This window comes from Lottia gigantea, assembly GCF_000327385.1.
Source record: "Lottia gigantea unplaced genomic scaffold LOTGIsca_26, whole genome shotgun sequence".
Classification (NCBI taxonomy): Eukaryota; Metazoa; Mollusca; class Gastropoda; family Lottiidae; genus Lottia; species Lottia gigantea.
In genome coordinates, this window is record NW_008708797.1 from 1489267 (window position 1) to 1555129 (window position 65863).

At 33.1% G+C, this 65863-nt stretch overlaps 5 protein-coding genes across 5 annotated transcripts; 1 reads left to right on the forward strand and 4 right to left on the reverse strand.

Moving 5' to 3' along the window:
* Positions 1 to 14719: 14719 nt before the first annotated feature.
* LOTGIDRAFT_117350 (hypothetical protein) lies at positions 14720 to 15172 on the reverse strand (the record flags this gene model as incomplete). Its single annotated transcript, XM_009055996.1, has 1 exon — positions 14720 to 15172. A coding segment is annotated over one exon (453 nt), but the record flags the coding sequence as incomplete, so codon positions are not given.
* Positions 15173 to 32757: 17585 nt separating this feature from the next.
* Positions 32758 to 33936, reverse strand: LOTGIDRAFT_160806 (hypothetical protein; the record flags this gene model as incomplete). The annotated part of the gene is made up of 1 exon (XM_009055997.1): positions 32758 to 33936. The coding sequence occupies one exon, from the start codon at positions 33934 to 33936 to the stop codon at positions 32758 to 32760; it is 1179 nt and encodes a 392-aa protein (XP_009054245.1).
* Positions 33937 to 36728: 2792 nt separating this feature from the next.
* Positions 36729 to 37604, reverse strand: LOTGIDRAFT_54302 (hypothetical protein; the record flags this gene model as incomplete). The annotated part of the gene is made up of 1 exon (XM_009055889.1): positions 36729 to 37604. A coding segment is annotated over one exon (876 nt), but the record flags the coding sequence as incomplete, so codon positions are not given.
* A 2493-nt stretch (positions 37605 to 40097) lies between these two features.
* On the forward strand, positions 40098 to 42871 carry LOTGIDRAFT_160808 (hypothetical protein; the record flags this gene model as incomplete). Its single annotated transcript, XM_009055998.1, has 4 exons — positions 40098 to 40147; positions 40219 to 40453; positions 40644 to 40759; positions 41695 to 42871. The coding sequence occupies 4 exons, from the start codon at positions 40098 to 40100 to the stop codon at positions 42869 to 42871; spliced, it is 1578 nt and encodes a 525-aa protein (XP_009054246.1).
* A 10975-nt stretch (positions 42872 to 53846) lies between these two features.
* Positions 53847 to 59310, reverse strand: LOTGIDRAFT_232164 (hypothetical protein; the record flags this gene model as incomplete). The annotated part of the gene is made up of 5 exons (XM_009055999.1): positions 59003 to 59310; positions 58353 to 58553; positions 57652 to 57822; positions 54797 to 54966; positions 53847 to 54575 (listed from the first exon to the last, which is right to left on the reverse strand). Exons 1-5 carry the CDS (start codon positions 59193 to 59195, stop codon positions 53847 to 53849), a joined length of 1464 nt encoding a protein of 487 aa, XP_009054247.1. The 5' UTR covers positions 59196 to 59310.
* Positions 59311 to 65863: the final 6553 nt, after the last annotated feature.

The window sequence follows — 65863 nt, forward strand, 5'->3', positions numbered from 1 at the left end:
CTATTCTGAAGTTCCCATTTTGAGAGTTAACATAATGATTGTTTGGTGTAATTTCATTTTTCCCCAAGACGCCAAAGAGATGCTGTTGATGGTTACTTGTTAGCACTAAGCCAGAGTCTATCGACATTGATTTGCTCGACTCTTCTTTGAGTAACATCGATCACCTGACCTGACTCTTCACTATGTCAGTTTACGAACTGCGTACTTATACCTTGAATGCAATAGCCATTATTCTTGTATCACGAAATAAAGCAATTTGATTGGATAGTACACCAGCGAATACAACCAATCAGAGCTCCCGACAGAAAGGCAGTAAACATTATTGCTTTGTGTTCACAGAGGCCTCTATGGAGGATTTGCTGTATTTGCTAGCGTATAATCCAATCAAATCACTTAATTTACAAATTTCTATGATGCAAGGAAATTGACTATTGCAACTAGATTTATCGACTCGGTTAGCGGTTCTGAAAGTCAACACAGTTAATAATATGTGTTGGTATTTTTATAGTAGTCAAAAATCAACAATAATTATATATGCGCAATTATTTCAATCTGAAAATTTTTTGAATAACGCATTATGATATTGTTTTTCCCCAAAACAATGGACGTTCCGGGAGTTTTTAAGATGTTACATACAATCCAAAATTCTCTTATTGAAGATGTGTTACAGTCGGCTTTCGTATATTTTGCATCAATTTATTACCAGATTTTATTTTTAAATCTATAACAATGTTGGTAAGCTGGACAAAATGAAATGAATGAATTGATGTAAGAGATGCAAATCATGAGTATTTCGATTTTTTGTGTAATTTTCCATTGCTGTTGATATGTTGATTTTTTTGTACTCTTGTTGTTGATTCTAATAATTTTGAAAACCAAATTAATGTCGAGTCATGTGAGGACTATAAACACATTCTCAGTTTGTTTCTTTGACCATTTGAGATCAAGAGGCAATAGTTCTGAAATAGTCACGTTTTGATTCCCAATAGTTAAATTTGAATCATGGCATCAGCCATAAGTTCCTGGCAATTTTACAGACTAACTGGATACCTGTCACTGTTATCAGAGAAGATTCCATATTCCCTTGAGTCGCAAACAAAACTCGAAGCGACCATAAAACTATTCCAAATCTCTGCCGGCTAAACAGAAGAATTGTTTGGCTAACTTGTACCAACAATTGTACAAACTGAAAGGTGTCGAATGAAGATGAATTCTGACAGCTATAGTTAATGAGACCAGTTCTATCTTATCAAGTCGTCTATCTGAGTAACTTCACGATTAACTACTAATTGTTGGATACTTTAAATGTCTTAAGGTGTGTATTCAGTATTTAGTTTCATTTCTTCCATTACAAGTGGCAGATAAATTAATTAACTTATTTCCCTCTCTCTCTCCTCCCAAATTTTCTTCTCTGGCTTCATTCCACCACGTGTTTCAAAATACGACATAATTAGGCCTATAAATTTAAGTCAACCGTCACTATGTTGACAGGAATGGCACCTTGATTAAAATCTCACTACTAATTTTTATTGTAAATTTAATTGGTCTGGAATGCATCAGAGAAATAACATTACGATGTCATTATGTTTTGATGCTTAACTTTCCAAACTGTTTTGTGTCAGTTTTATGATTTTTGTAATAAATATAGCAAAATAACATTTTTAATATGCAATAAGCCTTCTTTTCAAGATTATGTAAAAATGTGTATTTGACTGAAATAATAAGGTAAATGCCAATGTTTTTTTATTCTCTACTTTGCACGGTTTTGGCCCTTGTAAATGTCCATTTAATTTTGGTCCATTTATTTGGTGACCTACTAAATCCTATTTTGAAGCTTATTGCCACAATATAAATAAATATATACCCTCGGTTCTGCAACTGCCTATTGTAAATATCAAATATGCTTAAAACAAATATTTTGAATAATATTTTTTGCTTTATTTGTATGTGATTTATACAAAATATTATATACAATTATTAAATGATCAAATAATTACAACAAATAGTAAACTAGGCACAATGGACGATATTTCAATATTATAAATATACAAAATATTTTGATATAGGAATATAAAATATATACCATGTCATTCAAAAACATTCGATTTTTTAAAATGCATCATCAAATGGTTCAGAGATCTTCATTTGCCCGCTATTTTATCTTTGCCATTTTTTTTTATTTTATGAAGGCACTTATCACTGCAAAGTTTTGAATATAACAAACAATCATTCCATTTTAAGGCACTTTTTATATTCTTATAATCATTTAATGTACACGTTTTGAATTTTCTCTCAAATTCGTGAATACTGAAGACACTATTATATATGCACGTTTCCTTTTCAGCACCAACATAAATTGGTTTTAGTTTTCAATTTTTCCGTTTCATTTTCAGACACATTTGTATCTGCTATGAATAAATAAGAGATCTTCCACAAAATATATAATATAAACAATAGGTATTGAATATAGTTCGTGTACAATACAGTTCTATCACATAACACATTTCTCATAATAAGGTGTTGGATGCATAGCTGTTGGCATTGTATTGGTACTGTAAGGGAAGTATGGTTTTCTCTCACAATTTGTAGGTTGATTATACTGTGTTGGTAGTGGTGGTACTCTCATGCCTGAAAATACAAAAAAAATATATTACTACATCTTTTATATTTCTTTAATATATAAGAAAACATCAAGCATATAACCAAACTGCATATTGGTATAACTTGTACTGTATAATAAAAATTTATTAACATTTTTTTTGTCAAATCATGTACATGGTGTACTGATTTTTGTTGAATAAATAATTTGTAGTAAATAATACCTATCTTATTGTTATGATATTTATTTTTAATTGACAAATATTTAATTTAATAATATTGGAAGACATCTAATAAAATACAATTTTTAAATTGATAATAATGTCAGTAAACTTGATGCGAACAAGATTATTAAATAAAAATATAATTGCTATGATTTCCTTTTCAACAGCTAAAATTATATTTCATTTATAAACAGTATCAATATATTTAACGGAAACACCTAAATATTAGCTTAAATATCTGTAATATTTCTGTTTAGAAAAACGAAATGGAAACTTCAAGACAAATATGAAATTGAAGGTGTACACCATCTTAATGTCCTGTGGGCTAAATTTGATAAAATTGTTCGAATACAAATAAACTGGCTTGAAATTTACGAATCTTGTTTCTGTCTTTATAAAAACACCAGAATGATGCCATAACTAGTAGCAATATAATTTTAGAACCTTTCAAAAACAGGAACACCCTCGCCACAAAAACTTTTATGAAGAAAATTGAAACAAAACCACCATGAATAAGCCAAAGGCTATCTATGAGAAGATTTTGTAGACCGTTATAAATGATGAATAGCCAAGTTAATTTGGGTGAAAGATGGTGAAAGGGGGGTATGAAGTTGTTTTGTAGTTTTAAATAGTAGGTGGTCCAGAAATCAGGGGAACACGTGTTCCAGACCGCACCACATCTGATAAAAACTGGGTAATACAACCCCCACGAAATAAAAGAAAGAAAGTATTTTAAGGATACCAGAAATACCCGACAAGTTACCAACCAAGAATGGCACAAGTAAAAAAGATACAATTGTAAAAACATTGTGTGTGATACAAGATATCCTTTTGAAGTATGTCCAACACTACCTGTAACAAATAATCCAAGGTGGAATCTATTTAATATAAGTAACTAGAGAAGAGAGCAATATTTTAATCACTCCGTAGCAATATGTAGGTATTTTATCCAGCCATTCCTTTCCCTAGAGATATTCTTTTCAAAATAATGTTCATGCAACTATGCGTGTGGCATCATTCCCAAGAAAGCATTATTTGATTGTGAAGATTATTTTAAGAGGTGTGCATCTGTATCCATTTTCTGAAACTGTTATATCTGTGAAACATTGTGAACATCAAGAGAAAGCCATTCAGATCAAAGTTATAACACATTTCCTACCAATACATCCTAGATTCAAATCGTTCAAACTTATTTAATAAATGATTGAATATCATGAAGGACGCTGAGGATAATAAGGACCAGCAACCAAAAAGTAAAAATCAATTTTGAAATGGTATTGTGGTCTAGAGGAGTAAAATAATATAAATGGCCTATAGATACTTTTTCAAACTTTTCCCAATGCTATAAATCAACTGTTTTCATTTTTTGGCCACGCCGTAATAGGGAGTTGAAAGCCGACACTGAACCACAACACGAAAGCACTGGCTTGACATGTGATGCAATTTCTAATACTTAAAACAGTCAAACTGTGCCCAGTATCCCCGATGTTTCAAACTCGGTCCTGAAAACTATTTTAAGTTTTTTTCAAATAACATATCAGTCCGTGCCAACATCCAAAATTCAAAGTTGGCTGGTCGTTTGACGAACAGTTCTGTAGCGTATTTAATCACAAAGGGAATTGAGAAATTACATTTCAACACTATTAAAACTCTTCAGCTCTAGGCAATTTATTTCAACCGTTTTTCTGAAACCTCTATTCATTTTCACAAAGAAAATTGACGAAGTGGTCTGTAAAATTTCAACGAGGAACAGATATTAAATGTAAAAGATATCCTGCTATATATTACTATCTCCTTTCTTTTTTTCTCTGAAAGAAATTTAAACTTTTGACAGAAACTGTTAACTTTGTCTTGTATATAGCTGTGAAATTCTAAAATTGTCTGACACGATTCTGTTGAGGTGATAATTAACAATTGGTGATTCAGTTCTTACAGCACGTCTTCTTTTACATAATAAGTTTGAAGTAACCTATTTATGAATCGTTAATAAGTCATCATTTTGAAAGAAAATTAAAAAAGTTAATGGGTTCCTATTTTAGGCTTTTTCTTTCAAATATGGATTTTTTTTACAGTATCAAAATTTGCAACAAAGAAAATATTCCAACGATTACAGCATATTAAAACATATTCTTAAAGGTGGAATATTCAAATCTCATATTACAACTGTGATGGTTTTTCTAAATCGTCTAAAATCAAACAGCTTATTTATATTTTCTAAAATTATTATTTATCGATATTTAATTCTAATATTAAATTTCTGATATTGCTTTACAAAATTATGTTACTGTTATAAGTACAAACTGCTGTGTTTTGGTATTTTATTCCAACCTTTCTTATGTTACATCCGCATTCAAACTGTCTACTGATTAAATAACATTAGTGACACCCAAAATTTCATCGCTTGTATTGAATTAGAGCAATCAATATCTTACCTATAATATGAAGGTATATATAAACATAATTATTACAATTATTGATGATACAACTTTCTGAAACTGTAGGGGCACTTCTATTTTCTCAAATAATTTAAACTATATATTCCTATTGAAACTTTAAAACTTATATTGGCGATATAACTTTCAGATTTTGACATAGTGTATGAAGTTATCAGGAGTAAAACTTGACATGACTAGAGTTCTCTCGATGAAGGAAGGATAAGGATGTTTTCTGAGTAAATTCTGATGTTATCATTTTGACAAAGTTTTTGGGTCAGTTTCACGAAATTCTAAACGCCCATTTTATTTCTTTCACGTCGTTAGATATGTGAGATATATTCCAATGAAAACTAAGTGGTTCAAATAGCAGGGTCATTTAAAGTTGATTTGAACGCAGAAATTGTCGTTCATAATTTGCCACATTGAAAAGGAAAATGCAATGGATCTGAAGGTAATAAGCTCTTCTCGTTTTGTGGTTGCGCTAGTTTCTTTAATCCCCTTCATGTTGCCCAAGAAAAGCAGGCCTGATTTCAAAGAGTACTTCAGCTTCTAACCGGAGATTTCACATAGCTATTACAGTTATTTGGTATTCGTATTATAAATATAAAACTTAAACTACGGATAAGAAAAGTATACCACAGTGCTAATTAGAAATATCATATTACAATAAAGATTTTACAGAGGTAAAATAAACTTGTATAAAATTTAGTAAGTAAACACAACTGTAATAGACTTGTCAAGTTTCTGCCATGTTTTATTGAGTCTGTGCGATGTTCCTGCTGTTGCAACTTCAATTACTTTTACATCTATACATTGGTCGCTTAGGTCCAACATTTGTTCTAACATTAGTAGTCACGCATGCATGATGAATGTCACAAGAAGGGCGAAATCGGACGAAAGAAGCAAAATGGACTGTTGCAAAGGCAAGTAAAAGCAAAACAAGAGCATTATATCGGTAAAATTCCATTGATATAATCAAAAGAATTAGTTGCTTTCCCGAAATGGATATTGGCATTAAACTAGCAATTAGAATAGCCAGAAAGTCACCTTTATCATAGGGATCTTGTGTCAGTAATTAAAAATGTAATTATATTACAGAAAATGTACAGTTTCATTCACAAAGAAATGTTGCAGCATGGCATTAAACATATTCCTTATCATGGCAAATTATATTTCCTTATCATGGCAAATTATGGTCCTATTTCGAGGAAACATTCCACACCACCCTGTAAGATTTTCAGCTATTTTACTGTCATGTTGTATCATATACATGCACGTGGTAGATAAAATGACGTAATCAGATGGTCTTGTGCTGGAAACCACACACATCGAAAACATGGCGTGAGGCAGGCCCGAATAATTACCCTCAGCATGTGGTGAAATCCCCTGGGGAGAGTCTTTCTGGTACACACTTATATAAACCCTCTCAAATACCTCACACCCATTACACCAGAATAAGACTGAATAACTATTATTTTAACATAAGTTCTTTGCACGATAAAGACGTGCGCAATCGTTGATATTTCTCGACCGAAAATTGATGTTCTAACCACCCATTACTTTAATCGTTCTTCGTCTCTGATACCTACATTAAAACTGCTACTATAATGATATAAGCAGAATCTCTACTTTACTGGCTTGTGTAATGATGTCATGAGCTCTTTAAAAGTTATTTATTGTGGGAAATAGTGTTGAAAAAATACAGGAAATTAATTTTTCTTCTTTATATTACAATCACATATATCCGTTTCAAAGTTAGATAATTGCAATGTAGTCATTTTAAAATCGTGCACGTGCGTGCAGACATGTATGTGTCTCGACGGAAATGCTCATACGACAATCCAGCGTCATTACCCAATTTTTAAATCTTATCTGATTTCCGTCATCCATGTATTTATAATGACCAACCTACCATCAGGTTTATCAACTCGAAATCCTGTTCCTGTAGTCCATTAGCTTAAATAATTTATTTTGTACATATATTTCACAGGGTTAGAGAACTTTCGGACTTGAGAACTTTACTTTTTTTTTAGTTTAATCCAGATACTGTATCCTAGCTGACTGAATGTTACAAACAATTCTTGTCAATCGTCCAGTAAATGACTTTATCGTGTTCACATACCCATGTATATCTCACAATTTCTGACTCATCGAACAATTACCCATCTGCAAAATCAGTTGAGGGAACATGGACCTCCTGTGCAATTGAAGGTGATACCAGGTGTCCAAGTATGGAATTGATGCATATTTCTGCCGAAACATGCCGAGCGACCGAGTTTTTCAGATGATGAATCTTTATTTCAGATTCGGTAACATGTAAAAAACATAACTAGAACTGTTCAATGAACACCTGGGTATGGGAACCTTAAGATCTAGTAATGTCAGATATGCCGCCTACTACATGTCACTTTCAAGGACAGCATATGTCTTTAACTCATTGGCATTATTTTCATGCATTTTGATTCCGTCAGAAATCTCTCGTTTAGTTTGCCAAAGCAGTCGAATGCCTCCCAGAATTCTAACTATTGTCTTTTATCTAAACAACATACAAAGATTTCCAAAGAAGAAAACTGGATTACAAAAAACGTGAAAATATTTTTTATTCTCTGAGCATCAACAATGTGCTGTAACATTGTGTTATGTGGAATCATGTGCTCGACATCTGTAGGCGATGCCACAAATATGAAAGACAGTTTCACCTGCAAAGCACGTGCATCATACATACATGGGAAACCGACGTTCTTGTCGCACGTGCGGCTTTTAAAAAAAGTCAAGCTCATTACCAGTGATCGCACAAGGTGGGAATCTTCCCCTCATACCAATAATTAATATAAAACATATATACAACTCATGTCTTGTATTCTTGTGGTATTTAAAGGGACATACACCGAAGAAAAATATATAGAAAAATTTCAGATCATGTTAACTGGAATAAGCAACTACCATATCATATAAAACTAATACCACAATCACCGCAAATTTTCAAACAACTTAACAAAGTATTGAAATAAATTCCGAATCAAGACCCCTTGATTCTTTACGTAAGCGTTCATGATCAAGGATTTTTACAGCAGCCTATATTATATGCCTTAGAAAAGTGCTTTGACTACCACACGTTCATGTTTATCAAATATAGCGTATCAAAATTTGATTTAAAATTTATGAACCAAGAATATAAACCTAGGAGTTTTTTTTAACAATGCATTTCAGCTATATATACAACAGTATTTATTTTATGGTATTATACAATACGGTGTACCTCTCTAGACACTATCTCCCGGGGTTTAGGCGTTTACATTTTTTTTCTGACAGAGGAAGCTTTCTTCAGAGTATTTTAAAGTTATGTGTTTCTTCTTTGATGATGTACAAGAAAACAGTTTTTAGTAAATACAAAGCACTACTGTTTAAAGTGAAAATACGAATTTATAATTTACTTCTTGGTTTTAGATTTTAGAGCTGTTAATTTAAACTCACAGACTAACTGCAAGTAATGGAGAATTCCAGGTTGCTAATAAATTAGCAACGTCTCCGAGGTGATTCTTAAATTTATTTGCATTGAATTCAGATTCTCATGTATAAATAATGTATTTTTGGCTCAACTGTTATAGTGTGTTTGAAGATGAATAATACCTTTTGCCATTCTGCGACTGGGATTGTCAACATCAGAATGTCCACATCGCCTATTAGGTTACTCTGGTATATTTTATTTGATCAGGGATAATGCTCGCCTTTTTTCTGGGGTTTAGTGTTTGGTGGAAGAGCTGTGAGGTCTGGAGATGGTTTTCACTACATCCTATTTTTATATCGACCAATCTAGTGTAACTTCCCTTACTAAATTGAAACCACCTTTCAAAGCTATTTACAGCATATGAAAGAGATTATATATTTAGCGTAATTCGAAAATTTCGCCTGACAAATTGCTCTGAATGAGAGTGATATGTTTCTCGAAAGAATGGGTTTCAGCGAAACTGATACATTGTAAGATTGTAAGATATGTTGGCGCTGTCATCATATATCTTTTTATATTCTTCATATATTTCTTATTTTTAGATCAAATTTGATAGAAAACAATTTTCCATTTGTTCAGAATTTGGATGTTGAAAGATGTATCACATAATATCTTAGAAAAGAACCAATTTGTTTATTCTCCATTTGATATATAATGAAAGGTTAAAAAATGAATAAATGATTATTAGGTGGTAATCAGAACTTATAGATGGGGTATAGCAATGATTGAAAACCCCCAAAAGATTCACAAATAGAACCATAATGTAAGGTTCTAAAAGGGTCAGAAATAGACGAAACAGGTTTCTGTTGAATATTTGAAGTCCATCTGTACACACACTGTGATACTTTCAAAACAGAGTCAAATTTCAATATAAAATGTATTTTACATCCGTCGCTTTATTTGTAAGACATGAAAATACCGTCTATATATTTAAAATCGCCAAAATGTTTATTTCTTTATGTCGAGGATGGCTATGTTATAGAATGACATTAATGTAGAAAAAAAACCTTTTGCAATGTTGCACGCGACTTAAAAAAACATGAAATTTGGAAAAAAATGTTTGTGCCTTGAAGCATGAAATGGTTTATATTTCTGAAATATTTTTTGATATTGCTATATTTCAGTAAAATGGCTGTAACAATTCAAAATAAACTAATCCTCTCTTCTTTCTCTCTCTTTTATTTATCTTTTCCTTTTTTTAAAGACTAATTTCAAGATATTTTGAGGTATTCAAATTATGTAACATTAACAAAATTTAAATATCCCGTTAAATTTTCTTATACTCGTAAATATATCATATCATCATGTTCAGACTATTGTTTACTATGATTATTTTATTGTTTACTGATCGTAAAATTGTAGTAAACAATCACAAAAATAGATGGAAAATTTCATATATTTACATGTAGTAATTCTTATAGAAAATCATATATACTTTATATTATTCAGATATTTGCATATTTGAATTCTCAGGAATAGTAGTTTTGCTTTCAATTATATTTTCTATAAAACATTCCTGAGGGAAGCGAGCTGTTTCCATTACTTTCAAAATTGTTCATGTCAATTCTCTGGCAAAAAGTACTATTTCGTTGATTTCGTTGGTTTTGTGGACATTCTGAAAGGCACATATATGAACGTCGATCTCCCCCTTAGTATCCTGCAATATTCAGAATGGTTCCACAAACTTTTCCTAGCACTGTTTCTGTAATATTCTAACAAACAAATTCGCTTTGGCTCTCGCAAGCTTGAATACATTGAAAAGTTGGAAGCGTAACAGACGTAGAAATGTGTTTAACGTTAGACATTTTGACGCAACGTCTTCAAAATGATGTAATTTCTCAGCGATTTTCTAAAACTTAAAATAACAATGTTCTTAGTCTCTTCTTAGTAGGAGGCCATAGTCTTGGTAATCGGCCCATTAGGCTCATATATCTAACACTAATTACTGTTCATTATGTAAGACAATAAAGTCTTTGAGAGTCTACACAAACACGATACGTACCGTGTACTTTAACAACCATGACGACTGGTGTTCTACATTATCTATTCCAGTCATACTCCACATAGGTCGACCCCCATCTAACCAGTTACTGAATTAGTTAATTATTACTGGCAATGATATGTACATATTTAATTAGCTATATTTATATCTTACTTAATCCATGTGAACGGAGTCAGAAATTGATATACAAATAATGATGCTCTACATTACCACCACAATTCCTTATAAACATTTGACAAGTTTCACCCAATACTTCATATGACTCTCTGATTGCAAAGAAAACATTTGACACTTTATTTGAAATGTGTTTTGAATTTCAAAATATATAGTTTTAAATTTTGTTTCTCTTAGTTGAACACATAAAAGATATAGCAAACATGTTGCAAAATTGTGTAAAAATTTGCTTCTATTCTTGAAGGACTGGTCTAAACAAATTTAGTCATGTTCATCATCGATTTACAACAAAAATACAAAAAATGAATATGTGCTGCATATTTAAGAACAAACGGAAGGGGGGCTGATTTCTCCCATTTGTAAATGCCTAGGGTTTATATTTTTCTGGGTATGCAGAGTATTTATAAATATAATATAATATACTATTTAGTGATATCAGTTGAGAAAGTAACATTATATGACAGTTTCAGATGAATTTGAGAAACAATTAAACTTAAAAAACTTTCTTTTTTTCACTCTATATTGCATTGTAATTTTTTATAACGCACTGAAAAATTACTCATCATTTTAAAAGAAAAAAATATGATTAAATATTCAATATTTTATTGAATATAATAGATTATTTAAGTACTCAGACGATATTTTAGACATCAAACAAATCAAAATTATACATTTAAATATCTTCAAAACAATAATTAGTAATTTTGATAAAATGCTACTATTTGTGTCCTATTTGTAAAATATATATGGTGTTATATTTTTGTGTGTAAACTAAATATATTTAAAATTCGCTAGACAATTTTTTTTTAAATTATAAACTCCGAAGTTAAATGGCTTTATTCAAGCAGATTATTTAAAATATATTAATTTTCAGATGATGTTTGAAATTATTTGAACTGCTAAAACATAACTGCATGCTCATTATACAACACAAAATTATTAAATCGCAATATCTATGAAATATAATATATTTTATGATTTTCATAATAATTATTAAAGTTTTTGTATTTGTACATGATATTATATTAATCTTAAACAAAACATATTCCGTTGCATATTAGACCATGATTGTATATAGGTTTATTATACAATTGTACTATTCAAAACAATTTTTGTTATAAATTTACAAAAGAATAAAAAAGGAAAACCCTGGATATATGAATTGTATAATATTGGATATTTTATTTATCTAAGAATATTACATAAGATAATTTCTTTAACATTAAAAAATGAATACAAAATAATTGTATAAATGTATGTTCATTATACAAATTAAATTGTATATTGTATATAAGACAAGTATTTACCGCTTCTTAAATATGTAAATTGTTTATAAAACTAAAACCTAGTGTATTCATTCTTCGTTTATTTCTTTTACTTGAGGGACAATAAATTCTTCTATCAAAAGAAACATTATATCAAATAAACAATAGCTAAATACTATAGCAAAGTCTTTCGAGGTAAAAATAAACTATCCACCGAATCCTCCAACTCCCTCTCACAAAATTTGTAAACTTTGTCGACCATTGGTTTACACATCTTCTAACCCTTATGAATAATATTTATAGCATATATTTCCCTAGACATTACACAGTTATGTGTCGTATAAACAATGAAAAAGTATATATTATAAGAAATAAACATTATGAATGAAATGTTCAGACTATTGTTTACTATGATTATTTTACTGTTTACTGATTGTAAAATTGTAGTAAACAATCACAAAAATAGATGGAAAATTTCATATATTTACATGTAGTAATTCTTATATAAAGCTACATTTTAGAGGAGATTTCTTCAACGAGCAGAACTTCATATTTGCATTATGTACATTATTTTTGGCGACGGTACGCCGGTATGTATTTAAGAACCAAGTACCATTATTATATAATATATTATTATCATATTAACATTCAAATTAACTTGGTAAGAAAATAAAACCCCAGTCGCACACTTTTCACACAAGCTCGTTAGCAACAAACAGCCCTAGATAAAACAACGGAAATACATTATTATTTGCAAAGGACACAATACGCCTCCCTAGAAGTGAACTTGATTTATGGATTCAGGAAAAAAATCTGAATTATATATGCACGTTCATAATTTAGTGAAGCTCTGGTTTGCATGGCGTAGATTTTCCATTTGTAAAAAACGCAATATTGGGGATGTTTTATATTTTGTGGTGAATGAAGCTGTAAAGACGAATTTTCAATGCGCATTATTTTCAATGCAGATTTACTAACAAAAAACAATCCAGATAAAAGCCCAAATAGACTGTTTTGTTTGAAATTTGCTGAATATATTTCCAAGTAACGGCTATATATAAATATCATTTAATTGAAATGTGTTAGAAATGATAAAACTGAAATAAGGAGAAATAAAAACGGGATAAATTTTTCCCGTATCTGTCTTTTAACTCTGTTACTTGGCGATATGTACATTCCTTACATAGAGAACAGCGTGTGAAAATATGTACGATTTAATTTCAATAAAAACTTGACTTTTCATCACACTTATATTGAGAGAAATCCTAGCCGAAAATACAAGAAGAGCAGACTAAAGAAACAAAATAGACCGCTACGATGAAAAAATCACCGAGAAAAAAGTATTCATTTACAACAAATCTTGTAGCAATTTACAAGGTTGAGAATCTTGGAATAGTTACGTGCAATATATTTTTACAGTTGTCTATATAACATGTGTTAATTACACGCGACCCCTACCCCACGGGCATCACAACAAGTCAGATCAAAATACACCCTGATCTTGATTTCATTTAATTTCTGATTTAAAATACAATGTTGCTGTCAAAATTAACTTAATTTAAACTGACAACTGACACACACTTCAGATACTCTATGGTAAATGTGTAAATAATTTGTTAATGACGTAAAATTAATTACCAATTAATCATTGATCAGAAAACATCAAATAAATAAATTCCAATTTATTCTAAACTCTTTGATTTATTTCTTTTTAAAGTAATCAATGCATAATTTTATAATATACTTATTATATTTATCTTGCATACTTAATTAATAAAAAAAAAATCAATATTTTAAAGTTATTTTTGGTCTATTTTCCAATAGACTTTATCTTATCATATTACTCTTAATTGTAGTAAACGCAAATATTTAAATTATATTGGTCATGAAATATAAATGATTGGATGGTGAACAACAATTATCTAAATCTAAATTTAAAAGCAAAAATCTACAAGGAACTTACCAGCTAATGCCAAATCTACTGTGTCAGTGGTAGTAGAGGATGGGGGCATGCTGCCGTAAGGGAGGGTATCAGTGGTAGATGGTGGTGACATACTATGCATAGAACCCGTGCTACCTGTAGGACTGAGAGGCTGCTGTTTCACATAACGTTGATACTGCCATTGTGATGTAGCCATGGCGTTAAGTTGATCTCTGTCGTACATGGATGGAGATACATTCTGTGGTGTGGTGTTTTGAGGGGTGTTGAGATGAGAGTAATCATTACTAACTCCTGTCATTCCAGACATAGCACAACTTGGGGCATAGCGGTTATTGTAATTACAACTATTTGACATGTGTTGTGGCATAGAGTTCGGCATAATCATACTTCCCATAGTTGACATATTACTGGTATCGTAAGGCTGAGATCCAGATGAATTACAAGGCATATTCATTGGTGGCATACTCGTATTCTGTGAGTGAAAAAAGTCATAATGTGAGCCCATCATGGGAGGCGCATTGTTCATATTCATATTCATACCGTTTAACATACCGAATGGTTTCATAGCTTGGCACTTTCTTCGGAATCCCCGAGGGCGACGTCTGAATGATCCCTCCTCAAACATGAACTCTGCTGCTGGGTCAATGGTCCAATAGTGACCTTTACCTGGACGTCCAATACCTTTAGGTAATTTTATAAAGCACTCATTCAATGAGAGATTGTGTCGTACAGAATTCTTCCAGCCTTGATAAGTACCTCTAAAGAAAGGAAACTTTTGTTGAAGATACTGATAAATTTCACTTAAAGTACATCTTCTGGTAGGATTTGCTTGTATGGCCATGACAATCAAAGCTATATATGAATACGGTGGTTTTTCCGACCTTCGAACGCCCACTCCTGGTTTCTTTCCCAAGGTTTTATCACTCGGAGATTCTGGAGAAGTAGTGGTACTAGGACTTTCATCACCACTATCTGCATCATCTTGGTCATCTTTGAGATCACGTTTCTCATGTAAATGAGTCATATTATGTCCTACTAATTCAGGCACATTGGTCAACGTTGTCATGTGTAGAGGCTTTCTATCAAGTTCAAAATCCATCATCTTAGAGCACTTCTGTGAGTTGTAAATGTACCGGAGTATTCAACAAATGTTACTTAAATTCGTTCTACACAATCACTTGATAATGCCCACAAACAAAGACCATCCTTTGAATTCAAATCCTTTATATCCAAAATCAAACGAAGTTTATCAGTTGACGTGCTTCTTGTAAGAAATAGATATGGCCGAACATAGACCTCTGTTAAAATCTTCACCAAACAGTATTGTATAAACTAAAGTTCCTTAATGGTTGTAATGAAATCGGTTGAATGATAATCCGTTAAAGAATCTTGTTTCTAAACTAAGTGACCGATGAAAAAGTGAAACTGTCATTACACGATTAGAAAGTCTACGCATCATTTGAAGGAAATTAGGCTTGAAGTGAGGGGTACATCCTCCAATAAGAATGGTGCCTGGAATTAGGAAGTGGGCGGAGCAAGCAGGTGCCAATCAAGTGTTTCTTACTAAACGGTTGGAACTATTAAGAAGATGTGGTAAGTAAGCGATGCCGAGAGTTCAATGTTATCATTTCGTGACTACGTGTTTGTACTTTATGCCTCCCTAGTAGAAATTTCTATCAGATGCTTACATTGTATTTTATTTCATCTCTGTTGGACGTTCAAATCTGGCCGGTTCCAGATAAAAAATGTGTCCGTGATATCAAATTTCAACTGGTGATATATCATTTTTACAAGATCCATGACAAATTCGAATAAAAAGTCGTGCCATTTTTCACATTCGTTTTAACGATATCGTTGTAAAGCTAATGTATTTGTTTATTTGCGCATGTAATCAACCATACAACCTTATATTTAAGAAGAAAATATTTTCATTTCCGATTTAGAATATAAGGCTTTTTAAAAAACTGAATTAAGTGAATTTTTAACAATGACCTAAATACAAATTCTAAGATGACAACCGCGACATTATAACATGCATAATGGGGCAAGCAAAAGCTAACGTTAACATCCAGATTAATTGGCATTTTTAATATGCATATTACCAAAAAATTATATAAATGCAATGCTCATTAGAACATTATGAGGAAGGGACTGAGTATCAAAGTATTTTCATCCTCTTATTTATGCGCTTGAGCTGTACGCTCGACAAATGAATTGGATAGTCCCTTATCCCAAACGCATTTGGACAAACACATACAACTTGGGCTTTATAAGATTGTATTTCAGTCGCCGTTATGGTAAATTTGATTTAGTAAGTTGTTTAAAATTCAGTTGTTCCCTAGGTTCGAAACCGGTCAAAATATCACCTTCATATAACTATTCATAAGTTTTTCTCTAAGTTGTTGGGAGGCTATTTGTCACCCATATGATTTCGAAGAATATGGAAATTTTGTAAATATTATAATCGAATTCTTCCAAACGTTGGTTCAAGTCCATGTTATATGTATTCTTCGGAGATACCAGGCAGCATTCAATAAAATTGAAAATTTGAATACGATATTAGATTACTAAGAATCAAGTCAGTAGTAAAGATAATGACAAGATATTATCACAGATATAAGATAAATATATCAGAGTATAGTGATTGGTAGAAACTAGTTTAATCAAGTAGAAAGAAGAAACACCCCTCGTCCATCAATATCATGAAGAAAATTAAGATGTTCAATGTCCGCCTCCCACTACGTCTTCAATTTTCTATGATACGAAACTAAAAGAAAGATGATGCCAGCTCTACCTTTCAATCGACGCCATATTTATTTGTCTTTGTCTCTGATCTGACAAATAATATCATATTCTTGTTGTTAGTGGCGGTTTTAACTTTACCACTTTTCATCTCGAATACCATCTTGATTTCCGTCTTTTAGAATAATATACCGACAGATTGGTGAAAATTATCCATCTCCATTTTACCAATGCACTGTTTGACACTGTGGTTCAAGTTTTAGCCTCTGTTGATAACCCTACATATGCCGACATGTACCCTTGAAAACTATCGGTAGGCATATATTTTTACATACAATAATAAAATATTTTCACTGTTAAAAAGTGCTCAATACAATTGTAGAACGGTATGAAAATATTAAAACAGAACTTTTATCATGTTGTAATTCAGATTTCTATACAGATATTGACATAGATTCGCTGTATTGCAGCTAAATGGTGGTTGTCAAATTGAATACTCTCCAAGCTAATTACTAAATTATATTCAGATGCCAAGCGTTGATATGGTGTCAGAATTTATTTGTACAAATTACTCATATTCTACTTCTGATAATATCATAAAAGTCTTTCTAATTTTCGGTGCTGGATATTAACCGTTAACACATGCCATCAATTTCAGACATTTGAAAACCATAAATATAAAAAAAAGGGAATAGAAAAACAACATTTTCCTGTTCTCGTTTTTTGAAAGTCTATTAAAGTAATAGGCATGTAAAGTACGTTCTAATGGTGATCTATCTAGTTAGCTGGGTAGTTTATAGGTTACTGTACTAGCTAGAAAATGACATATGTTTTGTCAATGTCTTGATGAAATGTGCAGGAAATCAGGACAGGAAATGTGTTCTTTATAAAGCTGATTGACGGCAGGTAGCGCTGCAAGCTTGACTGTATTTTTACACGTGTATCCAGTACGGATCTCGTTTCAATATAAAAAGAACAACAATAGGTCCCATGGAATTACTTACATGTACGGATATCTTAGATTGGTGCATGTCACATACCACGCTGTAATTTCATGATTAGAACAATATTTAGATAGAATGCGGGGCGTACAATTCCTACTGTAGATCATCATACTTCGGCATCTTTTATCACTGAGTACAGTACCAAGAGGGTGTCAAAAACTACTCCCTACTTTTAAATTCCTTTTACTAGCATTACCAGCACCCGACACACTATGTATGGCGTAGTATGAAGACGAGTCGTCATTTTAAGTTTTAAACGCGGATAATTCTGTAGGCTCAAATTGAGAAGATGGGCTGGGGTCACTATTACTGATTAGCTTAGTTAAAAAAATCTCGTTTCTGAGACTGGTGTACGATTAATCAAACGGGTGACCAACATGTCACTTTAAAGAATCATATTGATTCTATGGAACAAGATGTACTCAAAGTATATCATATGGAATCCATATCATTAGATATTAATAATGGTCATACGATCCTTACCAGTACTGGACTGGACATATTAATACAATATTAGTTTATACTGATATACATGTATCAATGAACTTAAACCAAAAACATATTCCTTGACCTTTTCTTTCTTGTTCAATACTTTACCAAGTGAAGACACGGACGTATTTTTTGTATTCAAATTAAACACAAGTTAAGATTCCATGATTTTAAATCATTCGCTAGCTGAAATGATAATTTACAAATTATGATGTTGCAATAGAAGAAAAACAACATCATGGATAGATGCTAATAATTCCAAATGGATGAAGATTAAATGGAATATAATTTCATATAAATATCAGCAGAAGAGATATTGAAAGACATCATTTTCACCAGGGTTGAGATTCACCGCCGGGGTGAATAAGACTTTAACAGGGGTAAAAAAAAGTCCGAGGGGTGAATGGTCTGAAAATGACTGGCTCATTGTGTTCACAATCAAGCCTTGATTCTGATTTCTGGAGTGTTGTGGAAAATCTGAGCACATCATGTAGAAGTTTCTACAGAAGAGAGAAACCCGAATTATTTATTTATTTATTTATTTATTTATTTAGAGTAGGTGTCATTTCGCTATACTGGATAGTGCTTTTCATTGCCAACATGTCGCATTAATTGATCGTTCTGTAGTATCAGAGTGCCTTTAATTCTGACCAGTGTTAAGACGATCTTCGGAATGATGTGTTTCTGCAATCCACTGTGCGAGACATCAACAAATGTCGCTTCATCCAAAAGTAGTTGAGAAATACCCTAGACTCGCTACCTGTGCGCAAAAACTATTATTGCCATTCCTTTTGTATTATCTAGTAGATTTAGCGCAGTGACTGAGATTTTGTCAAAAGTCGCAGATCTCTGGACAAAACTAGACGTGGAGATCTGCGTCTGAAGCTGACCGGACATTAAATCTTTGATTCGTGAACATCAAGCTCAAGACTCCCACTTAGAACTATACCTCATTAACAAAATCTGACCATATAAATGTTTTTTCGTACTGTCAAGTAACCTAATTTCGTGCTAACCTATTTTTCGTGAATTTCCGGAGAGGATTAATAATTTACATGTGCGACCTCGCATGACCTACGCATTTGATTGTTTTAAAAAACATGTGTTATCTCTACAATGTTAGCTAGTAGAATGAATCCAATAGTTTCGAGCAAGGTAAAATGTATTAACGTATACTTTGACAAATACAAAATGGCGGATTTCAGTTATTACCAAACGTCACAATTTTTTATCGGTCGAATTTCCTTATAATCCCTAGCTGTAATCGGAATTCCAAGTGTCGTCTGCTCGAATGTAGTCCAACGAATGAAGTCATATGATCAACTAGCGGATTCCGTGTCAGCAGAAAAATTCTATGGAACACAATGTGGGCCATATTCTTATATTGTTTCAATGACTTTAAGCAATAAATCACGCTACGTATCTTATTTTGTCAGTCTCTATTTTTTTTAAAATCATGGTTCTTTGAAGGAATTGTCACTAGTTATAATGAATTCATATTAAAGATAAATACTAAGTTAATTATACCACTGGGTATCCATACAACGTGTTTCTCTCGACTTTTTTATAGATCAAACATTGTACACGAAAATAGGTGACGCATTCTGCCGCCATTGCCGAGTTGGTTACTCATGAAATATGGGTCAAAGTAAGGGATTCATAGAGAAAATCGAAACAAACCAATTTTAATTATTTTGTAGAATATCTGAGGAAACATCTAAGACATAAAAAAAAATTCCCGTTTCTTTAAGTTTGACGAAATTCGGTTTTGAATCCTTATATGCACGAAAATATGAACAGGGTGAAAAAGGTTGAGAAGCACTGTTCTACAGCCTGTCAGATTAAAAAAAAACGGGTAAGAGTAGCTGGATTAAAAGTGAAAAGCAAGAAAGAGCGAACTAAACAAGAAATATTAGCGTAGCACTCAATTTGTTATGCACACTTAAACACTATACAGGTTAAAGGTAATTTCTAATATCATCTATTGTCCAGGCAACTTATAAGAGTTTTATGGATTTATCCAGTATTTGCCTTCACAGGACCGTAACTAAGGTTTTTTTGTCTATGAGGCAACAATCCTGTTATCTTTGAACAGTAATGTTTTCCATCGCAACGCTTTCGTTACTGTGGACATCAAATAAGCGATATATATATGGGATATTATATTCATATTTTTGATTTCTTAAACACCTTCCGTGACAACATCTTCGTTGTGATATTTTCTTCGACTTAAGGGATTGAAAAGAGGTTTTCTTTTTTTTATGTGTATCGGGGACATTGATAGCATCAATTTTTGCGATTCCAGTTTTCAATCAGGCGTCTGAGGTTCCTACAATTTCCACTAAAACTAAGTGTTTGATCACCTCACTTGTCGCAAAATATGCATTATATTATAATAAACTGCAATTAGTAACGTCATCAAACACTTAAGTTTTAATGTAATTGCAGGAACCACAGAGACGTTTGACTGAAAATTGGAATGGTGCAAATTGGTGCCATCAGTATCCCTTAAACAGAAATTAGAAAACCTCTTTTCAATCCCTTTAAAATAAGCCTGCCTTAAAAATATACTGTAAAAGACCAATTTCTGAAACTGGTTATGTTCTTAAATTACCGCTTTCTTTTTAATCTCTATACATCTGCATTGAAGGGACAAGATTTAAATTTAAAAAAAAATACGTGCCTGCGCCGGAAGTAAAAATTATTTAACAATATCCTTAATGAGTCAAAATGCGTGATATTCCATATTTACCCATTTGTACAGACTTTCTTTAAATATTCATTTATTGCCATTTGTTTTACGAATTAAATACCTTTTTATGTCTTTTCCAGCAAAAATTGTTAGTTGTTGTATTAAATCTTTTCACAGATGTCGCAACAACTTTTATTTCCATTCCCGTTATTTTGTCCATACATAGAACATTGTTTTTCACGATACACAACGTAACGGAACAGACAGCGACCAAAAGGAATAATTTAATAATAATCAAGTCCTAAGAAAGGAAAGATAGCTTGCCAGGCAAGGTAATATGGCCAACTACTTCCGAACTTTTTTGGATGCTAATGAGCAATATTACCAAGTATTGTCAAAATCCATCAATAATTGAACCTTCAAGAGTGTTAACGGGAAAATTGCGGTCGGACGGATGGACATAAGCCATACCTATATACGCTCCACATTTCACGTGGGCTTATAAAAACATTTATTAATTTGCAGATCCATCTTTGAAAAATATTTTACATGCTACTTCTCCCCTAAAAAATATATACTCGTAAGATAAAGAAATCCAAGAATATCATAGGAAATATAGAAATGTTCAGTTTCCTGGTTTAAAAAAATCGTGTATCTTTCGTTTATCATTGCAATTTTATTTATGATTCATCAAGAGCATCATATAATGCTATTACAGTGGTGAGGGTCGTTTTCGAAGTGTGTCATTGTGCAATAGAGATGATATGATTGGCATTTCATGATGGTAACTATTCATAAATAAAATAGCAGGAATTCAAATTTCGATTGGAAAGGCATACTTCATTCCCAGCATACAATAAGAACATATTCCCACATGTATAGATGGAGAAAATGTCGGCAGTAGAAGTAAAAAAAGGGGAAATGTTTAGCATTACTAACCGAATTCGCTACAAGTATATATTGAAGGTCGATTTGAAAATCTGATCTCATTAATGACTGGAAATGATGTTGAATAACGTGGAAAATTGTATTTAAAACCTTGTTTAATGTAATCGTTATCTTATCAAATAAGGCAAAGGGTTTCCTTCAAAATCTCCGATGAAAATTTGCAGAAATTCCACAATTTGATTTATGACATTATTCTGAAAGTTAATCAACACCAACAAATTTAGGGTCAGGTTGGCTGTTTATACTTTCACAAAATTCCTTTAAAATAATTTAAAATTCAACGTGTGCAGGCTACCTTAATTTCTCGCAGTAGAAGTTGAGTTATCGTTCAGATCGTGACACGGCTATTTGTTATGATGTTGAAGAAGCCCTTCCTTACCGGGGTGACAACATGAGTGATGATATATCTAATACATAAGTACCCCTTGAGCCAAGAGAGTTCACATTACTGAGTTATGTATGGAGATGTAGATTTCTACAGATTATGATGTAGAAGACAGATAAGATGCACCTGGACATTAGAAACGGCCTGCTAATGATTCTTGGTTTCTGGGAAATACTTTTAAACAATTTTCCCTCGATAACTAGATATCAGTCTTGAAAAACACCACTTTTCAAGCAAACTGGCGGTTTCCAAAATATCTTTTTCCATTATGAAAATTGCGCTTTAAATATTAATTGCGCATATAATAATAATACACCTTCGTTTGCAAAAAAATGTTTTATTATGGGTAAATACCACTGAATGTGTATCATTGTGATTTGTGTTTCTTGAAAGGGGGGAAATCTTGTCAGTTTGAACTTCATTATAACGACAACGGACAATTCCTTGAAATGTAAAATAAATGTATTCTTAGAAGGACAGCTTTTTCCCAACTGTGATGCCATTGTGAAACGCAATTTCCATGTCAGCCTCTCCAACCTGCATCAAAGATAGACAGATACGTTTGAAATTTATTATGATTTGATTTATATGGCAGCACTTCTCTTTTGATTGGATCGATCGGAACAGCCAATTGCCTAAATGAAGCCCCTTAAAAGCTAGGAGTTCACTAATTGTGTCCAGACTGAAGTGCGTTCGTCAAATTTCCTCGTTCACGCTTTTGAATCTACAGTTATCTTTTAAACATATAAAATCATGTTGGCATTTGAGCGCTATCCAATATCTCCAATCTTGCATACTGAAAAATCTTTCTCATTAGTTTTCAACTTACAGTTGCGACAATTTCAAGTTGAACACAAAAGAAAATGTAAAATCCGATTTTTCAATTTTCATAAAACTCAGGATGTAGATGACCAAAAATTAAAATCAAGTAAAAAACATGGACAGTTTGCAAGGATTTTAGAATATAATACAGTTATCCTCTTTGACTACTAATATTGTAAATGCTTGGGTTCTTTGATTTTTAACCGATTTCCTAAAACTCGATGAAAATTTCTCATTTCAATAAACAAATGCCGAAGGGACCGTATTTGTAGATGATGCACTTCCTTACTAAGCTGAACAGTACTTCAGATGTCTGCAAGACTCTATCAAAAAATACTCCTAAATAGCAGTTATTTGGCTGTAGTTAATTCCATGGCATTCCCCATTTCATTGGTTCTGTGACTGTGAGAGTTGCAGGCGAAATTTTGACATGGACCACACACGTTAACAAACTAAACTTAGGATGGAGCTTATCTACCATTTATTATATAGCGAACTTCTAGATAGCCTATTACTCTCTAATCATGTTTCTTAGGTAAAGTGACTTATCAAAATTGTATAATGTGAAATCTTGAGTAGTGGTATCTTTATTGTTTTCTATCATATCACACTATTTCTAATCGGCAAGATATTAAACGTTAAACCACACAAACATTCAATAAAACATTCTACCTAAAATAAAAATGCAAACAATTAAGATTACACCAATTGCATATGGTATTTTTTTTGTATCGAGTGTTCCTTATCATTTTGAATATAATTACCAAATATAAGAACCAGGTTTAATGGTTTAGTAACCATTAGAATTATTTAAGAAATATATTAATAGAATAAATGCAGGAATTTCAGATATTCAAGATGTATTATTTCACAGGCGATCAAAATTATTTGAAATTTGTTATCTCTGATAGTAATTAGCAATTAGTTTTCAATATATGATTTCTTTATCTAATCATTTCTGCTACTTTTCTCTCTTTCTCATCTTTTTAAGTGTTTGCGGCTACAATATTTATAAAAATATTTTAAAAAATTTTGCTGAGAAGATTGTTTTAATGAACAACTTAACAATTGAGTAATATAAGAAATATGCTGGGCTGTGTTATAAGGTAACAGTATGATATCAACGTCTATATGATATCTCTAAAGTTACTACAAAACCGTGTTTTATATCAGTTTTCTAAATATACATATTACATGTTTTAAAATACAACATACGCGAAAAAAAAGTTATTATGTTAACAATTTATTCAAGAAGCATTTAAAAGCTAATTCCAAATATCTAATAACGAGATTGGGGTAAGGCAAGGAGACGTCTTTATTCCTTGTTAAAATAATATATGTGTAATTAGAAACTGACAAGTGCATATCTATGAGTGTTTTATATGTAAATTTAAGAGTTGTGGTATATATCTTGAATTCACCTTGTCAGCCTTCTCTCTTTATCATTTCTCTGAACGTGTTTAAGACCGATAATAAGACAAGCAGAAATAAGTTTAACAACTTACACATGCATTTCACAACGAGAAGAACATTTTTTGTCAAAATTTTGACAATGCCGCCTTACATTGAATTTTTTAACAAGAAGGATAATTTGTAGAATATATATTAAGATGTTGAAAGGCTTGACATATGGTATGTGATGGTTTAGATAAAGCATTTACTGACACGCCAAAATAGAATTTTTACCATTGCACGTAGCAACGTAGAATTGCGATTCTCAATATCTGGTAATTCCTCGCCTATTTTCAGACATTCTGACACTCAACAACTTATAATCATTTAATTGAAGACAAATTATGATCTCTCTTAGTGATCTCTTGCGTCTATTAATGAAATTATTCCCTGTGGCGGAGTACAATTCTCCAAACATTTGTAGTCAATTTACTTGGCGTCCGTTTAGTAAGCACAATCTTCAGAAGCTTTTCATTAGATCGGATGGAACAAATTGAAACTCCGACCCTATTAGAGAAAACCTTGACAGTAAAATATGGAGAACACGCCTAAAGTTGATAATGCAGGTGGGCCAAGTGTGGGTTAAGATGTCAAAGCTCAGGCCATTTACTTGAAGATTTTCTCTTGCTAACCAGGTGCCTCTCCTCGTGGTTGCCATATTTCTTATTTCTAACGTTGACAGATATGTTGAGTTAAAATTACCGCCCCGATTATCTGTTGATAGTATGGTAAACTGAACACTGAGAGGAATTTCTCTTCATTTCATCAACTTAAGAATACCACATGATTTAAATTGTTGTAACAATAACATAAATATTAAATCATATATTCAGTGATATGAAGAGAAATGAAATAAATGAATTTTGACGTCCTACTATATTCCATGCAGTGTGCATTGGGGGAAACTTCTATTGTCAAGGGATCTTTAACGTGCACAGCCTGTGAGTTTTTGTCTCATCCGAACGAGTCGCTTTTTCCATGCCTTTCACACTGAGATCACTGACAGGGAAGAGATGAACACATAGGTTGTTCTTACAATTTTACACCGAGCACAAATACTGAGTGATTTGATGCTTGATAAAATTCTAAGAGCTATTAACAAACAAGACATGATAGTCAATATATATATATTTCTTGTACACTTTTATTATTTTCTTAATTCTTGTTTACCATGTATATAAGTGAAATATGAGTTTATCATTGAAGTCTTTGTGTCAAACAACTTCAGAAATTGTCGATGATCTCGACAGGGCTATATAATTATTTGCTTAAGAAGACTCCAAGTTTCTGACTGGACGTAACCGAACATACTTTAAAACTGGTTAGTGACCACGATAGTGTTGTAAACTTTATTATTATTGGACCATTGTGCAGCTCAAAATATTTGACTTGTGTTCGGCTATTGGAACTTACAGTATTTACAAGATTTGGATAAAACTAAGCACACTTATTGGTGAAATTTTGGCACGGAGAAAAGTTTCCATATTAAAAAATATTTGTTATTATTCGCGTACCGATCAATTCGAGGCAATTATTCGGTTTGCTTCATGTGAAGACGGCGAGTCTTACGTGTAAAGGGAGAAAACTCAATACAAATTCCAATCATTCAGAACACAACTTCATATCATGCTCAAAGTTTTCAGAGACCGGTATGACCGGACTGTGGACATGTGACCCATCACAAGCCACAGGCCCGATGGTGTGTGGCACTCGATCTGAAAATTCGAATAAAAAAATAATTATTAGGTGTTGAATAGACCTCTTTGTTAAACAAATACTGCATTTTGCTGGCAATTGTTTTTGGTAGACTTTATTTTTTAACCTATTCCCTTTATAGTTATTTCCTGTCAAAAAAATATAATAAATTTTATCATGAATTCTTATTATCCATGTATTAACGTTTGTGGGCTTTCATGTTAACCATAACCGTTTTCACTGACGGTACATTTTTTTTTCTGATTTAAATTCGAATTAGTTGATTGGTGAAGATGAAATATATCGATTTAATTAATTATTAATTTACAGGCGTTGGGTGTAAAATTCCGAATTCCCGAACTGTCCGAATTGGGTCAGAAAAGACAAAAAAATCGAAACTAAATTTGCGCCAAAGGTGGTGCACTAGTTCGGGAATCAAAACATTTTACATCAAAAAACGAATATTTTTAAAAGCTTTCATTTGGTCAAAAATATTTTTGATAAATATAATCGCTATTATTCAATGGACACTTTTTGTGATCGAACGCGTCTTCCCATTATCTCCCTTGAATAGCAACCATACCATGTCAAGATGACAACACAGTGGGCGATTTAAATCTAAATAGCTACCAAAAGTTTGAACTCTTGGTTCTTGTTGTTTCCCACAAAATCTTCCCCACCCTTGTCTCCTTAACATTCAGAAAATGTGTTGGTCGGGAGAAGATTGGAAACACACCTCTACAGCTACGTGGCATTTAGTGAAAACCTGTTACAGACGTTTTAGGAAATCACACTCACAGTCGGATTCAACTACTAGTACTACTCTTCCATGATATATCCACAGAGATATGTCTAAAAAAATAGCTGTTAAGCGTAACTGGTTACGTCATGACAACAATATAATAATAGTAAAAATACTAATGTGAAAAGGAATGACTAAAGTCACAAACTTTGATGCCAATGTGAATGATGGGAACAGGCTAACATGCAGTGAGTAAGACGTCAGCATTGTAAATTAGCACTGTGTACACTAAAAATAAAGAAAAAAATTGTGATTTGACCAAATGAAAGCTTTTAAAAAATATTCGTTTTTTGATGTAAAATGTTTTGCTTCCCGAATTTGTGCACGACCTTTGGCGCAATTTTAGTTTCGATTTTTTTGTCTTTTCTGACCCAATTCGGACAGTTCGGGAATTCGGAATTTTACACCCACCGATTCACAGGGGTTTTGTATCTCCTCCTCGGTTGTCATGTACCGGTCGACATGACCACTTTTTCATGGAAATTGGGCAAAGAAATTCATATCTTCTAGAGATAGCTATTAGGCAATTCTTTCTTTTCTTTACATAGATATAAAATATGATAAGAAGAGTGATCAGGTGTAGAGTTAGGCAATATAGGTGAGATGGGCCATTAAGATTTTAAATTACGGGCAATCGCCTTCAAGAGATGTCTATTTAGGTAAAGCAGAATCAACTAAAACACACAAGCACTGTTAGCTTATTCCATTGTGACTAATCTCTGTTTTCCGTCTCCATCTCAGGAATATCAAACTGATAATTTCTAATCTTCTCCACAACGATTTTGCAGATCTCAGAAATAACCAGATGGTAGCCTACAGCGAGCATACATAAGGTTATCCCCGATGCATGAAAAGTGATAAAAACAGATGGTCCTTAAGGCTAATCGAGGGGATTGTAGATGGCCGAGAATAGGTCGTGTTGCAGCTATTAGTGGAAAGTCAGTAGTTTATGACAAATATACATGCTAACTGAAACTAAAAAGACTTGGTGATGCTAAATTTGAGTTGCAGAATGTCTGACTACCAGCAGCATTACATGATTACAACTTATACATTACATGGAAGATAGGAGATACATCTGGCTAAGAGTCAGATATAGCCTAAATACTGGAAGATTTTGTTTTTCTTATGTTTGATATTGATTTTACCTCACTGAAAAGAAATTCTAATAACCATATTCTTCACCAAGTAAGACTCGGTGAGCATGTTCCATCCTGAAAATCTAGATGAAGAAGCCTATAGTGTGGATATAGAATTGTTACATTCTTGAAAAATTTAATTTCGCAACGAAAGTGCCAGAACCTTCAAACAAAGATGTAAATTTAAGTCCAATAGGCACTGTCTTGTGTTCAACTTGTCGTAGAAATTATACAATGATGATAATTAGAAGAAAATTTCGGTATTAACACCACTCCACACTGTTCAATGAAATTTAATAAGATAGCTTGCCAGGCAAGGTAACATACGCCCACTACCAGTTGTCAGAAACGATTACAAAATCTTTATTGGCTTAATAATGAATTTTCAAATAATCTTAAAAAACATCTATAAGTCAAGGCAAAAACCTGAAACAGTTGATCAAGTTATTATCAAATTCAAACATGAATAATGTCTCATCACTGTGCACACAATTGCAATAACTCTGAAACTGTTCATCATCCGAAAATTACCAATATCTAACTTGAATGAGATCTCATCAATATGTTATATCAATATCTAGTTTCATCAAGATCATATAAAAACTGTAGTGTCCCTACAAGCCAAATTTTTAATAAGCCAAGGGCAATAACTCTGAAAACTTTCACTCGATTATTACCAATTCCAAACTTGACCGAGATCTCATAAATATATAGATGCATACCAAGTTTCATCAAGATCAAGTAAAAACTGTAGTCTCTATCATGCCTACAAGCCAAATTTGATGCGTTTTTACTAAGTCAAGGGCAATAACTCTAAAACAATTCATCCGATTATTACCAATTTGGTACTTGACTGAGATCTCAACAATACATACATGCATACCAAGTTTTTACTAAGTCAAGAGCAATAACTCTGAAACCGTTCTTCTGATTATTACCAATTTCGAACTTGTCCGAGATCTCATCAATATATACATGCAGAAGAAAGATCATGAAGATTGGATAAAAACTGTAGCCTCTATTGCGCCTACAAGAAATGTGAACGGACCGACGGACCGGCTGACAGGGGCGACGGCAATAAAAATTGCATTTTCATTCCATAATAGCTCAACGTTGCCTCGATGTGCAAAAAGAACAATTCACAGATAGGTCAATGTTGTTTCCCGAGAGATAAATGGCGCGAATAAATGTCTCGTTTCAAGGGAAGTAACTTTGTTCACATATTTATATATGGACTCACTCCACTAATTCATTTGCCATCTCTTCCCATGTTAAAACACGAAATTCAACCTTCTACAACTTTTTCCAGAAAAACCGTTGAAAGCTTTCCAATATGTCGAATGAAAGCCTGACCAATTCTTAATGTCTCGTAAAAAATTCAATATATGATGACCATGAAAATTTTGAGCTACTAAAATTGAAAGTAGACTACTACCGGTTATACTCATCCGCTAGAGTTTGGCACTTCGCAAAACGACTATTTTTAGAATTAGCCTTCCGCCTTTAGGTCATCATTTCATCATATTATCTGAAAGATAATGCAATTTCAGACATCAAAATAATTCCAAATTTAGACCAAAAATTACCCCAAAAGGGAGAGAGAAAGAAGATTTCTAAAAATAGCCTGGACTACATTCCATATTTAGTAAGTAGGTCATCACAAAAACGTAAACATAACATCCTAACCTCGGAGTTGATATTTTGATGTAGAATGTCGATCGTAAAAGACATAAGTTTAGATATTACTTAGGCCCTGTTTATTTTCTAGTAGATTAAGCTAGTGGAAAAAAAACCTCTTGGGAAAAACTTGTCGAGCAAAGAGAATCGATTGAGACATATACAAGCTAATAAAATGAATGCGTCAACGTCAAGAACAGTGATTTGAGTCTTATAAGAGGTAAAGTTGAATAATCTGGATGTCCTCGTCGAGCCAGTTGCATTAAAGATTTCTGGATGGCGCTTGAGAACAGCATGAAACCAAAACTTTCCCTGGCATTTAATTTTTGAATCCACGAGGACAATGTTTACTGTACTGTTTGGTACGTCCATATCCAATCTTCAAAATAGGGTTTTGCTATCAAATCATTTGAATTTTATGACTTACTAGTCATGACATTATAAATCCATACTTAATCAAATATTATCCGACATGAAACGACCAACGAAAACGTGAAACGACCAGCAACTGACCTGGAAAACGACAGGAAACGACCTTTCTCGAACTTCCAACTAAGAAATATTGGCCCAACAAAATTAAAAAAAACAATGGTGATTTAACTAAGTGAATAGAGTTCTTTACCCCAATTTATATAAACATAAACAAAAAGATAATTATGGCAATAGGAAAAAAAGATGGACACATAAATTGAACAAAGGCTTTGTAATGAGAACCTGTTATAAAATACGAACAGAATAGGAAATCCATCTCACAAGCAGGAGTTTCTTGACATTTAGGTTGAGATTTTTGCTGTATTGTATGTTGGTATGTGAAATTTATTTTTAAAAGAAAAAGATATTTTATCCGTGGTTTCTGGAATGAATGAAGATGTCACACTTTTAAAAACGAGTTTGCCAGGCAAGGTAAAATACGCCCACTACCAGCTGTCGGAAATGATAAAATCTTTAGTGGCTTCAATTTGGCGCTCCTTCAAGCCAATTGACAAAATTATTCATGGATTGCAGTGTTGTACGAAGAGCTGAGAGGAGCACTTCTCAAGTCATGGAACAGCCGGAGAGAAGAATGGTTAAACGCACAATCATGACACAAAATGGTTTACAAGGTGATGAGGGTGATGAAGAAGTTACCGCAAGTGTCATGGTGACAGAGGAAAGTGTTTTTAGCAATGTAAGCCTTTTTTCAGTCCCCTGGCCACCACAGCCTTTTTTCACCCACCCCGTAGCTATCCCATAGCACCGATATTGCTAATAGATTTCAGTGTTGGTTTACAGTAATGGAAGATTTGTATGCTTTCATGATGATAGCATTATACAATGTATTTATCATTATACACTTCAGATTTGCCATGTTTGGAAATTGTTTTCAGAGATTGAGAGATTAAATATAAAGAGTTATTGTTAGTTGTTATTTCGTAACCATTGATTCTAAATGAGCTTTAATGCTAGGTTCCCACTATTCAGATTTGCGGCAAGATTGAAATCGTCATGTAAATTGTAGACTCTACGATGACCGAATTCAATTGCCAATTAGGGATCACCGTATAATATCGAACTGTATCGTTACAAAGCGCGACGGATTGCAACTAATCGTGCTTAAAAACTGTGTTGATAGGATGGGCCATTATGACGTAACGCCGTACGATTTTTTTTTGTAGCAGAAAGTCCCACTTCAGGAAACCAGTTCTTGTCAGCTCGAGACCCAAATCGGAATTCAAGCTAAACAATCCTATCGGAGCGTATCAAAGCACAAACCGTACAATGACAAATTGCCAAATCGTAAGCATATCGTATAGGAGCGCAACAAAGTATTTTGATTAAAAAAAAACCAGATATATCAGAAAAATGCCAAGATCAGCTTCGAACAGCCAATCGTTGGAAACAGATCGCACAACAGTGGGAACCTATCATAAGCATTAAATACATCAAATTTTGTCAACAATGATAATGGGAATGAAAACACAATATTGTAAATGTGTACTCTTCAATTATTTATATTTTAACTATGTCTATTATGCAAATGTCAGAATCAAAACACATTACTCTACTAATGGATTTGTATTTACATTTGGTAAAACAAGTCCCCACTATCACAATCGAGTTAGGATTGAAAATCTGGTTTTCCTTTCTGATCTTGAGCAATCGCAGCATTCGTGTCGATCGTCGACAAATTTTGATCCGTTCTTAAAGTTTCTATTATTAACTTTAATTAATTAATACAAGTAGATTCGCCCACGAGCCCAATAAATCGCATCAGAACGTATAATCCGATTTTGATGCACATAGTTCGTGTAGATCGTATACAAATTTTGGAAGCGTTCAAAAAATTGATAGAAAAAATTGATCTGATAGTGTTCTTTAACATGGCAACCCTGTTTACATCGTGCCCCGAAACCTGGTAGTTGGAGAATCCCTAGATTTCATAGAAGAGTTATATTGTTTCAAAATCATTTTATTTCTAAATTTAAACATTTAAATTTGTACAAATATTTGAAAAGTTGAAAATGAAATCGAAATTTATGCTGATCTACCCAATTTTGTGAAAGCTAGAGAATGATGTGGCAGGTCTTTTCTACATTTTCCACTTTTTATTTTGAATTAAAAACTCCTATTTTCACCCGGTGATAATTCCGGTAATTTTTAATTAAAAACATTTTCAACAAGATTCGTTGAATTATCACCTAGGCGAAAATAAATGTTTTTCAAAATTAAAAGTGAAATATGTCGTATGTGAGCCACCGTAGTTATGATTTCACTGATCTCATTTATGTTCTATATAAAATAGAAAGGGCAACAGTAGTTACCAAAGTTATAGTAAAGAACAAGAAGAAACAGCATTTATCAAAACGCTTGCTTATTTCTATTGACACGGCTAATGTGGAAACGACTTGGCTCTTTTCGCTAGGGTCTATGGCTTTAGAGTTCTTGCCACTAAGTAATCGTGTCATCCAATTAGGTACTTTTTCTTCTTTAGCTTTCTCGTAAAGTTTTAAACTGAAAACCGACACCAAAATAATACAAGCACAAATTACCATCATAGCACAGAGATAAACCAAGAAATAACAGTTTGTATCTGAATTTGATGGCAATGATTCGTGTATGTAGGTAACATAGACAGCGTAAGACAAAAAACTGGATATAGACATGGTCATTCTTTCACCACTTTCAGCTGGTAGCAAAAATACAAAGGCATTAATGAAAGACAAAGCATAAGATGGGATGACACTCTTTATAAGGTAGAAAAACCATCTTCTTCTTAACACAAATCTTACGAAACCACCCCTCTTTTCTTGTTCGTACAATGAAATTGGCTTACTTGTCAAATTCAACAGTTCCCATTCATTACTAGGTTCGAATATAGTTAAATCATCAGACAAAGCACATATTTGTACCTCGCTGGAAGTCGATCCAAGTCGAATTTCACAAATTTGCGTATCGAATGGAAATCTTGAGATATCTACTCGACAAGTCGTTTTGGATCGTAATAGTGGAGCAACATATATCTCGCCGTCGCTACTTATTTTAGATACACCATTGATCATATTTTCAGCAAGCGTATCTTCAACAGCATTTGCAACAATTATAGGAGGAGTCCAAATAAGTTTGCTTGGTACGTTAAAATAATCATTTATATTTCCATCAGAATTCCATCTAAATAAGTTATCTTGCCAAGCAACCTGCAAATATGATAAGGTCTGTAATGTCTGTTCTTGCGCGTTCAACCCAGTAATTGAAATGAGTCCGTACACCACCATTAGTTGTATTCGTGAAGAACTGTTATGTACGGGAGTGATAAATGGATCACACTTATCTAATAAACTTCTTAGAAGTGATGATTGATTAGCTCGATATTCTTCTTCTGCTTTGTATACGCCACTATTCCTATTAGATATCTCGGCTCTTGCCAAAAGTAATGATAGCAACACAATGAAAAGAGTTTTCATTTCGACCGTTTTAGATTATCCTACCACGTAGCTATCTCTACAATCTACAAATACATCACGAGCTGTGTTAGCGGAGATAAAAGAAATGTTAGATTATTCAGTTTACATACATTAATGGTACCTGATTGACTATATTTCAAAACCGACTCATAATTACAAAATAAATATTTCCCTTTGATCGAGCTGATCATGCTATATAATTCTCATACAATTACTCCTGTTCTACAAGATTTATAGACCATGTAAGGTTTGATAGTAGGATTAGGATATAGGGAGTCGTATTGCTTAATCGAATAGACCATTCAAGCACGAGAGGTTTGGAAGCCAGGAAATCTAATATACAACTTTGATTCGAAATGCATGTTGCATTACTGTTCGTGGGCATTTCTCAAATTGTGGCAATGATATAAACCAACATTAAACAGAGACCATAATATAAACATGTATACTGTTGCTTTGCCTTGACTCAATTTCTCATGCCATCATGACAAAATATTGGAATTGTCAGCGCTCCTAAACAAGTGGATGCTTAGCAAGATCCTCCCACATTTTCATTCCAATCTGCGTCTACTCATAGCCTACCAAAATCTAATATGTGCAAGATATTGTTTATTTAAACCGACACACAAACTTTCAAAAAACACACAAAATTTAATAAAATGACCACACCAACTTTCATTTAAATCGGATGAAAACTGTAGTCTCTATTGTGTTCACAAATACAAACAAATTTCATTAAAATCAGATGAGAACTGTTGTCTGTATTGCGTTCAAAATCAATTGTGGACACTATAATGTGGGCGTATAAAAATGACAACTGTGCAAGATGTTCAAAATTAAAACTTTTTTGAATAATAATTAGATGCTGGTTACTTTTGATACTATTTTATTACTATTGTTATTTAAATATTGTCTCCTCTAGTAATCACTAATATACTCTTAAAACACTAACATTCACTTTAATGTTCAGTATACAATTACAACATTACTACCAATGATATTTACCGTCTAATATTTACATTCCTACTATCACTCCCTTCAACTTTCTGTTTTTCATCCTCCTTATTTATATTTATCCTTAATTATCCTTGTGCATATCCCAGCTTATGTGCCACGTTTGCATCTGTCATTCTGATTACTAGTTTCTATTACATCACGGCTATCTCTCGCCATAGCAACCCTTCCCGCCCAAGGCCGCTTATGGACATACGCGCACCTGTATCACTACAGTCATCAATATCCCCCTCTTCCAACTTATCATCCCCATCCACAGTATCCCATCAACATCAACAATATTACACCAACAGTAGAATGGACAATCGACTTCAGCATAAACCGAAAACCAAACCCTCACAAAATTAGCTAAAATGCTGATTCTCCCTTAATCAGACTGTTCTATCAGATATTACAGATCCTACATCACATGGCTATTATGAAATCCCAAGTTAGCCTCTTCATCTAAACCTTTATCACTGCCACCCTCACCCAAATCAACTTCAACCAGGAGACCAGTTCGACCAGACCACGTCTCCATGACTCTAAGAATAAAGGTGCATGACACTTACAACCCATTACCAAACCAATTCTCCTAATTGAATCCTCCAATGAGCAACATTCCAAAAGGTCAAGAGGATGTCCAAATAGAATCTTATCTAGGTGGTAAGATATGGCACATCAAGATCTACCTTATTCTACATATTGGTTTTAATAACAGATCAGAAGACGGTAAGGGTAGATTTAACTGCGTCCAAGAGTTCTAACCAACACCACAACACATGTTACTCATATCCCCACAGCATCACCCCACAGCATCAATTTTCCAATCAAAATTTAAAAACAAGAGCAAGAACCTTCAAACCTCATAGCCAGCCAACCACCAATTGATATCCATGTCATAGAACCAGCACCAGAACCAATCACAGTTAAGAATGACATTATACACTGGGTTCCTGAAACGGCAGACAATCTCTTCAACCACTGGATCAATCACCTAAATCCTTTAATCTAGAAACGGGGGGGTCTAGTTCCAAACACAACACAATTTGGTAAGGATTGTGAATTTAAGCCACAAATCCCTTACCTTAAACGACGAAAAAGTATTGGATAAGGGAAGGGTCTTAATAACATGTTAAATCAAATCTATACTTTACCCAAAATTTATAAAGACCCAGTTACTGAATGGTTTATTCCTTATCAAATACCAATCAACTCTGATTGTTCAAGTGAGTCCTACCGTGTCTCAGAATACATTGATCATTTCTTATTACCTTTGGCCTCAAAACATCCATCTTATGTAAAAGATACCAATGACTTTGTTTTGAAAATCAAACAGTTGAAAATACCCCAAAATTCTACTCTAATCTCCCCTGATGTTCAAAGCATATACACTCGGATAGATACTGTTTCTGGTCTCCGCGATGAAAGATTTATTATTGCATGATTATTTTATTATTTTAGTGGATATCTGAGAAAATATACGATATCATGTCTCAGGATAGTATTCTATATTGTCCTGTATTTGTGATGGATAAAGATATAACAAAGGTTCAAATAACCATTACTATAAAGAAAGTTAGATTAATCAAAATAGCCAATGAAATAAATATAACAAATGCACATTTATTGATATTCTTGGCTGCGAACTTGCTTTTCTTGGCTCGGTTAAATATTCCTTCTCTCATGCTATCCTGGGCTTGGTTAAGGTCTTGTCTCATACTATCCTGCACTTGGTTAAATTTTCCATCTCTCATGCTATCCTGGTGATAATCCCTTTCTGTACAGGACACATTTAGATAATGGAGGTACGAAACAATAACTGACGTGAAAGTTGCCAAGGCACTCAAAATTAATAGAGCTCCAAAATAAATACCTAAAATAGAAACTTTGTCCGAATTGTCTGGTAAAATTCCAGAAGTTAATGTCATAAGTACGATATAAGAGAGTAATATAGAAACGGAAAATGATATTTTTTCACCCGATTCTACAGGTAAAATAAACACTAAGTTTGATAACAATGATAGAGTTACCGTGGGAACAATAATTATCAACACATAAAATGTCGGTTTTCTTTGAAGGGCAAACACTATCTGTATTGTTTGGCTATGTTGATTGTAGTCTGAATGATTGGTAAATAGTTTATCCATAGACCATTGAGGACTATCGCTGTAGAAGACAGCGTCAAATTTTGGAGGTTTTCCTAAAATCTGTATTCGGTCCGTGTCACCATTCCAAGAAGCAATTGATACTTCACAAACCTGTCTATCAAACGGAAAATATTGAATATCCATTTTACAAAATATGTTATATCTTCCACCTGGAAACCAAGATACATGGCCATTATGGTCAAGTTTTATTCGGGAACTTACTTTCTCCAAAATACCATAGTCATCCTCACCATTAATTATAACAATATCCGGAAGCCAGATTTGATTTGAAGGTATAACAATACTAGTTGTGTTATACTGTACTGTGTCCCAATTTAGAAATTCGTCATACCACGTTATATTCCACCAACCCGTAATAGACATGACTTGACTTTTTTCATTTAATCCACCAAATGCAGTCAAAGCAAATAACACATCGACAGAGATAGGGTCTTCATACTTGGATCTTGGACGAATTAGTGCGGTGTAATTCCGTAGTAAATGTTTTAATAAAGACTGTGGGGTACAGTATGCCATAGTTGGTATAAATACCAAAATAAGTACTATACGCATTATGTCCGATAATTTGTTAAGACTAGTATTGAATAATATCTGTCGCAAAGCAGAACGGACTAATATCCTATTAATGTATCGATCTCGTTAAAAAACAAAATAAATGCTTGGTTGAAATTAACAATTACAATTGTCATTACCGTTACTATCCAGCGATTTCAGATAGTAGATTTATTAATGCAAAGTAGGAGGATTGATTGAGCTATTATTGATAGACAGCTCCACGGCTTTCAACCATTCTGTCTTCAGTCATTGACCATATTCTGGTCGGATCCGCCAAGACTATAAGTACATGCAAGATTAGTGTGTGAGTGAAAAGGGACGAGCAGGGGTAAACGTTAACCAAAACTAAATACACTATGGAGCCATGGGAAATGTTTTGTCAATAAATTGATGGCTTATCGTATTTGCTTACCCAACATGAAACTAAAAATTATATGTACCTACACCATGTTATTTTTCGTATTCGCGTTTTACACGATAATTGCAAATTTTCATACCATCGTTGACACCTTCTGTTGGTCTATACGTTTGTTCATGTCTTGGTATTTAGCTCGAATAGGACGTGCCCACTCTATAGGGACTACAGTTCCTGATAATTCATAATTTTTCAGCTACTCAGCATAAGCCTTGCACGAAAGCACCGAAAATGACAGGTAGCAATATTTGTGCTCAATAGTACATGTTACCATCTGAGCTTCATTAAGCCCTATTTTCAATTATTACATGTATTTTCATTATTTGGCAAGTTTGTATCATTGTGTTGGAATGTTCAACTCCTTGAATAACTTTCTCAAACCTGGCTATAATTTCTTTTTTTTTTTGTTCAATTCTTTAAATGATTGTATTTAATTTGTAGACTCGTAGATCCAAAATCAATTGAGTATCTTTTAACACCAAGGATCTACTGTACAGACTGTAGATGTCGTGCATCTGTTATGAGGTTTAATAAGGTCAAATACGTTTCTTATGCAATTTGTGGACGTGCGTTATTTATGTTAACAAGCCAATAATTAAAAGGAAACACATTTAATACACTATCAAGTTCAAACTACTAATCTCTTTTAATTAACACTATCAAAATTATCCAATTTTAACCAATTAACGTATTTTATTTAGGAAGAGGTGATATTTACTGTAAATGCCTAAGGCATCCTCACTCCTTAAACTAGTTAGTTGAACTTTTTACATCAAAATCTACAAGTTAGTAATGATATGATGCCCAAACCACGAAACACCATCGTCATTACTCATTTGATTTGAATATTTAATTGGACTGTTTCACAATACACAGTAAGTACATTGTTTTATGGTTTTAGAATAATTTATCAATTCAGTTATAACCCTTAGTATTTCAGTACAAGACTGCCTCCAAGACAGTACACGTATAATATCATCTTAAACAATCCTTATTCGAATATAACTTCAGGCAAAAGACCCAGAAACCCTAATAATTTTCGGAAATCCTTATGTATCCGGCTTGAAGTTTCAGAAAGGGGGCATTGTAACGAATGTTAAAAGGAGAGAGTGTGGACGTTTCTCTCATAATATTAATGAAGGATAACATTTTCCATGTTTATTTTACGCCTTAAAGATGACAGGAAAATATTAATGCAAATTAGTGCATTTCTTAGGCGTCATCATGTACGCAACTGTATCGTGAAATGGTCTATCGTGGTCTGCGCCTGGCCGGAATGTGCTGTTTTTCTTGTCATGTTAGTAGGAATAGCTTTGATTTTGATTTAATTTAAAGATTCTCTTAAGAAATTCTTCAAATTACCGAATAAGTGAACAAATTATGTCAAGTTGATATAAAGATTATGTTCAAACTATGTCATGATAAGGTATATAGATGTAATTTGTATTATTAACAAATTGAAATTAATTAGCTTAAAGGCATTAACCATGTTCACATATATTAACAGTCAATGATTTATAGCTTTTTAACCGGAAGCTAAGAATCACGATTTTCGCCATTACAACATTCTCATACATTGATTTGAGATCATAAGGGAGACTTTTTTTTACTCTTGATTGAAAGAAGGCCTATTACTTTAAAGGGACTTTGCAACAACCAGTGGTGGCGCTCCTAGAAGAATGGTTTGTACCTACAATTGTACCCCACTTTAATTCTAACAAATTTAAAAATATCATTTTTATACGCCCATCTCTCTCTATGTGGACGTATATTGTAGGCACCCCGGTCCGTCCGCCCGTCCGTCAACATTTGCTTGTAAACGGTCTAAAAACTAGATTTTTTGATGAAATTCGGTATGTGTATACATATTTATAAAACGAAGATCAAGTTCTAATTTGAGCTATTTTCGACCGTTAGAAGCAGAGTTATTGCCCTTGCCCCAAAATCTTGAATATTTACCATACTCATGCCGTGGTGGGCGTATATGGCTGTGGTCCACTATCTTTTATATGTTGTTGCTCCAAAATATGTGTCAGAATGCACCAAATCAATGTTATTTTTCTAAACCTTTCTGTCAGTCAGTCTTCCCCTATTATAAATCCATACAGAAATACAAACGAGAAATAATATATTGATTCTATTTTTCAGAAAAATGTTCCGTTTGATTCACATAGTCATAGCACTGACACTATTTCCATACACTCAACAACAATTCCGTATGCGATTAGATTCACCAACAATTGGACAAGCAGTAGAACTGGCACACGTCCTGTTTGAAGACGAAGAAAGCGAAGGTATTAGTTATAGAAGAGATTGTAGATTACTTGATGAAGATGAGTTGAGTGATCTATTTGGTGCAGTGCAAGATGCTAAAGATGACACTGTAAGAAAAGTTTTACATTTATCTCAGAAATAAATAAGTATCTGGTTGAAGTGGAATTGCTTAGGTAATGAAATTAAAGTTGTCGGCAGCTCTTTCAGAGAGTTCGCAACTTATGTCATTCGGTATAATTAGGATGAATTATGTGTGCTTTGACCTGCATGTGTTGAAATAATGTTGATATTTATTTCAGACAGCAAGGCCTAATGTATTGGATGCCTTTTCATTCCTTCATTCTCGAAATGAAGTAAATTCCGGAGCACATGGTGGTGTAGGATTCCTTCCATTCCACCGAGTATTTTTATACTTGTAAGTATGTCAATATAGATTATGAAACTAGAGAGAGGGAAATACGTTGTCTGTCAAGTAACGATTGCAATATTGTTTGAAAGGTAGTTATTATACTCATCATATACGAAGCAGATTATCTTTTTATTGACAATAGTGGGAGTCAAATCACAGGGTTATTATAAAATATTTATAAGGCGAATGGGATAATATTTCAAAAATCGAATAGCATATTATCTTCATTTGATATATGATTGGGCTTCCTTTAAGTCAAATTAAGAGTTTTATGCAATCATAATTGTCCATGTATGTACAGTCTGGATAAACACAGGAAGACTTTGAAATTTCTTGATCATTGGAATTTTGATATTAATTCTCTTCTAATTTAGCTTATTATGAATTAATTGTGGACGTGTGAGACAAACTGGTATTTTCCAAGTCATTTGAACACCTTTACTTTCTTTTCATACCATCTTTAAAACGTAATTTTTATATATCGAGTGGCCCTCATAAAACGCTAACTTTATAGGTAGAACTTCAAATGGTTCAACCTAGAAAGTTGTAATTTAATGAAAAGATGTCTAATATCCATATAAATATGAGGTTGAAATATTATGATGATAACTTTGATACTTGTTGAAAAATCCAAAAAGTTGATAATTTTCTGGACAACCCGTTATATAGTCTAAAAATAGTCTTTGTTCTTAAAGGATTCTTTTATCGGTGCAATTCAACATAAAGTAATTGATAAATGCAGTTTATTCCATTGTATATGATAAATGTAACAGTAATATTATGCAAAATCATCAACCAGTAGGTAAATTTCATGTTGTCGTCGCCACCATATGAAGAGACCAATCCGTTTAGCTTCATTTGACCATGAACATATGAACTACAAAATACTGCAGTAATCATTGATAGTCCTATTATTCAATCTAGAATTATTCTAATTTCAGATATGAAAAGTTACTGCGTCAATACAGACCCGGGGTGAGCTTGTGTTTTTGGGATCCAACTTTAGAACCAGAAGACTACGAACAGTCAGAAATTTGGGGTGACCGCCTATTTGGAACAGCCCGGGGCATTGTTTCAGAGGGATTTGCAGCCAATTGGATGACCCCGGTTGGTCCTCTGATACGAGAGGTAGGACGGACTGGAGGAACTGGTAGAAACGGAAGGACATTAAACGAGAAGGATATAGAAAATGTATTGAGTAAGAAAAGATTGGGAGAGATATCTTTTCCAAATGGCAGGTTGTCGGAAAATGTTGAAGAATTACACAACCATGTTCATCTTTACATTGGTGGATTAATGGCTCAAATTGAAACAGCAGCTTATGATCCAATATTTTGGTTTTACCATGTATATGTTGACTGTCTATTTGAAGAATTTAGAGAGAAGCAACGAAACAACACTACACCACCGGTAATTGATCCTGAATTAGACTGGCCTTATGATTATGCTGAACCAGAACATGCACCATTCGGTCCAATGAGATTAGGGGCATTGAGAAATATTGATGGACAAAATAACTTCTTCTCTGATAGAATTCGTTGTGAGAAAGTTCCCAGCTGTAGAAGTGACAGAGATTGTGGAAGGTTTATGAACTGTAGGAGTCGCAAATGCATCTCTAATCGTCGACCAAGAAATAGGTCTAACAATAATATGTTTGGGGGATTTATGAACGGCCTCGTTGGACCACAAACTTCAAATCCGATGATTCAAGCACTGCAAGGGATGGGAATGATGGGCAGAGGAGGTTTCCCGGGCATGGGTGGTAATATGGCTGGTATGTTTGGAGGTGGAGGTGGTTTTCCAGGAATGGGAGGTGGATTTCCAGGAATGCCTGGGATGGGAGGTCAAGGTATGCCACAAATGGGTAATCAACAGGGTCGCCTGCAAGGACTGCCTGGAATGGCAGCTGGAGGTTCGCAAGGCTTTTCTGCGTTCGGTGGATTTCCTGGAATGGGTGGTTCTCAAATATTCTCTGGACAAGGTTTCCCAGGGATGGGGGGATCTCAAGGATTTCCCGGAATGGGTGGTATGGGAGGATTTCCAGGCATGGGTGGAATGGGGGGCTTTTCAATGGGTGGTCAAGGTGGTGGTGGTGGAGGATTTCCATTTGGAAAATAAACTTTACTCTGATTGCTACGTTTTGTCCCGATTAAACCACTAATGATTGTTTTGCTTCTCTGTTAATGTGTTTCTTAATCGGACAAACACGAATATTGGCTAAAGCTTGTTAATTAGCAATACCTTTTCTTTTCGCTTATACCCTTGTTTGGGGTAAAAAAATCCTCTGCCTGCCCAAACACTGGCCGAGTTAAGGAAAAATAAAGTGTTGATAATAAAAAGTAAAATAAAATATTAAACTCTATGATGGTTTAAGCTTTTCAACTTGCAACCCACACCAAAGTTTTGTTGTTCATACTGCAGTCTTATAAACACCCAGTGTGGGTATACAATATTGGCATCGATGTGCCTTGTCATTATCATATCATATTTCTTCGAAAAGTTACACAGGTAATGATGCTCTACCAAACCTCACTTCAGTAAAACTCACCACCATCCGTGTCTTGGACTATATTATTCCTAATGCCCTGTCTAAGGCCCATTGCGTATATGGAAAATGTCAAACCTTAACTATAAACGAAACCAAGACCAAATTGAAGAAATTGATATTGTTCAGACACCAGTACCATTTAGATTTCAGAGAAGGAGGGATTGATTCTCCCAAATGTACAGGCCTAGAGTGGAGCAGACACTTTATTTAGAAATTGGGATTAAGGGTCCTGATACTGGGTTTTTCTTCTGTTCTGATTCTGAAGTATAGTATCTGTTAGGTTATGTATTGATTGTTTTTTTGTTTAATATGAAAAATATTATCATTAAAGTTCTTATTTTTTGAATATGCAACTATCATTTTCTGCTTATAGACATGGGGGAATTTCTCTTGAAGGCTCTTATAGTAGGCACGAACTATCTTGCTTGCTCGATTGCTGGTTGTATTGAACGGGACATCATAGGGTGCTATGTCTACAATTTGGTGAATATTTTGCCCTATAAGTCTTGCTATATTCAATGTCTCAATCCAATAGGCTTCTGGAGGTACGTAGGCACAAAGCCTGTTTATAGCTGCTATCTGTGCTAAAGTGGAATTTTTTTATATTTCGTAAAATTCGTTTAGAATACCCACGCTCTTTCAGTTTTGAGAAAACAATCGTACAGGCTTGGTTGAAATCAGAAGATCTTGTGCAATTTCGGTGAAATACCTGTGACTTAATTATACCAGAAAAGGTATGTTTTGGGTGAAAGGAGCTCTTGTGCAAGAGTTGATGAGTATCCGTTTCTTTGAAATACACTTCAATATTCAGTTTATTTGTTTCTGCTATGGAATCTCCCTTAAAGACAGTGGTAACGAGGAAGTCTATGTCACTCCACCAGATCAACTCCTCGACAAACCAGATCCAAGTCCATACCCAATTCTGCCTTTTCAACCACTTCCAAACCAGTGCCGATCACCACATTGACAACCATTCTATCACCTAACCAAGGACAAATCAACATTGAATCTCCCTATTCTACATTAATCATTAAATAGTCGAAACTTCAATCGAATTAACCAGACTTCTTCATCTTGAGCTACTGAGACTCATTATCATTCATTTTTATCAAGTAGATGAAAAACATGTCCATTTAAATCAGAAAAAAAAATATTCAAACAAGTGAAAATTGGAATATAATTTACTTAATTGCATGTAGTACAGTACAGTCCTTATGTCACTCGGGGATTATTTCTGGTATCAGGATGTTGATGTGATATTTATAAATTTCTGCACTTATTTTCAACAGGGCATTCAACATTTATTTTGTCATGTAGTCTGAGTACTGAATCCAGTCATTATAGAAGAAAATAATCTAATAGAATTTCGAAGAATGTCCAGTAGAATCTCAATCTAGGTAAAATGTAAAATAATAATTGTTGGACTAGCCTCATGTAAAGTACTAAATGAATGAAAAAAAGAGATATAACTTTTCAATGCTTTTCTTTAAATTAAAAAATACAAGATAATGTAGACTTGGTGAATTTGTAATGCTAAAATCTGGTGACTTCTTATTTGTTTGAAGTATATGATTGAGAATGTTACCACATTTGGCTTTCATTATAAACCAATAAAAATCTGTACAAGACAATTCCGCCAATCAACAATCTTGTCCAAAGACTGGCAAAATCGAGAGTAAAGGTAGTTTAATAGTACCATCAGGTGTTTCGAAGCATCGTCTGCTTCGGAAGCGACAATTTCCTACATGACATAAAATGGAAAACCGTACTTCACCAACGCTTTGTATTTTCCTTTTTAGATCTGAGACTTATTTTCACCAATAATCAATTGGAAATAGTGGCTGAATGTCAACCACCCAAACAACATATTTTGTTTACTTGAAAAATACAACCTAGATTTCTAAGATGTTCATTCTGCCTTTTCCATCTTCTGTCTATCTTTTTTGTGACAGACCAGAATCAGTTCTTCGATGTTCCTTCTTGCTACAATGACTTTTGGACACGAATACAGCGGGATTAGATGCGGTCAACTAGGATTTGAATTAGCTCAACTTTCAGGACAACGTCCATTGTAGGAGAACCTTAAGGGAGGTGTACAGCTTTCAGGACTACGTCATGGTAGTGGCACCAATTTCTAAATAGCAATATTATGATGTTGCTGTCTTCAAAGATCAAGACCAGGAGGTTTTATTGACCATCTCTAGATACCGGGACCCGGAGCTTGTTGACTTAGCTCACATGCCTCTTTTGGGCTTAATCATTGTTATAATATGATCCTTATAGACTGTCCTAGATATCGTAGACTAAGACCTAGTCCACACACCTGCCTGGTTTAATCTCAACCAGAATCTACTTTCTTCCCTTCAGTGATCAATGATCAAAATTAAAGTTTGGGTTACATTTATAACTTTTCTTTCTAATTGTTAACCATTACAGATAAACAATTCTTTTCTTAATTGTGATAAAATAAGGTTTGTACAATGCTTTCTTCTGAAGCCAAATGTCGACGACATCTAAACCTATTCAGTTCTTAACGTATGAATCTTAAATATATTCAGCTCAATAACTTAAAACCCCACTTTAAAATTCAAGTGAATATCAATGTTGTATGTTGGAAATAAGAAACAAAAATTCTGGTTTATCTCAAATTCTTCTATTGCAAATATACCCTCTCTTGTCCATTTCAAACTTCACATTTTATTCCACCACAACAAAGATAGACAGATAGATAGAATGAATGAATAATAAATATAAAATGAATGAATGAATTTCTGTATTATATTAACAAGCTTTGAAACCGTAGCGATTATACACAGATTTGTACAGAATAAAATTGTATATGCCATTGTTATGCAAAGTTGAGATCCATGTTTACAAATAAGTCAAATGAGGGGGGTTAGAAATAAAATGAAACGAACGTTTGGATGAAAATGCTATATATATAATTTAAGAAATAAATAACACAAACAATAAAGGAAAATAAATAAGCAAAGAGAAAACAAATTTTTTGATTAAACAATGTTTATGTTGACATGCTGCTGATACATACAGTAATACGGATGATAGAAAATCTCCATCAGGATATAATACCATACTTTGTCATACTAGATATTATTTAATTGGGTTTAGACTATGTATAATATATTCGGATTAGGATATGTATAATGTATTGAGTTTAGGATATGTATAATATATTCGGATTAGGATATGTATAATGTATTGAGTTTAGGATATGTATAATATATTTGGATTAGGATATGTATAATGTATTGGAATTAGGGTTTAGGATATGTATAATATATTCGGATTAGGATATGTATAATGTATTGAGTTTAGGATATGTATAATATATTCGGATTAGGATATGTATAATGTATTGGAATTAGGGTTTAGGATATGTATAATATATTCGGATTAGGATATGTATAATGTATTGAGTTTAGGATATGTATAATATATTCGGATTAGGATATGTATAATGTATTGAGTTTAGGATATGTATAATATATTCGGATTAGGATATGTATAATGTATTGGGATTAGGATATGTATAATATATTCGGATTAGGATATGTATAACGTATTGGGATTAGGATATGTATAATATATTTGGATTAGGATATGTATAATGTATTGGAATTAGGGTTTAGGATATGTATAATATATTCGGATTAGGATATGTATAATGTATTGAGTTTAGGATATGTATAATATATTCGGATTAGGATATGTATAATGTATTGGAATTAGGGTTTAGGATATGTATAATATATTCGGATTAGGATATGTATAATGTATTGAGTTTAGGATATGTATAATATATTCGGATTAGGATATGTATAATGTATTGAGTTTAGGATATGTATAATATATTCGAATTAGGATATGTATAATGTATTGGGATTAGGGTCTAGGATATGTGTAATATATTGGGTTTAGGATATGTATAACGTATTGGGATTAGGGTTTAGGATATGTATAACGTATTGGGATCAGGATATGTATAATATATTTGGATTAGGATATGTAAAACGTATTGGGATTAGGGTTTAGGATATGTATAATATATTAGATTTAGGATATGTATAATGTATTGGGATTAGGATATGTATAATATATTCGGATTAGGATATGTATAACGTATTGGGATTAAGGTTTAGGATATGTATAACGTATTGGGATTAGGATATGTATAATGTATTGAGTTTAGGATATGTATAATATATTGGGTTTAGGATATGTATAATATATTGGGATTAGAGTATAATATATTGGGTTTAGGATAATGTATAATATATTGGGATTAGAGTATAATGTATTGGGTTTATATATATATAATGTATATTATTATGTGTTTAAAGATAGAATATCTTCTCTTACCTATTTTCTTGAATCTTGATTAATAATCTGATCAATCTCTGATACTGTCCAATAGATCTTGGTTAGAAAACAATTGAATGGTAGATTAGAACCACTGGAAATAAAAATATACTATACTGGGCAAATAAAATTCAACAAAGATTGATATCACACTGTTTTGTACTTTATTATCTATGACATAACCTTTTCTCGATTATCCTTACAATTTACTAATAATGAGCTAAGATAACTTAAGTGGGACATGGAAAGAAATGAATTGTATACTTAATGATGAAATCCCACATCTCATTGGGCTTAAAATAACCAGTTACAAATGCAGTAGACTTAGTCCTACTTATAAAATAAATGAGTTCAAGTCATATCAATAGGTCCAAATTGTATAAATCTTACACCTATTCTAAACAATTTCTGTGTTATAGAGTATTACTAGAACACAGGAATTAAAATATAAAGGTTTGATTTCAAATTTAGTTAGAATGTCTATAGAAGCACATCTTCAGACCACACTGGAAAGAAACATTACACTAATGAAGTATACAAGTTTAAGGCGATAGCTTCGACATTGAAGTAAACTGGCAAGATGCTGACAGTTCCTCGGCCAATGCTTTCACGAATACTTATCCTGAACACGAAGGTTCAACAGTTATGTCGTGTGGGTGACTTCTTTTACAGAGCCATTACAAGATGAACCAAAGACATTTACATCAATATTCTGAAAAATAATAATTATTACCTACTTCAAGCTTCAAATCCTTACCGAGATCCTGAATGACAGTGTTCACTCTCTGTACAGTTTAGTATGAAGATTTGAATTTGTTGAATAGAATGGATGAAAAATGTTCAGTTATGGTCACCTGTACTACTGAGGATTAGGATTGAAAGGTAGAGATTGGTGTTCAGAAAGCCTGTTTGATTCTCATAAAACTGATTCTGCTAAATTTGGTTTGAGATACTGAACTCCTGATTGGTTTATTTGAATTTCGATCCAATCAGAATTAAACCTATAATGGACCTGCTTTTAAATTGAATCAATCAAACAGGCTGTAAGATAGTAGACAGTTTAAAGTGAAATGATGAACATTGTTCAGAATAAGGTATCAAATTTTACAATATGGCCTCCCTCCACTAATTCATTTGCCATCTCTTCCCATGTTAAAACACGAAATTCAACCTTCTACAACTTTTTCAAGAAATCTCGTTGAAAGCGTTCGAATTTGTCGAATGAAAGCCTGACTTATCCTTAATGTCTCCTAAAAAATCCAATATATGATTACCATGAAAATTTTGAGCTACTAAAATTGAAAGTAGACTACTACCGGTTATACTCATCCGCTAGAGTTTCGCAGTTCACAAAACAACTATTTTTTCATCTCTCATCATCTCACCAAATCTTAAAGATAATGCAATTTCAGACATCAAATTCCAAATCTATACCAAAAATTACCCAAAAATAGGCATGCAAAAACCCCATAAAGAAGAGAGAAAGAAGATTTCTAAAAATAGCCCGGACTAAATGCATTTGCATAAAATGTTTTACTGGAGTGAGTCCTATATATCATATGTGATAAAAAAAAAATGGATTCTTGTAAAGGAAGATTGATTCTCTTAAAATGGGTTGACCTTAATGTGTTTCTTCCTCTGTCATTTTTTTGTGAAGATAACTGATTGAAATATTTGTGTGTATAAAGCTATCGTTGATCTAGTAAATCTCATCACAGAATGACAAGTAAAAGACCTGATACCAGCCCCTATATCAGACAAAGGAGAATAGGACTACACAATTCAAAGATTGCAGACTGTTCACGTTCATTATGTCACGATAAAGATGATGAATTTGCTTTATCTTCTATATACAATGATGAAACAAATCATTATATCAGTTCTGATTAACCTAGGCACAGATCATTCTGCTTCTTCTGATAGCCAGAGAGACAAAGTACAGGTACAGGTTACAGCATCGGGAATAAGATCACAGATCATGAATCGAGGACAGAAGTCTCTAAATCCCAATATTCACAGTGTAGAATGCGTGATCCTGATACAAGTTGATACATAATTGACTTAGTGCCACCCAAGAACAAAGTACATGTACCACTTTTAGTTATGTTAAGCTTAAATTTGAGCAACAGACCAATGTAGTCGAGATAGTAAGAATATGAACCTAACGGACAATTATACACCTATACTCCTTGTATGCTCAAGATAAGACCGCTAAAACAATTCAATCTATTGAATCCTGGACAGATGCTTTTCTTATTTGGGCCAGTGTATTCATTCAGACACAGAACAGTTTCAGCTCCGCGGAGGCCTGACCTATTGGGGGCTAAAGTGGATTAAGAATAAATAAGCTTTTCAATATTTCTTGGTAAGCCTGAAGGAGATCTGAGTCAAATTCGAAATTGGTAACAAACGGTTTCAGAGTTATTGCCATTGTGTGTACGTCGATGAGACTTGTTCATGTTTGAATTTGATGATAATTTGATCTACTGTTTTATAAGATTTTGTTATCATAAGATTATGTTGCCTTGAATGGCAAGCTAGCTTTGGTTCATTCATTCATCAGTTTAGCCCTTTTGTTCATGTTCTTCCTTCTCATTCTTTGTTCCTACTTTCCATTATTTCTTTTTTGGGAGAGTTTAAGCAATACGAGAAAATCATCTTCTTTCTATTGATGATATAAGTATTAATAGTCTTAGTCAATAACTGAATACATAATAACTGAATCGTATAAACGATTTGTTTCCTTTTAACATAGAATTTGGATCAACGATGAATGATTTAAAGCAAACATATCATTTTAAAATATAAAAGTATGCGAGTGACAAATATCAAGCAGGATTATAAAAGGATGAGTATCGAGTTAGTACTGTGGTATTCTCGATAGTCCAATTTTCATCTTTCTACCGAGAATAGATCCAAGTGCTTTAGTCTCATTGGAAGTAAGATTTCAGTGAACAATCCACAGAACCACGGCTCACCCCGACATAGACCTACTTTCTTTTCTATTTATAGTATTTATATGGGGTGGTGTAATATCTATAGTCAAGGGAGATAACTACTATAATATCTATAATTAGTCAAACTATAATCAATGTATTTATTTATTTCAAGTTAAAAACATCAGAAATCATTGTAATAAATTGTTATATAATGTTATAATAATGATATATTTTATATAAAAATCTAAAAAATGGTAAAATATGAATTACAAAATACTAAGAAATCTTCGAGGTTTGAACCCCCAGTTAATGATATACATTGTATATTTTTTTCGCCACTTTTTTGTGCACTTACAGTAATTGGTGTTGCTGAATTTTCTCCTCGGTCTGTGCTTTCGTAAATACAATTATATATTGTTTTTACAATCACTTTCAACTTAGTTAATTAAAATTTTACTGGCTGTGTTTGATTAGTATATTACAGCTGATTGACTTGTTTTATATTTCCAGAAAAAAACCAATAGTATAAAATAGAAGAACATATTGAAAGTTTTAAAATGTTGAGATTGAGAATTGAGAAATTTAGCATTTGCCCAGTCTATCGTAAAGAATCTGTTTCTAAAAATGGTTCAATTCTAAATTAGTTCGACTTCATAAAACTATTCGTCTTATTATTTTAACATAACTCAAATTTTACTTAAGTACATAATTCAGACTATTTTTATTTGATGAAGGGAAAGAGTGTGTTAGAAAATATAAGTAAATTGAAATACGAGATTTTAAAAGTGAAAAATATCAATCAGGATTATAAAAGGATGAGTATCGAGTTAGTACTGTGGTATTCTCGATAGTCCAATTTTCATCTTTCTACCGAGAATAGATCCAAGTGCTTTAGTCTCATTGGAAGTAAGATTTCAGTGAACAATCCACAGAACCACGGCTCACCCCGACATAAATCTACTTTCCTTTCTATTTATAGTATTTATATGGGATTCTGCAATAGCTACATTCTTTTCTACTGCTAAGGGAGATAACTACTTTTATATCAGACCACTTAATTTTTTTTTCATGTTCTGTTGAGCCAGCTGAAATGAAATGAATGGGGTTTTACGTCATACTTTTCTGCACCATGCGGGCTAATGAAGACGGGCAACGCCGATGCAGGGTGATGGAGGAAATTTTGCCAGGACAGCGGCATTAGTCTACACTTTTTCGATTCCCAACTGTCTGTAGCACAGCCTGTAGCACAGAGAGCCTCGGTTTATTGTCCCATCCTTTTTCAAAGTCAGTCTCTCTTGCTGAAATTTGAGCTCGACATTAACTAATGTTGATTTGTATTTTAATGTATTTTTATTTTTTTATTTAATTTATCATTGACACTATATCAATCCATTCAAGAGAGCGTCAGGTTCGCCATTTTCAGGGGTTTATTTGAATATATGTAAATAGTCTTTATAGAAACTGAAAATGTACAACAATCGCATAATTCCTTCGAACATACCTCAAACTAGAAATTTCACTTTCTATATTATGTCTTTTCTATATATGGTAGAGTCTCAATAAAAGACACTCGTTATTTTAACTTTTAAACACGAATAATTGTGGACATACATGGATTTGAAGGCTCAAATTTCGACTATGAACACTATTATATAGGTGATCAAACGGATGACGAATCTGTCCCTTAAAACCAGTAAGATCAGTCAACGAATTATTTTTCGACCAAGGACTTGGTTCTCGACATTTTAGTTTCATTAAAAGAAAGCATTGTTCGAAAGTGATTTCGTGTTTCGTTAAGTTCACTAATAATTTGCAGCTGTGTACCACGATTGTTAATGTTCCACATCGAAGACATAAGAAGTACAATGATTCCTCTATTTACAATATATTTCAATTGATTTACCAAGACATTTTAGGAATATATTTTATTTTGAGACACATAAATAGATAATATATAAATCAACATTGCATAATAAATATCATAATAAATAATAAATAATTAAATATAACAAATTTCATACAATATAACAATAATACATTTAAAACTATTTTCAATTAAGAAAGATTTAAAATGGCAATTGATTTTATTTTATAATAAAACATTCAATTGATATCTTTAATCTTTAAACCACGTACATGAACAATAAAATATATTTAAAACTGTGCATATAATTATAAATGGATGGAATTAAAAATCACCTCGAATATCATTAATATTAATATCTACAAATTAAAACTCACATTAAGTGAATAATATCGTTTTCTGATGCAAATTACTGTAACAGTATTTGACAATTATTCACAGCAATTTAAAACAGAATACAATCTTCACAGTATAATCAAGCATAATGTATTATTCATAGTATTTTCAAGCATAATGTATTATTCACAATCACAGTATATTCAAGCATAGTGTATTATTCATAGCATTTTCAAGCATAATGTATTATTCACAGTATTTAAGCATAACGTGTTCTTCAATATTTTCAAGCTTAATCTATTTTTCAATATTTTCAAGCATAATGTATTCTTCACAGTATTTGTAAGCATAATGTATTCAATATGTTTAAGCATAACGTATTTTTCACAGTATTTCAAGCATAATAATGCATCCTCACAGTTGATTCACAATGTGGATAATGAAACGTCTGTAACATGGGTGGAATTTCAAATTATAATTTATCTATCTTAACTATTATGAACAAATCAAAATACACTTTCAATAAATAAAAATATTAATTTAATTTCACTCAACACAGTTAAAATATATATTCCTCTAACATAACAATTAACAGATTTTCAAATCGTCTTGTAACGTTTTTGTTGTAATAATAATTTTCTGGTGATGAAATTCCGTCAAAAGTAATAACAATTAATTTTATAAATTTTGAAAGTTTCAATACTCATAAACGGATCTTCGATAGATAAAGTAAAAGTTGTTCGTAGTTGAAAAAATATTGGAAAACCAATCTTAACATATAACAATAGGCCCTAACATACTGTTTTTTTTTTAAACTTTTAATAGGTATTCGAAGCAATACGAATGTAAGTAACAAACGGAGTAGTCCGTAATTCAAAAAATGAACACTTAGTTTGAACACATGGGCTAATCTAAACACTTTTTAAGTGTAAGTGTACTTTGAACATAGGATCTAGCACCTCCAGCACAGGTCAACACAAAAGTGGGGTGTATTTTAGTGTCCAGAGACAATTCTGGACATTAACATTATGACCTAATATGTTGCACAATCTCCGAGTCATTGGAAGTATTATCGTTCTCGTTGACTGGAAATGGTAAGGAATGTTCAGACGCTGATGATGATAATGGTGAAATGAGAGTTGGGACTGGTGATGGATATGATATAATACTATGTGATGAATCGAGATCTAAATGAGACGGTACAAGTAATACATCAGAAGCATGTGATGTTGCTGGTGATGTGTGTTCTGATGCTTTTGATGATGAAGATAAATGAAGTGATGCTTGTGACTTGATAAACGAAGTTCCAGATTTTTCCAGATCGACTGAGTCATCGTCATCTTCGAGCAGTTTCTGCCTCTTGGCTGCTGGACAATCCTCATCTGGTACAGAAAAGGGTCGAGATTTAGCCTGATGAACTTTATTGTCTATCACAGTCGTTTCAGCAAAGGGTAAAGATTCAATCGAATGTTGTGTGGTAGCTGGTGCGCTAGGATTTTCAATATCTGTAATAGTTCCGGATACCATAGTTAACGATTCTTTCTTAACCCCTATTTGTTGAAGTGATGGTCCCATCTGTTGCTGGTCGGATTTAGGGATATCTGTTGTTATCTGGGGAGAAGTAATCCTCTCTTTAGGTGACATGGACGGATCATAATAATCACCTTTTAACCACACATGTCGACCACCACTGATGTAATGGCGGAAGTGACGTATTACTCGACTACCAATCGAATCGTAAGTTTCACCCATTACCTGAAATGTATTGTAGTAAATAATTACTAGAGTGTCCAGACAAAACGTAAATGTTGTTTATGAAATTTTTTAAAGATTAAAAAAATTAAACAGGAAGAATTAAAAATATTTTAAGACAGTCAGACGTTCCAACGTCTGAATTAACCTTGTTCATTTATAATAATGTTAATTGAAAAAGTCATCTGAAAGTGATGGAAGTATCGTGTTCTTGCGTTTCTTACCTCAATTTCAAGTTCCTCGTTACCAATAAGTAAATGTGCTCTGTAGAGATTTTTGGTTCTGGAAGCATGCACACCTCGACTTTGTATTGGTCCAATTAATTCTAGATCTAATCTATCTAATACTTCTTGTCTGACAGTCACCACATCACTTCCGGAATCGACCATAAACTCTGAAAATGCATATTACATTCCAATATAGCTTTTGTTATACACTGACGACAAGTCTTTCGATTCATTTGCTTACAGGCGGGGAGGGGAGTTCTGTTCAGATGATGACGTGAAATCAAAATGATTTCGAACCTTACAAGGATTAAGTCTAAATGTTCTCCTGATTAGGGTAGAGATATCATAATCCGCTTTTTGTGTTTCTTTTTTTTTAATTACGTGAGAGCTCTAAAATGACTGCGTTGATGAAGATTATAACATTGGAAAATTTTATTGCGAAATTTCTCAGAGATGTGTGTTTATCAAATAAAAGTTTTTATATTTGCATCAACGCAACGTCATTCTTACACTTTATGTAGCTGATATTCCAAGAAATATACAAAAACCAAAAACATTCGTAACATAAGTAAAATAACATAAGTACTTTTCTCGCATTAGAAAATAAACAACATAAGTTTACATAACCATGACAATATTACAACAGCCGGCGGAACTGTATCAAAAAATCCATAAAGACAATAGAAAAAAAAATTCTTCACATATAAAGTAGGCCTTCCATACGGTGTTAACAAAACACTGTAAAGCTTTATTGATTATTGGTACGGTTTTTTGTTTCTGAAGACAATTGTTTCATGCTATACATAATTTATCGTTGTCACTACTACGTTTATATTTAAAAATAACTTAGAGTTTTGAGATGACATTACTGACCGAAATCATGAAATAAGAATAGACTTTGAGTACAAAGAGTCTTGCTAGGTAGTACCTTTACTAACTTTTTTATTATGTATACCAAAGGTCACAAATGGTACCCCAATATATTATAATGTCCATCAAGGCAGGAGTTTTTTAAGTTAGCTGACACTTGATCAAATTGTAACAGACAATTTAGTGGCACTTGATTTATTTGTACCAATTGAGATGATGAAAATTAATCGGTTTATAACAGATTATCTCGCGATAATCCGATTGTATTACGATAAGACGATTTGTAACAAGTCCATTATAGGGACACTAAACAATGCACACTACAGGCAATTAACTATGTATTGGATTGTCACAGTTTGACATGTGTATCAACATCTTATCAGAGTAAATATAACAATCGCGTGTATCCATGGAAATTACGACGCTTTGGGAGAAAGGTTAGATCCTATTCAATGCCTAATTAATATCTTAGAAGTGTAAACAAATAATAATTGCTCTTTGTTCGTGTTGAATAGAATCGATTAAGAAACTGTTATAATGTGAAATACATAGTATTGTTTACTTAGGAACTGGATATTATCAAGGTTTCACATTTGATGGCCTTATTTCACAGTTTCATCTGTAATAACCCATTCAGGAAACATATCCCACCGTGATTAGCACCCCAACCTTACTCTCCATGGAGAATATTGCGGTGTCTTTATGAAATTAACACACGTTTATTATACTACTATTGGATCTTGGTGGGAATACATGCAGTTCTTAATATATTTAGCCTTTTCTCTTCTGCATATGGAAAAAAAGTTCTGAATCGAGCCAATTTTTCATGTTTAGGCTATAAGTTTTGAAATGAATTGAATGGTTCCAATACTCAAGAAACTAACATTTTAAAATGTTTTTGTGTTTATCGTAAATTTATATTTGAGTTCATTAACGACATGTTCATATTTACCAAAATCTTTAGAATAAGAGTCTGTTATTGCATTTTAAGAGTTGCAGTAGCCTACAAACGGCATCTCGAAGAAATTTTATGATGTTTATGTTTATAATACATCAAACAAATGATTGTTATACTTATCTTATTTAAGTACTAATTCTATTCTATAACAATAATGTTCTAACGAGGTGATAATAGTATTAATAAAAATTAACTTTTGAACTTCACGAGATGGTTTATCAGCGACTTTATGGTTAATTTGTGGTGCCTTTTGGAAAACACCCTCCGTGGAGAAGTCCTTGCATTGGATTATCGCATTATTGTGATAATATTAAGGTATTTCTGGTGTTCGATGGATTCGGGTTTCAGCACCATAATTTCTTCTACCAACGACCCACATTCCATCCATTTATGTGTCTCAAATAAATGTTTTTTTAACATAGTGTATCTTAAAGTTTTAAACATATTAAATGATCGGTTAAGTATCCATTCTGATTGAAATATATGGAATCTATGCCGCTTTGAAGTCGATTTTGTATCGATATGCTAATTACATTTCAGTTACTTCATTATCGTTTTAATTAGCTATATTAACCCTTTCCTTCCCGAGAGTAAGGTACCTTTAGATTCTTTATCTATAACATAATTAGTTTCTCAAATAACATTGAACCAGTTGAAAAATGAATTATCAATAAATTAACCCATTATTGTCCCAATAATGTCTCAATCTAATTAACCCTTTTATGTGCAAGTCATATTATCACAAGATTAATGGGATTTCTTATCATAAAATAAGGAATTTACCTGGCTAATTTAAACCAATCAATATTCTTACATGTCTCTTTTTATAATACAGTGATATATTGATGAGTAATATACAATAATGTTATTCCCATAGATTCTTTTTAAGGCAATGACGTAAACAAAATGAGTGATGAATAGAAAGTCGCGTATCAACAGGTATGATTGCTGTTATGAAAATAATTGTTAGCCTTAAAACTAAGATTGCTGTAGGACAACAAACAAGCAAAAACATGCTACTTACGAAGTCTTTCACTGCCAAAAGCATTTTCTTTAGAGGACGATAGGATAGCATCGACACACAGAAAATCGTATTTAGCTTCTTGTAGGAATTCTGGCTTTCCCCACCATCCTTCTGTAACGGGTGTCTCAAATTCTGGACTCATACCTCGTCTTTTCTTTCTCAATTTTCTGACTGTAAAAATATATACAAGTATCGAAATACAATACACAGCTTCTATATCTGCTTTCATATATTTCATATGTAGGCATTTTCGTGTTACTTAGAAAAATGAAAATGTATATAACATTTACATTAATCGTGATATATTCACATATTACCTATATCAGCATTTTAGTTTATATGCATAAGTGAAACAAAAAGAAAATACCGTATAAATTTTGAATACATAACTTGTTATACGAAAACCCTTTAAGCTCTAAGGAAACATGATTTGCTAACACCAATTTGTCATTTGAAATCAGCATTTTAATATTGTTTTCCTTTCAGTGCCTTAAGATAACTTATTTAACCAAGTTCATTGGACAATTCTATTATGCATACTGCATCACGTCCTTACATATAATCATACACGTTTGTAAACAGACATACAGCACTTGTGCTATCTATACACATATAATTATGCTGTATGTGTCAATGGTTTTTGTATGCATAGCAAAGACATATTTGTATTCACTTAAAGATTTTTCAATGGTTCAACTAACCTGCTGTTCTCAACCTTTTTTGATGACCGGGTAATAAAATTTCTAATTCATCATAAAGTTTCTCATCTGGTAGATGTAATTTAGCAATATCGTCAAGATTGACCAGTTCTCCATTGATAAAGTTAACAAAGTAATAATCTAAACCGTTTTCTTTCAACCATTCGTATAGTTTATATTCTGGTGTCAGGCCATGATTCAGAGCTGAAATTTAAACATATTCTTTTAAGTTAAGGCTAAACTCAAGCCACATTATGACAACAGTCGGGAAATGATTATATATATATATTATACAGTATACACATGGAATGTACCTTGAAATGTTTCAGTCCGCAAACAATTCATGCTGCGCGTATATGTTAATCAAATCGATTCGTGTTGTTGCAAATCATATTCAAATTAAAAGAACACAAAACATCCACTTAAAATGATCGTTTATCTAAATAGTGATGGTAAATAATGCACGACCTATAACGATATCGACTTACTATGGTATATCATATAGTAGGATATTGACAAGTCATACCTGTGTAAACAGACCAGTCAACTTGATAATACTGTAAGTCATGGTCGAATGATTTACCGTTAGACTGGTAGCCTATCTACCATGCAGTCAGCTTTAGTTTCGATATCCTACAAAGTTTGCCTCTTACCTTGACTTTTGATGACAGATCTGTGTCCTTTATTGATGATTCCCATCAGATTTAGATCCTGATCGTCCAATTCCAAGAGATCCGTTTCCATATCATATCCCTTATTGACAAATGTATCATAATACTGCGGCAGTCCTAGTTTCTGAAGAAAATGTGAAACACCCTCGATCATAGCTAGATAATTCTCATTCATTATAGATCTGATATCTTCAGATTTAAAGTCCAAAGCGTTCCAGATCGCCTTTAATTTTGAGGATAATTCCGAATTCTCTATTTATAGACATGTTCGGATATGTTCGAAACACAGGCATTATTATATAGCTAGGTCAAAATGCCGTTCATTGATTGGCTTAAAGTACCCAATATGCGTCCCTAGATACTTTGATTAACCAATCGAATCAATCTTCAACAACTTGTTCTGGCTTGTTGACTCGTTCATCAGGTATAACACCAATTTCAATAGAAACTGTGTGACTGGACAACCATGTTTGAGCCGGCAAGAAAAGTCCTGTCAAACTATTTTTAGTCCAGTCACGTGATTAGTAAGAATCTCCAATAAACAAGATGGCTGCACGAAACGAAGCTGGAGACGGTGTTACCAATGGAAATGGGGGTAAAGTTGCATTAATTACGGGAATTACTGGCCAGGTAACTGTTTGATCATTAATTAGCCCTTGATAAATAGCTTAGCAAGTTACTTAAACGGATTACACAATTGTAAAAAAGTTTGTTACACGATCATATCAAAGTTAGCCACGTGTGAATTCAGTAAATGAGTAATCAGTATCCATTTATCCAGTTAAAACGGTAACTAACAAACCAAACCCTCATACACGATTTTCGGGTTTTCTCTGCCATGTTCTGTGGGTAGCAAACTTCGACCTTGACCTTAGTAAAACACCATTGTAATACATTGTCAACAAGTCTTGTCTTCGTTTCGTCTGCTATTATTCATTTAATAATCTGTTAGTAATAAGTACAGTGGTACAGTTAAGTAACCTAATTTCGTGGTAACCTATTTTTCGTGGATTTCCGGAAAGGATGAATAATTTACATGTGCGACCTCACGTGACCTCCACATTTGCTTGTTTTGATAAACATGGGTTTTCTGTACAAAATCAGCCAGTAGAATGAATTCAGTAGTTTCAAGCAAAAAAATAAATACTGTTGTTCAATAATTTTATTGTTAGGCCTATTGTTTATATTCGGATAAAATTAAATAACTACACATGAAATTTTATTACAGCAGTATATTTCCATTTCCGTTGAACACTGTAACCCCCTCTTGCCCAACCACTTAAATTCTCCAGATTTACCCCTTTGCCATGCAAAATTTATGTGGTAAATAGCCGTGTGAATGGTCTAGAACTTTTTGCCATGCACGTGGTAAATAGCCACTGCCCTTGGCTTCTGGTTGCAAAGAATAGACAGAAGACGATAAAACTGGCAACATTTAGTGCTCGGTTGGTCATTAACGCCATTGTTCAGAAATTGGTTCTTACCCACCAATTTATTACGTAATGTACAAAATGACATGATGACATAATAGCACGAACTTCCCTATTTTCTAAAACGAGAGAATAGTGCCCTTTAGTGAGTACTACTTGATTGATTTATGCCAATGGAATCCTTCTCTTTTTAATGTATGTTGACACTATTTTCTCCACACTATTTTCTCCACATTGCCCATATTTTATTGATATTGACAGAACTTCAAGGGCCTGTGTCTCATCATACACATTCACGGCAAATCGAGCAGATATAAAATGTGAATTATTTTTAACTTAAATGTTGTTAATAATTCAAAATATTTTTCAAAAGGCCAGTTTATGACATTCAACTAATAATATCGGTTGCGGTTGATATAAGAGTTGTGAACCTTGGGAACTGTCAGGTTCCATGGTCGAGCAAGTTGTAAGTGATGCAGAGGAAAATCGAAATACACGTGCATCACATATCAGAGTTCTGCCTAAAAACCAACTGACGTCCACTGAGTATTCAGTTGTTGTGCTCATTGCACGTCAGACCATTGGTCACCATCTGCAACCCATCAGTGCTGAAACATTTGGAAATTCGCTTGCCTCCCAGACCTGTTTTGTCACCGTCCATAAGGGGGTCCGGTGCTTGCTCCCCATCATTGTCAGCAACGTCTTGCATTGGCCACAATCTAATCTAATCTATTCAGTATATCTACTGAAAGGCAAAAGAAACATCACTTGGATGTATATATTTCTTTATTTGCGAATGCTTATATAAGCTTATGCAAGTAAAGACATTGGAGAAAGTCGGTGTTAGACACTCATCAAAATTAACAGTACAGTACCGGTAACACATCTTCTGTACATGGGAGTGGACTAGCCGGTTGATGAAGGCCATTGGTATCTGGGCCTATATCCCCAGGAATGTTAAATGCAGTTCTACTGCTAGTGTTGGTATTTGGCACACTTCATTGAGTGCTGCTGGAGGAAGTCCCTGGTGACTCTGGAAGTGTGGGGTCAGGCGTTGTCCTGCTGTCAGGTGTGGTTTTGGTGACGGGCAAAAAATATATGGGATCTGAGTACTTGGTCTAGCTATGATTCCATTACCCCTGTCTGGACCAATATTCTGAAACACCACCGGCCCCACTCTCAGGTTCAGTCAAATTCCACCCCAAACCATGCTGTTTCGTCCGCCCCACGAGTCCTGTTCTATGACGTTTCTTGTGCCTTTCAGTATATATGACCCATATGAGCATATTTCTCAGTGTTTATGGACAATTTGCGAGGCCTAGCTTTCATTGGAACTTATTGAAATTCATACCATACTTTCTAACAGGGAAGAACATTTATAATAATACCATTTCAATTTAATCTTTATTACTCAAATTAATAATTGATGCAAATGGCGTATGCTCTCTTGTGACCATGACCAGTGCTTCTATAGGAGAGTATCTTCTACAACTCCCAACAATAGTCATCATTAGAAGTATCAAATCTCCAAATTGCTGTTTCCCTGACTTTTTGTACAGTGGTCCATTAAAGACATATACCAATCGACATATATATGACCTATATGAGTATATTACTCAAAAGTTTACAGGCAATTTGTGAGGCTTAAATTAGGAACCTATTGAAATTCATACCATACTATCTCACACGACTCGATCCCATTGAATCCAATAATACTTTACCCCCCTCTCTATTTTTTAGCTCATTAAGTATAATATATTCTAATCCTTATATATAGATGTTTATCTTTTCAGAACCTATTCATACTCTTTTCTTTTAGAACTGGTAACAAGAAAACTTTCATATTATAGATTTTTGTTTATTGTAGATTACTCGTGGTTGTTTTTTTAACTTAATACTAACTATGCTAACTTCACCTTATCTTGTATTGAACATTTATCTCTTTATTTGTGACCTTGGCCAGTGCTTTACATAGAAGTTTTTAGGAACTTCTTCACTCTTAACACTACTCTTCATTGGAAAAATCAAATCACGAAGTTGATGTCTCTCTTATTTTTTGTCGAAATAATTGACATAATATATATTACCTACATGAGCATATTACTAGTCCTCACTCCCTAAAAGGTTAGGGAGACAGCAGCTTTGATAATTGTAATTTGATATTTCAAATGAGTAAACTCTGAGTATCACGCTCATGCTCATGCTGATTGGTGTATATCTTTAATGGACCACGGTACAAAGAGTAAGTAAGACAACAACTTGCTAATTTCATATTTGGAATGAGGACTAGTGTGAGATGGTATGGTATGAATTTCAAAAGGTTCCTATTATGGCTAACTCACGCATATGCTCATATAGGTCATATTTTTTGAATCGAGCTCCTTACATAAAGTAGAAGAGACACCAACTTGGTGATTTTGTATGTCAAATGAGGACTAGTTTGAGATTAAATGGTATGAATTTCAAAAAGTTCCTATGACGGCCTTTTAAATACCTGTGTAACTTTGGTAAGGTCAACCTTCCATAAGAAAAAAGTAGGCTATGTCTAAATTTAATGTGCCACAGTACAAAGAATAAAAAGGGTAGATGGATAGTATTTGCAAAATTGAAAAAATACTTATGTGCATTTTTCATAAAAAAATTTAAATTATTTTAACAACATTTAAGTTAAAAATAATTCACTTTTTATATCAGGTCAATTTGACGCAAATGTGTTTGCTGAGACGATTCAACCCAATTCTGTATGCTAGTGTATGTGTATGCTAGGTTCAGTTGGGTATACCAACCTTGTGATACCTTACTATTCATTTGTCTGGCATTTGACATAAAATCTTAAATGAAGATTACACAAGTCTAGTTTTTCATTTCCTTTTCCTTTTCATGTTTTGTATACGCCCACATGAATATGTGGTCGTATATTGTCATTGCCCCTGTCCGTCAGTCAACATTTCTTGAGGGCACAATAGAGACTACAGTTTTCATTTGATTGTAAAAAAAACTTGGTGCAGGCTTTGGGATTTACAAGATGGCTGTCAAGTTTGAATTTGACAATTTTTCGATGAAGGGTTTTTAAGTAATTGCCCTTGACTTAGTAGAATCGCGTCAAAATTTTGTTGTGGGAAACAATAGAAGCTACAATTTTCAATGGATTTTGATGGAACTTGGTGTAAGCATTGGGATTGATAAGACGGCAGTCAAGTTCGAATTTGATTTTTCAATAAACAGTTTTTGAGTTATTGCCCTTTACTAAGGAAAATTGTGTCAAAATTTGATTGTGGGCACAATAGAAGCTAGAATTTTCAATGGATTTTGAAAACTGGCTACAGTTTTTATCGGATCTTGATGGAACTTGTTATGCAGCTATATATTTATGAGAGTAAAGTTCAAATCTGTCTATGTTAGTTAGTTAGTGTGAATTTGATGAAACGTTATTATATATCTTTGAAAATTTCAGACACGAGAGGAGTGTGATAATTCAATGCTTTTGGGTTATTGCTATTGATTTTAAGAAGATTTGTGGAAAAACTCATCATAACTGACCCTAAATTCATGAGATATTCAGGGCTTTTGAACTACAAATGCATAACGAAGATCTTCAATATGAGATATTTGGTATTATTATGAAGATCTTTGATATATTTTTGGTCAAAAAAGATTTAGTTATCATCACTGACAGCGGTCAGTGGGCGTATGTTACCTTGCCCGGCAAGCTATCTTAATTGTTTATATATAATGTAATTTGTGTTGATAAATATACAGTGTTCGCACAGCCTTGAAAAACCCTTGAATTCCGGCTGTTTCCTTGAAAAACTTTGATTTCAAAAAAAGTCTTTGAAAACACCATAAAAAAACTCATTTTCTCTTGAAAAATCCTTGAATTTAGAGTTGAGTCAAATTGTGTATATTTTTATCATTAACCCCATTGACAAATATTAACTATCTTTATTGATTTCACGGTTCAGAAGTTAGGTACATGTGTATTCTGTCAGACTAATATCCTTGAAAAGTCCTTGAATTTCAAAGCCCAGAGTCCTTATAAAAGTCTTTGAATTTTTGAGGCAAAGTGCTGTATGAACCCTGATATAACTGAAAGTGAAAGTCTATATATTCTATAGATTGTATAATAATGATACTCATATTAAACTTTTGAAAGCTGCTTTATGGATTGATGTGTCAATGTAATGTAGGTTTAAAAAATATTAGTAATTTCAATACAACAGCTGTGAGTTATACCCACTTCGCTTGGTTAATATTTCTCATAATTTCACATTATCAATGACAGAGATAACTTATATTTAATTAATAAATCATTTTAGTTTTCATTATTTTCCAATAAATTCTATGATTTTGTTTTGATTAGAGAGTAATGAATGAGAAATAGTAGAATGTCTAGTATGAAATATCAAAAAAGGCCTGTGTAAATGTTGAAAAGCAAATTAGTTATAAGGTCAAGCTGGCAGTAACAGTATTAAATGTATGTATAATATATAAATGGTATATGCACCATATTCTGCAGTTCTATATTGGTACAGTATACAGTTCACAAGCAGTGAAGTAAGTTTCAAAGAGTTTAAGAAGTAAAACCTGAAAATAAACATCTAAACAATATCATGATTGTTAATGGTCATGAACTACAATAATCTGATTCAATGCATATTGTCATAGCCACTAACCGAACCATCTACTTTTGCCTGTCTTCTGACTCTCTACTTTATCTTTTCTGGGTGTTCTTTTGTCAGGCACAATTTCAAATACATGAATATAATAGGCCTTTACCCACGATCTTTCATGAACCAGAAATTCACTTGTATTTTTATTTTTACCCTTTTACTATTATCCTAACTGTATTTAAATTGTGGTTTATGCCTTGCAGAACTCAGATCATTTGAAACTTATGTTAACACTGAACAGGCCATGTTATAAATGTTTGACTTTAATTTAATTACATACTGGTTATATATTAGCATGTATCCATTATTTAATGTTATGTAAAAGGGTAAATAATAAAACCAGCAAAGAAACCTCTCAGTTATTCTGCAAATCTTCAATAATTAATATTAACACACTGATATCACACACAATGATAAATATATGATACAAATTATAAATCTTTCTAACACTTGTCCCACATCAAAACAAAGCGACCCCAAAGGGATTTTTGTGAATTTCTTAAATGAAGTGCATGGAGAATTTGAAATGCTGACCATCCCTGTTCTATTATCATTCTTTGTCAAGAACTACAAAATGCAGTTTTACTGATTTACTGATGGTTTGGAAGCATGTGATAACTCCTAAAAATAACATAATTTATCTTACACTATGAACTGGACTAGGCTTAGTCTATTAAGATTTGAGACCATATTGGTTTGTTACTGTTCTGTGACTGTGACTGGTATTCTTGAATGGAGAGTCG